Source organism: Hemitrygon akajei, chromosome 7 (genome assembly GCF_048418815.1).
Source record: "Hemitrygon akajei chromosome 7, sHemAka1.3, whole genome shotgun sequence".
Classification (NCBI taxonomy): Eukaryota; Metazoa; Chordata; class Chondrichthyes; order Myliobatiformes; family Dasyatidae; genus Hemitrygon; species Hemitrygon akajei.
Window position 1 is genome coordinate 144,773,078 of NC_133130.1, and position 72,089 is coordinate 144,845,166.

Genomic DNA, 72,089 nt, shown 5'->3' on the forward strand with positions numbered 1-72,089 from the left:
GACCCTATTGTGTCCGCCTCCACCACCGCCAGCAGCCCATTCCACTCACTCACCACTTTCTGCGTAAAAAACTTAACCCTGACATCTCCTCTGTTCCTATTCCCCAGCACCTTAAACCTATGTCCTCTCCTGGCAACCATTTCAGCACTGGGAAAAGGCCTCTGACTATCCACACGATCAATGTCTCTCATCATCTTGTACACCTCTATCAGGTCACCTCTCATCCTCCTTCGCTCCAAAGAGAAAAGGCAGAGTTCACTCAACGTATTCTCATAAGGCATGCTCCCCAATCCAGGCAACATCCTTGTAACTCTTCTCTGCACCCTTTCTATGGTTTCTACGTCCTTCCCGTAGTGAGGCGACCAGAACTGAGCACAGTACTCCAAGTGGGATCTGACTGGGGTCCTATATAGCTGCAACATTACCTCTCGGCTCTTAAACTCAATCCCGCAGTTGATGAAGGCCAATGCACCGTATGCCTTCTTAACCACAGAGTCAACCTGCACAGCTGCTTTGAGCATCCTATGGACTCGGACCCCAAGATCCCTCTGATCCTCCACACTGCCAAGAGTCTTACCATTAATACTATATTCTGACATCATATTTGACCTACCAAAATGAACCACTTCACACTTATCCGGTTGAACTCCATCTGTCAAAGTAGAATTTAGTGTAAAGTGATCAAGCAAAACGAAGTTTTACACTACATCTCATAACGTGTGGCAATAAAAAGAAATATTAAACAGTGAGAGGAAGCTGAACCTCCCAGGGCAAACACAGGCGTTTGGAGAATGTACAAACTCTCCACAGACAGCATAAAGGTCAATGGGCATCACTCTAGCGGTTACCAGGATGATATTACTGCTCGGGGCGTCGGATTTCTCGTTTTCAATTCTGACACCGTCTGTAATGGGTTTACACGTACTCCCTGTGAGCACGTGGGTTCCCTCTGGGTGGTGTGCTTTCCTCCACGGTCCAAAGTCATACCGGTTAGTTGGTTAACTAGTCATTGTAAATTGTCCTGTCAGTGGGCTATTGTTAAATAGGATAGGTGTTGGGACAGAAAGGCCTGTTCTGAGCTGTATCTCAAAATAAAATAAAATAAATTGTATTTTATTTATTCTGCTGCTTTTGTCCAGCTCACAGCTGCCTTGAGGCAGCAAATCTACTGATTTCAACATGGTGTGGTACGATGTATCAAGGTCTAATCACTGGCATCGTTGGCCCCTTGGACAAATACGTTTCTTAACTTTCTTTAAGTGCACTTCCTGTCCCACCATCCCTCCAAGACTTGCAAGACACTCACAGATTTGGTTCCTGACCCATTTGAAGATCTTTTGTGCGCTGTACCACACTGTCTGGCAGTCATCCTTCAGTTTGTAAAAGTGGAATTTCATCCATGATCGAGACCTGATCTTCAGCAGATGGCTCCCCCTGAGCATGACTTTAATATCCTCATCTTCGATGAAGTCTTGTGAGGAAAACAGAGAGGACACATCAGTAAGAGAGTTGCTGGAAGGAAAGTGGAGGGTGGGAAGGTAATAATGAGGAATAGGGAGGGAGGATGGAATGGGATGGGAAGTGGAGACAAAAATAGGGGTAAGCAGTAGGGAGTTAGGAAGGCAGGGGACAGATGCCTAGGGCAGGGAAGGGGTATTAATGTGCAGGAAAGGGAAAGAAATGACAAGAAGTGAGATAGAACACTAAACCACAGTACAGGCCCTTCATCGCAGAATGTTGTGCTAAGCTTTTAACTTACTCTAATATCAATCGAGATTTCACTCCCGGATGAACTCCCAAAGCCCCTGATGACCCATGATTTCAGTCTCTGAGGATGACATGAGAGCATCCTTCAGGAGGGTGAACCCAGGAAAATCATCCCGTCCAGACAGTGTACTTGGCCGAAAACGAAAGACCTGTGCTAGTCAACTGGCTGGAATTTACTGTTATCTTTAACCTATGGCAGTCTAAGGTACCCACCTGCTTCAAGAAGGGATCGGTCATACTGGTGTCCAAGAAGAGCGAGGTAACCTGATTCAGTGATTATCATTCAGTAGCCCTTACTTCCACTGGTGTTGGAACGTATCAACTCCTGCCTGAGGTGTGACTTGCATCTACTCCAATCTGCCCACCATCACAACACGTCACAGCTGATGTTGTTCATTGGCGCTTCGCTCAGCCTGAGACCATCTGGACTGGGAAGATACACACAGCAGGATGCTCTTCATTGACTACAGCTCAGTATTCAACAGTCCAATCAATAAATCAATAAACTTCAACATCTAGACATCAATACCTCCTTGTGCAAATTGGTCCTCAATTTCCTCACTAACAGACACTCGTCATTTCAGAATGACAATGGCATCTCTTCCACAGTCACCGTCAGCCTGGTACACCACAAGGCAGTGTACTTCATCCCCTGCTTTACTCACTTTATACTCATGACTGTGAGGCCAAGGATTGCTCCAATGCCGTATTCCAGTTTGCTGACAGCCGTTGTTGGCTGAATCAAAGCTGGTGGGAAATCAATTTACAGGGAGATTGAAAATCTAGATGAATGGTGCCATAACAACAACTTCTCACTCAACATCAGCAAAACCAAAGAGCTGTTTCTTTGACTACAGGAGGAAGAAATCGGATGTCCATGAGCCAGTCCTCACCGGAGGATTGGAGCTGGAGAGGGTGGGTAACTTTAAATTCTTTGGCGTTATCATTTCAGAGGATCTGTCCAATCATGAGTATGTGAGAGGCAATTCAAACAAGGTACGGCGGCGTCTCTGCTTTCTGAGAAATTTCCGCAGATTCGGCATGCCGTCTAAAACTTTGACAAATTTCTGGAGGTGCACAGTGGAGAGTATCCGGACTGGTTGCACAATGGCCTGGTATGGAAAGACCAGTGGCCAAGAATGGAAAGGCCAACAGAAATTGGTGGATACAGCCCAGTCCGTCACAGGAAGAGCCCCACCACCCACCATTGAGCACATCTACAAGGAGCACTGTACAGGAAAGCAGCATCGATTACCAAGGACTTCCACCATCCAGGCTGTTGTGTCTGTGCACAACTACACATCAGTTAAAGAAAAGCACACATGCAGAAGATGGCTTTAACTGGTGTATTCACATTTCGATACAGGAGGGCAATGCGCATGCGCTCAAAACGAATCAGCACAGAGTGTTAAGGGACAGTGGGTGGGGGTCGTTGCTCTAAGAGAAATAGACCCAGACATTACACTTCTTCCCCCTTTATATTAATACGCCATAAAACCGTACATGTATAAAATAGTAAATTTCCCTTTCAGAAACCCATATTCCAAATAATAACAGGTTATAACTAACTACACAGTTCTAAAGTTTTAGTCTTTTGGGTGGCTCTCTGTTTGTTTCAGGATAAGTAAGGTGACCAGAACTGAGCACAGAACTCCAAGTGGAGTCTGACCGGGGTCCTATATAGCTGTAACATTACTACTCGGCTCCCAAACTAAATCCCACGACTGATGAAAGCTAATGCACCGTCCGCCTTCTTAACCACAGAGTCAGCCTGCGCAGCTGCTTTGAGCGTCCTATGGACTCGGACCCCAAGATCCCTCTGATCCTCCACACTACCAAGAGTCATTAATACTATATTCTGCCATCATATTTGACCTCCCACAATGAACCACTTCACACTTATCTGGGTTGAACTCCATCTGCCATTTTTCAGCCTAGTTTTGCATCCTATCAATGTCCCGCTGTAACCTCTGACAGCCCTCCACACTATCCACAACACCTCCAACCTTTGTGTCATCAGCAAATTTACTAACCCAACCCTCCACTTCCTCATCCAGGTCATTTATAAAAAACATGAAGAGTAAGGGACCCAGAACAGATCCCTGAGGCACTCCACTGGTGACCGACCTCCATGCAGAATATGACCCATCTACAACCATGCTTTGCCTTCTGTGGGCAAGCCAGTTCTGGATCCACAAAGCAATGACCCCTTGGATCCCATGCCTCCTTCCTTCCTCAGTAAGCCTTACATGGGGTACCTTATCAAATGCCTTGCTGAAATCCATATACACTACATCTATGGCTCTACCTTCATCAACATGTTTAGTCACATCCTCAAAATATTCAATCAGGCTCATAAGGCCTGACCTGCCTTTGACAAAGCCATGTTGTCTATTCCTAATCATATTATACCTCTCCAAATGTTCATAAATCCTGCCTCTCAGGATTTTCTCCATCAACTTACCAACTACTGAGGTAAGACTCACTGTCTATAATTTCCTAGGCTATCTCTACTCCATTTCTTGAATAAAGGAACAACATGCACAACCCTCCAATCCTCTGGAACATCCCGTCCCCATTGATGATGCAAAGATCATCGCCCGAGGCTCAACAATCTCCTCCCTCACCTTCCACGGTAGACTGGGGTACATCTCATCCAGTTCTAGCGACTTATCAACTTGACGCTTTCCAAAAGCTCCAGCGCATCCTATTGTTGTATCTTCAGGCAGCGCTTTACAAAATGTGAAATCCACTCCCTCATCTCTGTGTTCTGCCTCTCTGCATCTCTGCCAATCTCTGTTGAATTTTCGACCTCTTCTTGGCTGTCCTCTCTTGCCTCTCGAATTCTCCTTCCTCAGTTTCTTCCTGTACTCCACTGATCTCACATCCATGGACCTCATTCATTTAAATATTGGCTTTCCTTCTACAAATTCAAGTCTTCTGCTCAACAGCGCTCTTCCCTCTCCCATCAGTACCATTGGGGCGTCACCTGATCCACAACCTGGGCTCTCTTCATTCTTCGCTTGCTCTTTGCTACCCACTGCTTGATCCTCACTTTCACATCTCACTTTCTCTTTTGTGACAATTACATTGTCTTTGTTTTCATTTTCCACTTTCTCCTCTGCAACCATTCCTTCTTTGTGGCTTCCATTTATCATGTTCTTATCCCAGGTATTCTCATTTTCACCCACTTGAGTTATTGCTGGGCTGGCCACCTCTGGAAGAAAATTCCTGAGAGCTGGCTCCGGACCTGACTTTCCATCTGGCTGTTCCTGAGGACTAATTCCATGCTGCTTTCCTTCGTCCCTTTCTTCCATATTATCAGCCACGATATTCTGGCTCCCCATTTCTATATTCAGATTCCCACTGCTGAGCTCTGAATAATCTGCCTTTAAATCCAGATTACTCTCACCTGGACACAGATTTCCCATTTCATGTTCTGACTCTCTAATGTCTGGATCTGATCTTCCAGCCTCCAGCTCCGTCTCGATTATGGCTGCTGGACCAGAGCATCTTCAGCTTTCAGGCTCCATTCGCTCAACACTGGGCGCCATATCCCAAACTTCCTGCTGGGCCACGTCTGCTCCTAGTTCAGCTGCCCCTGCGAGGGGGCCCTTCCTGGCATTCTTCCTGCGGGCCCACAGGCTGAAGGCAACTGCAGCCCCAACAGCCGACAAGCCAAGAGTGCAGAGAGTTTACAGCGGTTCGTTAGGACGCTCCAAGGGAAAACAGTCGAATTTCAAACAATACTGTTGACACAAAGTAAGAAGATAATCCCTTCTTCCACAGAGAGGAGCAGAGATTTGTGGACAAATCCAGTCCGGCACTTATCAAAATATTTAACGGTCCCCAAGAAAAATAAGAAACAGAAAGTACACTGCAGATGCTGTTGTCAAATCAACACGTACAAACAAGCTGGATGAAGCTTCATCCAGCTTGTTTGTACGTGTTGACCCAAGAAAAATAAGATGCACTCATGGCATCACAATCTGTCTCATTATGACCTGGTGCATGACGACAAGAAAATGTAAGCGTGTTGTGGAAATGGCTCGGTTAGTCATGGAAACCAGCCCCCCCCCCACCATAAAATGCTCTGATGACATTGCAATCTACCTCATTATGATCTTTCACTTTATTGTTTACCTGCACTGCGCTCTCTCTGTGGCTGCTACACTTTATCCTGCCTTCTGTTATTGTTTTACTTCCTTGTACCTCAAAGCACTGTGTAATCTGTATGAACAGAATGCAAGACAAACTTTTCACTGGATCTCGGTACATGGGACAATATTAAACCAATCCCGATCCTGATACCGAATACTGGAAATAAAGAAAGAAGCCTGTTACAGGAAGGGTAGGTGTCCATTTTAATGCAGATTTGGTTAATTTGTGCCCAAAGTCCCCAACACTTCCTGTGTGCACCCCCACCCCACACTCTCTCTTGACCATGACACTGAGCCGGAGACAGTGCCGATACTTGAAGACCCTGTATTACTGGAGACACAGGAGAGAGCAGATTGGGGTCATAGTGTCATCCAACACACAAACAAGCCCTCAGATCCCAATAGTCCATGCAAACCCAGATGCCCACCCAAGCCTGCACCCAGTTGCCTGCATTTGGACCATGTCCCTCTAATCCTTTCCAAACCAAGCTCCTGTCCAAATGTCTTTAAATGTGATGATACACACCTCTACTACTTCCTCGGGCAGCTTTATTGAAATAGAAACATAGAAATGTAGAAAACCTACAGCACAATACAGGCCCTTCGGCCCACAAAGCTGTGCCAAGCATGTCCTTACCTTAGAACTACCTAGGCCTACCCATAGCCCTCTATTTTTCTAAGCTCCATGTACCCATCCAGGAGTCTCTTAAAAGACCCTATTGTTTCTGCCTCCACCACTGCTGCTGGCAGTCCATTCCACGCACTCAACACTCTTGGAGTAAAAAACTTACCCCTGACATCTCCTTTCTACCTACTTCCAAGCGCCTTAAAACTGTGCCCTCTCATGCTAGCCATTTCAGCCCTGGGAAAAATCCTCTGACTATCCACACGATCAATGCCTCTCATCATCTTGTACACCTCTATCAAGTCACCTCTCATCATCCGTCGTTCCAAGAAGAAAAGGCCAAGTTCACTCAATCTGTTCTCATAAGGCATGCTTCCCAATCCAGGCAACATCATTATAAATCTCCTCTGCACCTTTTCCATGGTTCCCTCACCCTTCCTATAGTGAGGCGACCAGAACTAAGTACAGTACTCCAAGTGGGACCTGAACAGGGTCCTATATAGCTGCAACATTACCACTCAGCTCCTAAACTAAGCCCCGCGATTGATGAGAGCCAATGCACCGCATGCTTTCTTAACCACAGAGTCAACCTACGTAGCAGCTTTGAGTGTCCTATGGACTCAGACCCCAAGATCCCTCTGATCCTCCACACAGCCAAGAGTCTTACCATTAATGCTATATTCTGACATCATATTTGACCTACCAAAATGAACCACCTCACACTTACCTGGGTCAAACTCCATCTGCCATTTCTCAGCCCAGTTTTGCATCCTATCAATGTCCCGCTGTAACCTCTGACAGCCCTCCACACTGTCCATAACACCCCCAACCTTTGTGGCATCAGCAAATTTACTAACCCATCTCTCCACTTCCTCATCCAGATCATTTATAAAAACCACAAAGATTTGGGGTCCCAGAACAGATCCCTGAGGCACACCACTGGTCGCTGGCCACTATGCAGAATATGACGCATCTACAACCACTCTTTGCCTTCTGTGGGCAAGCCATTTCTGGATCCACAAAGCAATGACCCCTTGGATCCCATGCCTCCTTACTTCCTTAATAAGCTTTGCATGGGGTACCTTGTCAGATGCCTTGCTGAAATCCATATACACTACATCTATGGCTCTACCTTCATCAATGTGTTTAGTCACATCCTCAAAATATTCAATCAGGCTCGTAAGGCACGACCTGCCTTTGACAAAGCCATACTGACTATTCCTAATCATATTGTGCCTCTCCAAATGTTCATAAATCCTATCTCTCAGGATCTTCTCCATCAACTTACCAACCACTGAAGTAAGACTCACTGGTCTATAATTTCCTGGGCTATCTCTACTCCCTTTCTTGAATAAGGGAACAACATCTGCAAACCTCCAATCCTCTGGAACCTCTTTGATGATGCAAAGATCATCGCCAGAGTCTCAGTAATCTCCTCCCTCGCTTCCCACAGTAGCCTGGATTACATCTCATCCGGTCCCAGAGACTTACCCAACTTGATGCTTTCCAAAAGTTCCAGCACATTCTCTTCCTTAATATCTACATGCTCAAGCTTTTCAATCCACTGCAAGTCATCCATACAATAGCCAAGATTTTTTTCCATAGTGAACACTGAAGCAACATATTCATTAAGTACCTCTGCAATCTCCTCCGGTTCCATACACACTATTCCACTGTCACACTTGATTGGTCCTATTCTCTCATGTCTTATCCTCTTGCTCTTCACATACCTAGAGAATGCCTTTGGGTTTTCCTTAATCCTGTCCACCAAGACCTTCTCATGGCCCTTTCTGGCTCTCCTAATTTCATTCTTAAGCTCCTTCCTGCTTGCCTTATAATCTTCTAGATCTCTATCATTTACCTTTTGTAAACTCTTCTTTTCTTCTTGACTAGATTTACAACATCCTTTGTACAGCATGGTTCCTGTACCCAACCATCCCTGACTCATTGGAATGTACCTAAGCAGAACTCCATGCAAATATCCCCCAAATATTTGCCACATTTCTTCCGTACATTTCCCTGAGAACATATGTTCCCAATTTGTGCTTCCAAGTTCCTGCCTGATAATCTCATGTTTCCCCTTACCCCAATTAAATGTTGCCCTAACTTGTCTGTTCCTATCCCTCTCCAATGCTATGGTAAAGGAGATAGAATTGAGATCACTATCTCCAAAATGCTCTCCCACTGAAAGAGCTGACACCTGACCAGGTTCAATTCCCAATATTAGCTCAAGTACAGCCTCTCCTCTTGTAGACGTATTTATATATTGTGTCAAAAACCTTCCTGAACACACCTAACAAACTCCACCCCATCTAAACCCCTCACTCTAGGGAGATGCCAATTAATATTTGGGAAATTAAAATCTCCTACCACAACAACCCTATTATTATTACACCTTTCCAGAATCTGTCTCCCTATCTGCTCCTCGATGTCCCTGTTACTATTGGATGGTCTATAAAAAACACCCAGTAGAGTTATTGACCCCTTCCTGTTCCTAACTTCCACCCACAGAGACACCGTAGACAACCCCTCCGTGACTTCCTCCTTTTCTGCAGCCGTGACTCTATCCCTGATCAGCAGTGCCACGCCCCCACCTCTTTTGCCTCCCTCCCTGTCCTTTCTGAACCATCTGAAGCCTGGAACTTGAAGTAGCCATTCCTGCCCCTGCATCATCCAAATCTCTGTAATGGCCACAACGTCATGGCTCCAGGTGTTGATCCACGCTCTAAGCTCATTCGCTTTGTTCATAATACTCCTCGCATTAAAATAGACACATCTCAAACTATCGGTCTGAGTGCGTCCTTTCTCTAGCACCTGCCTATCCTCTCTTTAGAGGGAATAGGTTCCTGCAGGTATGTTATATATCATATTAAAGGGAAGGCACTGTGAGGAGCAGTTTTATTTAGCTCTTTTGCCATGATCCTGTGCACTCGTGCTGTAAAGCCCTCCAATCTCCCTCGCACTACTATAATAAGCTCCTGACTGAAGCTTGCTTCGGAGCCACAGCAGGCTGGGGCCCACAGTGGCTCGTGGCAATGGAACACACCTCCCCATCACCTTTCCTGCGCACCAGAAAGTGGCTCAACCATAAGAAAATACCTTATTTGTTGGCGGCCTAAGTGCCTGACCAGGAGCCAGGGACATTAGCTGCAAGAGTACTGTGTGTACCGGTTTGATTGGAATAATCATATTCAACATTCCACTTCCAGCGCTAACGCACTCATAAAGAGCCTCATGCACTTAAGGGAGCCCCTCGTCCATCATCGTGCTCGTACATACATTTCCTCTTAATCAGGTTGCGGTACAGCATGTTCACATTAGGCATTGTAGGACACAGCACATTTTGACTCATTATTAGAGAGAATAAATGCAATGGGGATCTGCTGCTGTCAACTCTTTGCAAAATTTGACAATGTTTCAAGATCTTAAGTTTAGATAAGTACACCTTTCTTTTTAAAAGTATTGTTTACATAATGCTATCGGTTGCTTTAAAATAATTCCCAGCTTTACTGTCAGTGGCTTTATCATCTTTTTTTATAAAGCATTTCTTTGTCATTTGTGTCCTAGTTTAATTAGTTGATACTATGCACCACCTCTGACAGCTCCAATCCTTAAGAGTAACTTTGGCTTTCCTAGCCTTGTCGTAGTCTGTGAACAGGTGAAACTCTGTGTTGGATGCAGAGTGCCAGTGACAGGTACAGTCAGAATGCCTATCATGCAATTGTATCATTACACACCCAATATGTGGGATATAACCCAGGAGAAAAAGATGTCCATTTTGAGAGACACAATTCCATTACACAAGAGTTAATTCCAATATCCAATTTGATGGGTTAATCTGAACAGGCAAAGCGGGAGACACGTCTCTCCATCCGGGAGAGTAATAATTATATTTCTCACCTACACTAATGGGGGCTACTCTGCTGGATGTGCTGCATGTCAGATGAAACTTTGCATTCGAGCCTTCTGCAGCTGCTCAGGCAAACAGAAAATCATCCCGTCAAACTAATTCAAAAGGAAGTAAAATTAATCCCCGTCTTCCGGTTGTTATTCCGATTTGTTTTGCTTCCTCTATCATACAGTGATGGTGCTGGGAAAGTATATCATTGGCTGTAAAATATTTTGGGACTTTCTAAAAGAAATTTAAATATCTCCTTTAAAGATAAATCTCTCTCTCTCAGCTCCACGTCTCCATTGCATCTCTCAAACTATAAATTAATTCTGTTTAACTGCTTATCCAAGCTAGTGTTACATTACTTCACACCCAAAATTTAGAAGCATAGAATCTATAAAACTGGTTTGTTAATTTGGAAGTATGCTGGGGATGTAGGAAGGATTAGTGAGCTGCAGGAAACTCTTAAGAGGCCAGGCATCAGTCTGTGGAGTTTAGATTCAGCTACTTTGTTATGATTTTACTTTTGGCTTTCACATTGAACCACTGTCAGACAGCTTGGCAGGCAAGATCCCAAGTATTTAAAAGAACACTCTAAATATGCAAATGGAAAACATTAGATTTGAGAGGGAGAGAGAACCAATATTGCAATGGGGTCCTCACAGGCAAAGTGTCTGTCCTGATTCACAGATTCCTCTCAGCAATAGCGTTTGACAGCAATTAGAATAACACAGAAAGAGTTATAGTTTTCCCATAATGGGAAGAAAAAATGGAAATAGGAAATGCCAGCAGCACGCAGGAAGTCAGGAAGCATCTGCAGATAGAGAAGCAGCATTGTCATTTCATGCTGAAGACTCTGTTTTTCTTTCCACTCAAGCTGCCTGAGCTGTTGAGCATTTTCATTAAAACACACAAAATGCAGGCAGTGTCTATGAAGAGGAATAAACATTTGACCTTTTGGGCAGGGACCCTTCATCAGAGGTTACGAGGTTCAGTTCTTTTGAATGCAATGCAGGAGTTTCTTCAATGACCTCAGCAGGGCAGGCAAGGTGAGTACAATGACTTTCGCTTTCTGAGGTCTATTTCATTCTAACAACCGTCGCTGTCCTTGAGAATCCTTGCACTTGCAATGTCAAGTGCTTTCTACTGCATGACGAAGGAGATGGATGTGCTTTCACAGAATGGCGGATTCAGTGATCCACTGCAAATTGTTACTTAGGATCTTGGAATCAGTGTGGAAAGACCGATATTACCACTGGCAAGGCTGTTCTGTCATTGACGTGTTCTGTGGCTGCAGTGTGGCTCTCAGCTGTTGCAAAACTCTGTGCCTTCATACTTCAAAAATAAAAATGTCTTGAATATTTTCTTCTTCCATTTCTAACTGGGAACTTCCTTTGTCCTTCAGATATATTGCACTGTGGTCAGCAGAAAGAGCAAGGGGTTCTTCAATGGAAGTATTCACTCCTGCCCTCATAGTGGTAATCCAATAACAAACATTGGTAAATCTCCGTACCCAGCCTTCCCACCACTCAGTCACTAAGCATTAAGAAAGCAAGGGTGCTGGGACATGGGGCTCCTCCAGCTGCTGTACCATTGGGTCCTCTCATGATGTCAATTGGTTCCACAAGCTCATTTTGGCAGCGCGCTGTCCCATCGCTATTTTAGGAGGATTGAAATCGTGATCTTCCTATTTTGCATTCTTCTATAGTACATGAACGTTTCAGGCCCTACTGCCCTTTCAAGTTGCAGTCAATGTGAGTTATACCAAAATTGGTAAATAAATATTATTTATTTATTTATTAGTATTGTTTTCTTCTTTTTTGGCTTTGCACATTTTATGATCCTTTGCACATTCCGTGTTTGTCCACCGTTGTATTCAGTATTTCATTGATTCTATTGTGAATGCCTGCAAGTATACGGTGACGTTGATAATAAAGTTTTCTTTCAACTTTGAACTATGCCTCAATATGTTATGCACACAACTTGACTGACCTACTACCCAGTGTACTTAACCAGAATTAATCTGGCCTTGCAGTTACTGAGCCCCTTAAAACCTCTGAATTCCATTCAGCTACTTCAACAGATACTCAGGTGTTTGCAGTCCACCCCTTGGAATTCCATCGGCAGGGACAGCAGCCTGCCCGCCAGTGTAGTTCCATATCTGCCACAGGTGTGCTGTGTAGGCAGCTCATGGTTCGAAACACTTAGCAATGCTGATTTGAAGCCAGCGTTCATTCCTTGGACATCCACGCTTCACTCAACACCTCCTCTGACTCACTGAGCCGAGAAAGCATAATGAGGGACCACCCCCGCCTGTGCTAGTCAAGTATTTGTAACAATAAAGCCAGATCATTCTTCTCTGGTGGACGTTGTAGTGCCGCAGGTTATGATTTCTTGGTTGTTGTTTCAGGTTTCAGTTCCAGAGAGAGCGGACTGACTGGTGCAGGATTACTTTCTTGGTGGTCAAGAAGGCTGGGACCAATATGTTTCTTGCAGACAGGGATGATCTAGTAGGGTCTCCCCTTGGTAATGATTGTGACTGTGGGAATGAGGGTCAGCCACAAAAACAAGAAATCTTTCCAGAGAAGGGTAAAGGAAGAAGGTGCTGGGAATCTCTCAGTAAGATTCAAGATTGTTGAATGTCATTTCCAGTAAAGGACAATTAAATAATTTTTACTCCAGATCTAATGCAGCACACAATCCACAATAATAGTTTAAAAACAATAAATGTAAATACTTAATATAATTTATAGACATTGATTGAAGGGGTTGCATCTACAGTGTCTTCAGGGCTACTTTTTCTGTCCAAACTTCAGTGATGAAGACCAATTGTAAACTTGACCCTCCACTGCAGAAATATTCCAGAATTTGCAGCCATGCCTGCAACCTCAGGATAGGTTAGGGACCTGTTGTCTGGCTGCCAAGGTGACCATGATAACAAGCGTATCCTGTTAGGAGATGGTAGTTTGAGGGGGCTTCAGTATTGATTCCAAACATTGCTGTCCCAGAGTCATGCAGATTAGGATCAGGGCTGGTGTACATTGAACAAAATGTTAATTCTTTTTGCATGTGTTCATTATGATTGACAGCCCAATTTGCTATGCTGTTTTCCTTGAGATTACTGGTGCTTATAGCTTGCGATTTGTGGTCAGAATAAATAGAGTGATAATTACAGAAAATTAGACCTTTGCATCATTACCACCACTTATTCGCTCCAGTGCTGCAAAAAGAAACATGTCCATCCCTGGCCTCCACTCTTTAGAATGGATTGGAAATCTGGCTGAGTGGTGCCACAACTACAACCTCCTACTTAATGTCAGCAAGGTGCTGATTATTGATTCCAGGAGAAAGAAACTGGAGATCCAGGAGCCAGTCCTCATTGGAGAATCAGAGGAGGAGAGAGTTAGAAACTTTAAATGACGTTATCATTTCTGAGGATCTGTCCTGGGGCCAGAGCGTAAGTGCCATTATGAAAAAAGCACGGCAACGCCTTGACTTCCTTAGAGGTTTGTGAAGATTTGGCGTTACATTGCAAGCTTCTATAGATGTGTAGTGAAGAGTATATTGACTGGTTGCATCACAGTCTGGTATGGAAACAACAATACACTTAAACAGAAAATCCCACAAAAACTAGTGAATGTGGCCCAGTCCATCACGGGTAAAGTCCCCGCCCCACCACGGAGCACATCTGCACAGAACACTGTTGCAGGAAAGCAGATTCCATCATCAGGGACCCCCTCCACCCAGGCCATGCTCTCTTCTCACTGCTTCCAACAGGAAAAAAGGTACAGGAGCCTCAGGACTCACACCATCAGGTTCAGGAACAGTTATTACCCCTCAACCATCAGACTCTTGAACCAGAGGGGATTAACTTCATTCAACTTCACTTGCCCCATCACTAAACTATTCTCAAAACCTATGGACTCACTTTCAAGGATTCTTCATCTCATGTTCTTGATATTTATTGTTTATTTATTCATTTTATTCATTTTTGTATTTGCACTGTTTGATGTCTTTTGCACACTGGTCGTTTATCCATCCATTTGGGTGCAATCTTTCATTGCACGTTTCTTGGGTTTATTGAGTATGTCTGTGAGAAAATGAATCTCAGGGTGGTATATAGTGACACATATGTACTTTGATAATAAATTTACTTTGAACTTTGTGCTTTAAAACATGTAAAGGGTCTTCATTAGGATGGTTACTGGGCTGAAAAAGTGGAGAGCTTGGAGAGCCTGGGCTTGCTCTTCATACAGAAGGCAGTGAGGGTACCAATCCAGGCATCTAAGCAGCATGTGGCTTTGATAAACAGAGAAAAGAGGAATTATTTCCATTGGTATGTGGGCACTTATTACAAGCCATAGATCTAAACTACTTGGCAAAGTAACTAGAGGAGAAATGAGGTGAAATTTTTCTCATACATACAATAGTTAAGATTTGGGACAATTGCCTGAAGTTGTATTGGTATCAAATTCCACTGGAACTTTCAGAAGACAATTGAGTATGTGTTTGAAGAGCACTCAATCATAGAAGAAGTTTTGGCATGTTACTGAATTAGAAAATTTGTCAAAGAGCTGACAGAGCAATAACTCAATGAATTGACAAGTTATTTTTAAATTATTTATTTTTTTAAGACAGTGCCAGTATTAAATTGTCCATCTCAATTGCTGTTGAGAAAGTGGTGGTGAGCCACCCTTTGGAACCACGGCAGTTCTTTGGATGAGCTCTGTGCTATAAGATTCCATGTTTCCATCACCTCTTAACGGTAAGTTTCCTGAATTAAACAGATCATACCAGATGTTACAAATATGATACTGGAAACTCTGGCAAATGAAAGGAAAGAGTCAGTCGAAAGAAGATCTATATGCGTGACTGAAAAGTGTAAGCTAGTTGACAAAGTTAACATGATAGATGATGTGCCCTTTCCCACAAACACCTGGTCAGATCAGCCCTCGATTCCCTGCAATTTGCCTACCAGGAGCACATTGGAGTCGACAATGCTGTCATCTACCTACAGAACAGAGCCTACTCCCATTTGGATACACCATCAGGTTCAGGAACAGTTATTACCCCTCAACCATCAAACTCTTCAAACAGAGGGGGTTAACTTCATTCAACTTCACTTGCCCCATCACTAAACTATTCCCAAAACCTATGGACTCACTTTCAAGGACTCTTCATCTCATGTTCTTGATATTTATTGTTTATTTATTCATTTTATTCATTTTTGTATTTGCACTGTTTGATGTCTTTTGCACACTGGTCGTTTATCCATCCAGCACTGGCAGCACTGTGAGGATCATGTTTTCTGATTTCTCAAGTGCCTTCAATACCATACAGCCTCATTGCTGGGGGAGAAGCTCTGTTCAATGCAGGTTTACACTTCCACTGTATCCTGGATAATAGACTACCTGACTGGCAGACTACAGTTTGTACGGCTTCAGCGCTGTGTGTCAGATATGGATATAAGCAGCACAGGGAAGTGTATTGGCTCCCTTCCTATATACCTCAGACTTTAGATACAACACTGAGTCATGTCATCTGCAGAAATTCTCTGATGACTCAGCAATAGTTGGGTATGTAAAGGGAGGACGGGAGGATGAATACAGGGCCCTGGTGGAGGACTTTGTCAAATGGTGCAAGATGAATCATCTGCAGCTCAACATTAGTAAGACAGGAGATGGTGATGGACTTTAGAAAGACTAAGCCTGCACTGCTCCCTGTTACTATTGATGGTGGGGATGTGGATGTGGTGAAGACCTACAAATACTTGGGGGTACACCTGGATGACAGACTTGAGTGGAGCACCAACACAGGGCCAGAGACACCCCTACTTCCTGAGGAGGCTGAGGTCCTTTGGAGTATGCAGGCCTCTCCTTCACACGTTCTACCGGTCTGTTGTCACCAGTACAATCTTCTATGCGGTGGTGTGCTGGGACAATGGCGTCAACACGGGTGATGCCAACAGGCTCAGTAAAATGATTAGAAAGGCTGGCTCTGTTATAGGAATCGCTGGACACACTTTGTGGTAGAACAAAGGACCCTACAGAAAATCTTGGCAATTCTGGACAATGTTTCTCACCCTCCGCATGCCACCTTGGCTGAACAGAGGAGCACATTTAGTAATAAACTACAACAACTGCACTGCTCCAAAGAGTGCTCTATGAGGTCATTCTTACCCTCAGCCATTAGACTCTATAATGAGTCAACCTATAGCTGGGGAAGTGATGACCCACGCCTGTCAGACTTTTTGAGATATCTTATATTTTTATTTTTTCTTACTTCTCTTATATTTACATATCTGTGCACTCGTAATGCTCCTGTGTCACTGTAATTTCCTTTCGATCTATAAATTATCTATTAGATCTTTCAAACACAGGGTCTATCTGCCCATCCGATCATTACAAAGAAATCGTGGTGATATATCTTGAAGAAGAAGGGAATTCTCCCAGATTCTGTGACAAATATTTATTCTTTAAATACAATAATAATAATTGGTGCCAGCCGAGTTGTCTGTGCCATTTGGTGACATTTTGAAAGATACAGCCGCAATGGAAAGCTCAACAAAGGTGTGAGTTCTTTCATTTCCTCATTAATTTGCCCAGTGAAATAAAGTCTGCTGCATGTATAGCTTTAGAAAGATCCATCACTGTAAGAGTGATGACGTTTGTGGGAATGTATACATCATCCATCATGACAATCCAAATAATGCTGGTGAATGCATGCCAGGTAGTTCCCAAAGAATTGGCATGCTGTCATCTCTGATCCATACAGGAGAGTATTGCTGTTTGTGGATATCTGTAGTCAAGAACTTTACCACAGAGATAATCTCCCCTTCCAACTTCTCAAAGGAATTCTACCACCAAGCATATTACCACCCCCACCCCACCAACACTCTTTGCTTTCTGCAGGCAATACTCTCTCCATGATTCACTCATCCATTTGTCCCTCCCCACTAATCTTCCTTCTGGTACGTATCCCTGCAAGAGACAGGAATGTTACACATGCCCATTCACCTCCTCCCTCACCTCCATTCAAGGCCCCAAATAGTCCTTCCAGGTAAGGCAATACTTCACCTTTGAATCTGCTCGGGTCATCTACCATATCCGGTACTCCAGATATGGCCTCTTCTGCATTTGTGAGACCCGATGTAGATTAGGGGACTGCTTTGTTGAACTCCTTGGCCCATCTGCAAAAAGTAGAATTTCCCGGAGCCCAACCATTTTAATTCCCATCCCTATTTGCATTCTGACATGTCGGTCCATGACCTCCTCTTGTGCCATGATGAGGCCACTCTCAGGTTGGAGAGGTAACATCTCATATTCCATCTGGGTAGCCTCTAATTGAAAGAAAAGATAGTAAGAGATTTGAAATAAATATATCAGGGATGGGGTAAGAAGGGGAGGTGGGGCATTAATGGAACATGAACATTGATTTCTCTAACTTCCATTAATGCCCCTCCTCCCCTTCTTACCCCATCCCTGATTTATTTATATTTTGCCCCCTTCCTCCCCTTTTTTCTCTCTCTGCCCATCACTCTGCCTGTTCTCCATCTCCCTCTGGTGCTCCCCTCCCCCTTTCTTTCTCCCTAGGCCTCCCGTCCCATAATCCTTTCCCTTCTAAAGATCTGTATCCCTTTTGCCAATCAACTCTTAGCTTCACCCCACCCCCCTCAGGTCTTCTCCTATCATTTCGCATTTCCCCCTCCCTCTCCTACTTTCAAATCTCTTACTATCTTTCCTTTCAGTTAGTCCTGACGAAGGGTCTTGGCCAGAAAAGTTGACAGTGCTTCTTCCTATAGATGTTGCCTGTCCTGCTGCGTTCCACCAGCATTTTGTGTGTGTCCATTGAAGTGAATCCTGAACTGATAATTTTGTGATTTCGAGACAAGAGTGGTTCAAACCAAATCTTGTCTTGAACATGCAAAGCCATCTCAATTTTTCCTCATTTGAATACTTCAGAAATAAGAACTTTAAAACAGATTTCTGTGTAGAGCTCAATCTCACTAATCCGCAGAACAAATGGTTGCTCATTCATGGAAATATGGCATATTTTACTTTATTAAAAGGAGGCAGATCAAGGAAACGTTCATCCACTTTCAACATTTTGTAGAGATCTGGGATGTATGTTCTCTACGAGAAATTTCTTGCAATACTAAAATCATTAAAAGTGAATTTGAATATGGAAAGGATGCAAAGAGGCAGTATTATGTTGTTCCCTATTGGATGTGCTCCTGATACTTGGCTCCATAACTTCAATAGAATGAAACCTGCGCTTATCCTGTAATGGGTGGGTAAAGTAATTCCATCTGCTCCGCACTTCCTGCCTGTTCCTTTCCACTCCCGTTGTTCTCCAGTGAGAAGCTGAATGTGATTTTACTCACTGAGCTGCCTCTCCCCCGTCAGAGGGAGCTGACTGCGATGGCAACACACAAAATAAAAAAAAGGCGATGGAAATATTCAGCAAGAGAATAGTGAATATTTCCAGCACTCTCCTATTCGGAACCCTAGCATCTGCAGTTCTCTGCTATTCAAACACCAACTTTGTCAGTGGAAAATTGCCGAACCACTGAAGAATTTCAAACTTTTCCAACGTGAAGCCTACAGTTCTTGTTTTAAGATAAATTAACATGTAACCTTTTATGTCTGATGTAAATTCTCATTTTTAACTTCTTAAGATGTCAGCAACATCCAGCTCCATACGTCAGTGGAAAGTTTAAACAGGCAGCACCTAGCTGCGATTTGGAAGGTACTCGTGGAGATATTATTTAAAGTGCTAGCTCATGAAACCTTAAAGTCTCCCATCACAGTCCCACCAAAAGGTTGTGTGATTTTTTTCTTTTAAGGTCATGTGGCAGCTGGAGGAGCAGTTTCTCAGTCCTGCCTCCCACCACTGTCTCCTCCTCCCTGTCATTTGGGAAGTTGATCGAATAAGGCAGTTGCTGTGCTCGTGGTCCCGACGCAGGAGACGGCAGCCTGCCTGAACGACTGGAAGGAGCTCCCGCTGGAGGACACATGCCACTCACCTCAAAGAGACGAGTTTGAATGGCGGCGAGTGGCAGGAATTTAAGTGTTGGTGCAGGCGGGCTTTATACACTTTACACCACAGGAGACACAGGAGAGTGCAGATGCTGGAACCTGGAGCAACACTCACAAAATGCTGGAAGAACTCAGCAGGTCAAGTGGCATCCTTGGACAGTTGAAATTTCGGGTCGAGACCCTTCATCTAGACCGGATCCTCAGTGTACTTGAAGGGCGTCAGCCTGAGATGTTGATTATTTCTCTCCTTGGATGCTGCCTAACCTGCTTCAGCATTTTGAATGTTGCTTTACTTTCTCCTTCAGCCTTTACCATCTTTGTCTTGCAAAATTTGGGGAGTCTACTTTTTCTTTGAGCTTGATGACTAAAACTTCAACTCTTCTCAACTCTCCTAGAACTTCTCTAAGTTCATTGGGTGCTAACTACGTCTGACTGGCACTTAAAACTCTGGGAATGGTGCAGGGATAAGGGGTCAATAATCAGGAGGTGAAATGGACAACCGTGACACTCGTTGACCAAGGAGAAGCTTGCGGGCAAGTCTTAGGAATGACTGATTCTATATAAAGCCAAACAGCACAGGCACGGTCTGCTCAGCGCAACTTATCCATGTCAACCATGTACCTGTCCAACTGTCTTTTAAAACTCGTTACCCTGTCTTCCGCAATTTGGTAGCTCATTCCACATGCATACAAACTTCTGTAAAAAAAGCTTTCCTGTAAAATTGTTTACTTCTCACCTTACTCCTATGCCCTTTAGTTCTTGATTCTCCAACCTTGGATAAAAGAACTGTGTGCATTCATCCCATTTGTGTCCTTCACAATTTTATATACACTTCTATAAGATTGCCCCTCAGTCTGCTACACTCCAAGGAATAAATTCTAGCCTGCCCAGCCTTTCCCTATTACACAGTCCCTCAAATCCTGATAACATCCTTGTCAACCTTTTCTGCATTTCTTCCAGTATCATAACATCTTTCCTACAGCAGGGTGACCAAAGTCAAACATAATACTCCAGCATGGTGTCACCAGCATCTAGAACAACCACACTGTGACCTGCTAACTTGTATACTCAGTGCCCTGAATGATGAAAACCAGTTTGCCAAAAGCCTTCTTCAACACCTGCCTACCTCTGACTTCACATTCAGAGATCGGGTACTTGAATTCCAAGGTCCTTCTCTTCTTTAACCCTCCCCAGGGCCCACCATTCCCTGTGAGAGCCCTACCTTGATTTGACTTTCCAAAATTCAACACCAAGCTCCTAACTGAATTAATCTCCATTCACCACAGCTCGACCCACTTACTCAGCTGCACAAACCCTCCCCCTGTAATTGTTGATAACACGCTTGCTCTCCCACCCTCTTTAGACTGTGAAAACGATTTTTCCAAGACTCTGAATGGAAACTGAAAATCAGATATAATATTGATGTAGGTAGCTGGTTCTATAAAGATTCTGCGGTGCTGGTTTTGATACATTAGTATACACTGTACGTCGGGCAACTTTAACCCACAGAAATGAATGGGTTTGAATCAAAGAGGAACTGGAGTATTCGAGGGTTAATATTGCCCAGTGCCTGCTGTTGGCTTTGGCAAGGTGAAACAATTATATCTAGGGGGCAGGTTGATTTTGTAAAGAGGGGGTAAGCTTACACTATTACAAGGCTTTTTTTTTATATACCCTTTTGCTGGGCTTCCCAGGCTTGGCGACACCCAAAAGGAGGAAGGGGATAAATTCCATTGAGGAACTGCTGAAACAGCATTGCTTCCCAATTCAAAAAGGGCAGAAATATTCTCTCCTGCTCCAATAAGCTACCCAATTAATCATCTTGCATCCCCATCCAACACCTTACCACTTACCAGACACCCAGACAGCAATAGCATCTCCATCTCCCCTGACCATTGCGAAGGGCAGCATAGTGACACAGCTAGCAGAGACCCAGCAACCTGGGTTTGACCCTCACCTCAGGCACCATTTGTGTGTTCTCCCTGTGCCTGTGTGGGTCTTCTCCAGCTGCTCTGGTTTTCTCCCACACCCGAAAGCTTTAACGGAGGTTCTCTGTAATTTATCCCTAGCGTGGGGCTCGTGCTCTCTCAAAAAGCTCTCCAACGTAAAAGAGGTCTCCCAAGCACAGCAACAAACAGTAAAGAATGTCTTTACTGTTCCAAAATGACCGAAGACACTCAAGAAGAGGTCTCAGAGAACTAGAGAACAGTTACTGCTGTCCCTTTGTTTAAGAAATGAAATAGGGATGATCCTTGGGAATTATAGACCAGTGAGCCTCACTTCACTGGAATGAAATCTATTGGAGAGGATTGTTAGAAATAAGGCTTTTGCAATCGGAAAACCAACCTCCTACTGGATCACAACCTTATCGTTGGGTTTGGAGGCTTGTGTGCCTCAATGACCTGAAGAGCTATGTTGGCTGGGGTCAGGGCTTTATGCTTTAGCTCTTGGTAGGGTCACCCGAGCCAAACAGGTCAAAGGGTAGAGGCCAAAGTAAGAGGGGTCCACTAGTCCTCCAGGTAGGGGGTTCAGCCCAGGGCTAACAACCCTGACTGATCAAACAGAATTGTTACAGAAACAGCAATGAAGCATCCTTCTACATCTGAGTGTGACAATATTCCCTGAGTCTCCACCCCAGACTTACATGACTGACAGTCGTGAAAACCATGAGGAAGCTGCTGATGAAGGAAGCCGTGAACACCGTCAGAGATAGGGGGCCTTCATTGCTGCCCTAACTGGGCTGTAAGGAAAACCGAGAGTTAATTAGGGACAGAGTGGGGCGGATGTCTTGCAAACTTGATTGAATTTTTGACATGACCAAAGTGATTGGCCAAGGGCAGTAGATGTTATCTACATGAACATTAATAAGGTATTTGACAAGGCCGCTCTTTGAGAACTGATCCAGAAGATTAAGGTGTATGGCAGGTTGAATTCAGAATTCGTTGACCGCAGAATACAGAGTAGCGGTGGAAAGGTTTTATTTTGGCCGGAGGTACATGATGAGTAGGATTCCAGGGGGATCGATACATGAGTCTCTGTTGTTTGTGACACATAAATGACTTGAATGAAAATATAGATGGGTGTGTTAGTAATTTTGCGGATGACACAGTAACTGGAATTGTGGACTGTGAAGGAGGTTGTCGAGGCTTACAGCAGGATATGGATCAGTTACAGATATGGCTGAATGAATGGCAGATGGAGTCCAATCTGAACAAGTGTGAGGCAATGCACTTTAGGAGGTCAAATGTAAGGTGAAAATATATAGTGAAGGGCAGGGTCGTTAACAGCATTGATATACAGATGGCTTTTGAAGTCCAAGTCCACAGCTCCCTGAAAATGGAAACACGTATGTATGGAGTGTTAAGGAAGACACACTGCCTGCTTGTGAAGCATTGAATGCAAAAATGCGGAAGTGTGCTGCAGAGGTATAAAACTTTGGAAAGGCTGCATTTGAGCATCGAACTCAGTCTGATTGTCCCATTACAGGAAGGGTATTAGCTACACAGAGAGGTTGGACAAATCGGGATTATTTTCTCTGGAGTGTAGGAGGCTGAAGGCAGACCTGATAGAAGTTTATAAAATTATGAGAGGCATAGATAGGGTAGACAGAGTTTCAGAGAGATGCCAATGTACTTGAAATGCCGGCAGCGTTTTTTAAAAATTAAATTTAGTTTTAGGATCTGTATCTGAATAAGATCTAGCCTTCTTGGCTTTGTCACTGAGAAGGCCTGACTTCATTCAGACTCAGACTAAGTTATTGTCATGTTTAGTACATTAGGCTGCAATGGAATGCCTTGCTGGCATGAAGCTCTGAGGTAAAACGGTATACCTGGCAAAGCCAAGCTTGGTCAGCATGGGCAAGTTGGGCTGAAGGGCCTGTTTCTGTGCTGTATTACTTTGTGATTCACGACTCTGTAACACAGCACCTTCTACATTTTGTTTTGGAGTTCCCTGATCTATTCTGAATCTGTCATAAGCAGCACAATTGTAGTGCCATATATCATGAAAGATGGGGTCCTTGGTGTGACGATGTAGCTCTGTCTCCACAAGGATACGCAGTGGTCATTTCTCCCAATGCTGTCATGGACATAGGAAAATGCCAGAGGTAGAGGATGAGGAAGAGGTTTATTCCTTTTGTTGGTTTTACTTGCCATCTGCCACAGACTCAAACTAGTCCTTCAGGTCTCACCCTGTCTGGTCAGTGGTGTTGACACCAAAACACTTGGTGATGGACATTGAAGTCATCCACCTGGTGTACTTTCCCTGCCCTCACTACTTTTAGTGTTGCAGGCAGGAGAAACGAGGGCCAGTGACCCTCTAGTTAAAGCAAAATGATGTGTCTGGAGTTTAATTTAATTTATTTTTATTTAGAGATACAGCGCAAAACAGGTCCCTCAACAAGTCGTGTCAACCGGCAACCCACCTATTTAACCCTAGCCTAATCCCAGGACGATTTACAATGACCAATTAACCGACTAACCAGTATGTTTTGGGATTGTGAGAGGAAACCAGGGCACCTGGAGGAAAACCCACGCAGTGACAGGGAGACCATACATACTCCTTACAGATGGTGGCATAATTGAACTCTGAACTCCGACACACCAAGCTATAATAGTGTTGTGCTAACCGCTACGCTACAGTGAGCTTGAGGCCCTGATGGCTGGAGCCCCAGCTGTGAATCTCTGCAAGTTTGCTGGGGTAGGAGCAAGCCCAGTGTCTGCAAGTCTGAGTCTACTGGAGTCTGTAGGGTGAAGCAACATGGTCTGACCTGGGGTTAGAGAACTATATTGAACTGAAATGAATTGAATTGACTTTATTACTCACATCCTTCATATACATGAGGCTAGTGCCCTTCCCTTGGACAACATCGGTGGCATGGAGAGGGGAGGCTTGCAGCTTGGGCAACTGCCGGTCTTCCATAAAAATCCCTGCCCAGGCTTGTACCCTGGAAACTTTCTAAGGCGCAAATCCATGGTCTATCGAGACTAACAGAGGCCTACACATGAGGAGTAAATACCTTTACCTTATGTCTCTGTCTAAATGTGCAATGTGAAAGTTATAGTAATTTATAATAAACAGTATGTACAACAGGACAGTCAATATAACATAGAAATACAGTTGTGTCAGCATGAGTTAATCAGTCTGATGGTCTGGTGGAAGAAGCCGCCCCAGAGCCTGCTGGTCCTGGCTTTTATGCTGCGGGACTGTTTCCTGGATAGTAGCAGTTGGAACAGTTTGTGGTTGGGGTGACTCGGGTCCCCAGTGATCTGTCTTTGTAGATGGGTGGGTGGGTGGAGGGAGGAATGGGACTTCTCACAAGATGGCGCCGGTAAGTGGCAATTCTGCATACAGCTCCGATGGGAATCATCAAATATTCCCATTTAGGGTGACATAACTTCTATTATAAGTAATAATAAAGTACTTATTATTATTATTATTATTATCAACATCTCTGAAGATCTGTTCTGGGCCTAACATATTAATGTAATCACAAAGAAGGCATTGCAGCAACAGTATTTCATCAGAAGTCTGAGGAGAAGATACGTCACTGACGACTTTCTCAGGTTTCCACAGATGTACCATGGAGAACATTCTAATTGATTGCATCAACATCTGGTGTGGAGGGGCCACTGCACAGGATCGGAAAGAGCTGCAGAAAGTCACCAACTCAGCAGCTCCGCCATTGGCTCCACACCCCAGCATCGAGGACATCTTCAAAATGAAATGCCTTAAAAAGGCATAACCTGTCATTAGGGGCTCCTGTCACCCAGGTCACGCTCTCAACCCATTGCTACCATCAAGGTGGAGTTACAGGAGCCTGAAGACACACACTCAGCGTTGTAGGGACAGATTTTCCCATCTGCCATTAGATTTCTAAATGGACAATGAACCCATGAACCCTAAGTCAGTATTTTTATTGTTAATTAATTTATTTTATATATATACTGTATGTACTTATTGTAATTTATCATATCTATTGCAATGTACTGCTGGTGCTAAACAACAAATTCCACGACATCTGCCAGTGATGTTAAACCTGATTCTGATTCTGTCTCTGTTGTGTTGTGGTGGTTTTATCACTGTTGTGTTGTGGTTTTGTCACTGTTGTGTTGTTGTGGTTTTGTCTCTGTTGTGTTGTTGTGGTTTTGTCTCTGTTGTGTTGTGGTTTTGTCTCTGTTGTGTTGTTGTGGTTTTGTCACTGTTGTGTTGTTGTGGTTTTGTCTCTGTTGTGTTGTTGTGGTTTGTCACTGTTGTGTTGTGGTTTTGTCTCTGTTGTGTTGTTGTGGTTTGTCACTGTTGTGTTGTGGTTTTGTCACTGTTGTGTTGTTGTGGTTTTGTCTCTGTTGTGTTGTTGTGGTTTTGTCACTGTTGTGTTGTGGTTTTGTCTCTGTTGTGTTGTTGTGGTTTTGTCTCTGTTGTGTTGTGGTTTTGTCTCTGTTGTGTTGTTGTGGTTTTGTCTCTGTTGTGTTGTGGTTTTGTCACTGTTGTGTTGTGATGGTTTTATCTCTGTTGTGTTGTTGTGGTTTTGTCTCTGTTGTGTTGTTGTGGTTTTGTCACTGTTGTGTTGTGGTTCTGTCTCTGTTGTGTTGTTGTGGTTTTGTCTCTGTTGTGTTGTGGTTTTGTCACTGTTGTGTTGTGATGGTTTTATCTCTGTTGTGTTGTTGTGGTTTTGTCTCTGTTGTGTTGTTGTGGTTTTGTCACTGTTGTGTTGTGGTTCTGTCTCTGTTGTGTTGTTGTGGTTTTGTCTCTGTTGTGTTGTGGTTTTGTCTCTGTTGTGTTGTTGTGGTTTTGTCTCTGTTGTGTTGTGGTTTTGTCTCTGTTGTGTTGTTGTGGTTTTGTCTCTGTTGTGTTGTGGTTTTGTCTCTGTTGTGTTGTTGTGGTTTTGTCTCTGTTGTGTTGTTGTGGTTTGTCTCTGTTGTGTTGTTGTGGTTTTGTCACTGTTGTGTTGTTGTGGTTTTGTCTCTGTTGTGTTGTTGTGGTTTTGTCACTGTTGTGTTGTGGTTTTGTCTCTGTTGTGTTGTTGTGGTTTTGTCACTGTTGTGTAGTTGTGGTTTTGTCTCTGTTGTGTTGTTGTGGTTTTGTCACTGTTGTGTTGTGGTTTTGTCTCTGTTGTGTTGTTGTGGTTTGTCACTGTTGTGTTGTTGTGGTTTTGTCACTGTTGTGTTGTTGTGGTTTTGTCTCTGTTGTGTTGTTGTGGTTTGTCTCTGTTGTGTTGTGGTTTTGTCTGTGTTGTGTTGTTGTGTTTTTGTCTCTGTTGTGTTGTTGTGGTTTGTCTCTGTTGTGTTGTTGTGTTTTGTCACTGTTGTGTTGTGGTTTTGTCTCTGTTGTGTTGTTGTGGTTTGTCTCTGTTGTGTTGTTGTGGTTTTGTCACTGTTGTGTTGTGGTTTTGTCTCTGTTGTGTTGTTGTGGTTTTGTCTCTGTTGTGTTGTTGTGGTTTTGTCACTGTTGTGTTGTGGTTTTGTCTCTGTTGTGTTGTTGTGGTTTTGTCTCTGTTGTGTTGTTGTGGTTTGTCTCTGTTGTGTTGTTGTGGTTTTGTCACTGTTGTGTTGTGGTTTTGTCTCTGTTGTGTTGTTGTGGTTTGTCTCTGTTGTGTTGTTGTGGTTTTGTCACTGTTGTGTTGTGGTTTTGTCACTGTTGTGTTGTGGTTTTGTCTCTGTTGTGTTGTTGTGGTTTGTCTCTGTTGTGTTGTTGTGGTTTTGTCACTGTTGTGTTGTTGTGGTTTTGTCACTGTTGTGTTGTGGTTTTGTCTCTGTTGTGTTGTTGTGGTTTTGTCACTGTTGTGTTGTGGTTTTGTCTCTGTTGTGTTGTTGTGGTTTGTCTCTGTTGTGTTGTTGTGGTTTGTCACTGTTGTGTTGTTGTGGTTTTGTCTCTGTTGTGTTGTTGTGGTTTGTCTCTGTTGTGTTGTTGTGGTTTTGTCACTGTTGTGTTGTGGTGGTTTTATCTCTGTTGTGTTGTTGTGGTTTTGTCTCTGTTGTGTTGTTGTGGTTTTGTCACTGTTGTGTTGTGGTTTTGTCTCTGTTGTGTTGTTGTGGTTTTGTCTCTGTTGTGTTGTGGTTTTGTCTCTGTTGTGTTGTTGTGGTTTTGTCTCTGTTGTGTTGTTGTGGTTTGTCACTGTTGTGTTGTTGTGGTTTTGTCACTGTTGTGTTGTGGTTTTGTCTCTGTTGTGTTGTTGTGGTTTGTCTCTGTTGTGTTGTTGTGGTTTTGTCACTGTTGTGTTGTTGTGGTTTTGTCTCTGTTGTGTTGTTGTGGTTTTGTCACTGTTGTGTTATGGTTTTGTCTCTGTTGTGTTGTTGTGGTTTTGTCACTGTTGTGTTGTGGTTTTGTCTCTGTTGTGTTGTTGTGGTTTTGTCTCTGTTGTGTTGTTGTGGTTTTGTCTCTGTTGTGTTGTGGTTTTGTCTCTGTTGTGTTGTTGTGGTTTTGTCACTGTTGTGTTGTTGTGGTTTTGTCTCTGTTGTGTTGTTGTGGTTTGTCTCTGTTGTGTTGTGGTTTTGTCTCTGTTGTGTTGTTGTGGTTTTGTCTCTGTTGTGTTGTTGTGGTTTGTCTCTGTTGTGTTGTTGTAGTTTGTCACTGTTGTGTTGTGGTTTTGTCTCTGTTGTGTTGTTGTGGTTTGTCACTGTTGTGTTGTGGTTTTGTCACTGTTGTGTTGTGGTTTTGTCTCTGTTGTGTTGTTGTGGTTTTGTCTCTGTTGTGTTGTTGTGGTTTTGTCACTGTTGTGTTGTGGTTTTGTCTCTGTTGTGTTGTTGTGGTTTTGTCTCTGTTGTGTTGTTGTGGTTTGTCTCTGTTGTGTTGTTGTGGTTTTGTCACTGTTGTGTTGTGGTTTTGTCTCTGTTGTGTTGTTGTGGTTTTGTCTCTGTTGTGTTGTTGTGGTTTGTCTCTGTTGTGTTGTTGTGGTTTTGTCACTGTTGTGTTGTGGTTTTGTCTCTGTTGTGTTGTTGTGGTTTTGTCTCTGTTGTGTTGTTGTGGTTTGTCTCTGTTGTGTTGTTGTGGTTTTGTCACTGTTGTGTTGTGGTTTTGTCTCTGTTGTGTTGTTGTGGTTTTGTCACTGTTGTGTTGTGGTTTTGTCTCTGTTGTGTTGTTGTGGTTTGTCTCTGTTGTGTTGTTGTGGTTTTGTCACTGTTGTGTTGTGGTTTTGTCTCTGTTGTGTTGTTGTGGTTTTGTCTCTGTTGTGTTGTTGTGGTTTGTCTCTGTTGTGTTGTTGTGGTTTTGTCACTGTTGTGTTGTTGTGGTTTTGTCACTGTTGTGTTGTGGTTTTGTCTCTGTTGTGTTGTTGTGGTTTTGTCACTGTTGTGTTGTGGTTTTGTCTCTGTTGTGTTGTTGTGGTTTGTCTCTGTTGTGTTGTTGTGGTTTGTCACTGTTGTGTTGTTGTGGTTTTGTCTCTGTTGTGTTGTTGTGGTTTGTCTCTGTTGTGTTGTTGTGGTTTTGTCACTGTTGTGTTGTGGTGGTTTTATCTCTGTTGTGTTGTTGTGGTTTTGTCTCTGTTGTGTTGTTGTGGTTTTGTCACTGTTGTGTTGTGGTTTTGTCTCTGTTGTGTTGTTGTGGTTTTGTCTCTGTTGTGTTGTGGTTTTGTCTCTGTTGTGTTGTTGTGGTTTTGTCTCTGTTGTGTTGTTGTGGTTTGTCACTGTTGTGTTGTTGTGGTTTTGTCACTGTTGTGTTGTGGTTTTGTCTCTGTTGTGTTGTTGTGGTTTGTCTCTGTTGTGTTGTTGTGGTTTTGTCACTGTTGTGTTGTTGTGGTTTTGTCTCTGTTGTGTTGTTGTGGTTTTGTCACTGTTGTGTTATGGTTTTGTCTCTGTTGTGTTGTTGTGGTTTTGTCACTGTTGTGTTGTGGTTTTGTCTCTGTTGTGTTGTTGTGGTTTTGTCTCTGTTGTGTTGTTGTGGTTTTGTCTCTGTTGTGTTGTGGTTTTGTCTCTGTTGTGTTGTTGTGGTTTTGTCACTGTTGTGTTGTTGTGGTTTTGTCTCTGTTGTGTTGTTGTGGTTTGTCTCTGTTGTGTTGTGGTTTTGTCTCTGTTGTGTTGTTGTGGTTTTGTCTCTGTTGTGTTGTTGTGGTTTGTCTCTGTTGTGTTGTTGTAGTTTGTCACTGTTGTGTTGTGGTTTTGTCTCTGTTGTGTTGTTGTGGTTTGTCACTGTTGTGTTGTGGTTTTGTCACTGTTGTGTTGTGGTTTTGTCTCTGTTGTGTTGTTGTGGTTTTGTCTCTGTTGTGTTGTTGTGGTTTTGTCACTGTTGTGTTGTGGTTTTGTCTCTGTTGTGTTGTTGTGGTTTTGTCTCTGTTGTGTTGTTGTGGTTTGTCTCTGTTGTGTTGTTGTGGTTTTGTCACTGTTGTGTTGTGGTTTTGTCTCTGTTGTGTTGTTGTGGTTTTGTCTCTGTTGTGTTGTTGTGGTTTGTCTCTGTTGTGTTGTTGTGGTTTTGTCACTGTTGTGTTGTGGTTTTGTCTCTGTTGTGTTGTTGTGGTTTTGTCTCTGTTGTGTTGTTGTGGTTTGTCTCTGTTGTGTTGTTGTGGTTTTGTCACTGTTGTGTTGTGGTTTTGTCTCTGTTGTGTTGTTGTGGTTTTGTCACTGTTGTGTTGTGGTTTTGTCTCTGTTGTGTTGTTGTGGTTTGTCTCTGTTGTGTTGTTGTGGTTTTGTCACTGTTGTGTTGTGGTTTTGTCTCTGTTGTGTTGTTGTGGTTTTGTCTCTGTTGTGTTGTTGTGGTTTGTCTCTGTTGTGTTGTTGTGGTTTTGTCACTGTTGTGTTGTTGTGGTTTTGTCACTGTTGTGTTGTGGTTTTGTCTCTGTTGTGTTGTTGTGGTTTTGTCACTGTTGTGTTGTGGTTTTGTCTCTGTTGTGTTGTTGTGGTTTGTCTCTGTTGTGTTGTTGTGGTTTGTCACTGTTGTGTTGTTGTGGTTTTGTCTCTGTTGTGTTGTTGTGGTTTGTCTCTGTTGTGTTGTTGTGGTTTTGTCACTGTTGTGTTGTGGTGGTTTTATCTCTGTTGTGTTGTTGTGGTTTTGTCTCTGTTGTGTTGTTGTGGTTTTGTCACTGTTGTGTTGTGGTTTTGTCTCTGTTGTGTTGTTGTGGTTTTGTCTCTGTTGTGTTGTGGTTTTGTCTCTGTTGTGTTGTTGTGGTTTTGTCTCTGTTGTGTTGTTGTGGTTTGTCACTGTTGTGTTGTTGTGGTTTTGTCACTGTTGTGTTGTGGTTTTGTCTCTGTTGTGTTGTTGTGGTTTGTCTCTGTTGTGTTGTTGTGGTTTTGTCACTGTTGTGTTGTTGTGGTTTTGTCTCTGTTGTGTTGTTGTGGTTTTGTCACTGTTGTGTTGTGGTTTTGTCTCTGTTGTGTTGTTGTGGTTTTGTCACTGTGTTGTTGTGGTTTTGTCTCTGTTGTGTTGTGGTTTTGTCTCTGTTGTGTTGTTGTGGTTTTGTCTCTGTTGTGTTGTTGTGGTTTTGTCACTGTTGTGTTGTTGTGGTTTTGTCTCTGTTGTGTTGTTGTGGTTTGTCTCTGTTGTGTTGTGGTTTTGTCTCTGTTGTGTTGTTGTGGTTTTGTCTCTGTTGTGTTGTTGTGGTTTGCCTCTGTTGTGTTGTTGTGGTTTGTCACTGTTGTGTTGTGGTTTTGTCTCTGTTGTGTTGTTGTGGTTTGTCACTGTTGTGTTGTGGTTTTGTCACTGTTGTGTTGTGGTTTTGTCTCTGTTGTGTTGTTGTGGTTTTGTCTCTGTTGTGTTGTTGTGGTTTTGTCACTGTTATGTTGTGGTTTTGTCTCTGTTGTGTTGTTGTGGTTTTGTCTCTGTTGTGTTGTTGTGGTTTGTCTCTGTTGTGTTGTTGTGGTTTTGTCACTGTTGTGTTGAGGTTTTGTCTCTGTTGTGTTGTTGTGGTTTTGTCTCTGTTGTGTTGTTGTGGTTTGTCTCTGTTGTGTTGTTGTGGTTTTGTCACTGTTGTGTTGTGGTTTTGTCTCTGTTGTGTTGTTGTGGTTTTGTCTCTGTTGTGTTGTTGTGGTTTGTCTCTGTTGTGTTGTTGTGGTTTTGTCACTGTTGTGTTGTGGTTTTGTCTCTGTTGTGTTGTTGTGGTTTTGTCACTGTTGTGTTGTGGTTTTGTCTCTGTTGTGTTGTTGTGGTTTGTCTCTGTTGTGTTGTTGTGGTTTTGTCACTGTTGTGTTGTGGTTTTGTCTCTGTTGTGTTGTTGTGGTTTTGTCTCTGTTGTGTTGTTGTGGTTTGTCTCTGTTGTGTTGTTGTGGTTTTGTCACTGTTGTGTTGTTGTGGTTTTGTCACTGTTGTGTTGTTGTGGTTTTGTCTCTGTTGTGTTGTTGTGGTTTTGTCACTGTTGTGTTATGGTTTTGTCTCTGTTGTGTTGTTGTGGTTTTGTCACTGTTGTGTTGTGGTTTTGTCTCTGTTGTGTTGTTGTGGTTTTGTCTCTGTTGTGTTGTTGTGGTTTTGTCTCTGTTGTGTTGTGGTTTTGTCTCTGTTGTGTTGTGGTTTTGTCTCTGTTGTGTTGTTGTGGTTTTGTCACTGTTGTGTTGTTGTGGTTTTGTCTCTGTTGTGTTGTTGTGGTTTGTCTCTGTTGTGTTGTGGTTTTGTCTCTGTTGTGTTGTTGTGGTTTTGTCTCTGTTGTGTTGTTGTGGTTTGTCTCTGTTGTGTTGTTGTGGTTTGTCACTGTTGTGTTGTGGTTTTGTCTCTGTTGTGTTGTTGTGGTTTGTCACTGTTGTGTTGTGGTTTTGTCACTGTTGTGTTGTGGTTTTGTCTCTGTTGTGTTGTTGTGGTTTTGTCTCTGTTGTGTTGTTGTGGTTTTGTCACTGTTGTGTTGTGGTTTTGTCTCTGTTGTGTTGTTGTGGTTTTGTCTCTGTTGTGTTGTTGTGGTTTGTCTCTGTTGTGTTGTTGTGGTTTTGTCACTGTTGTGTTGTGGTTTTGTCTCTGTTGTGTTGTTGTGGTTTTGTCTCTGTTGTGTTGTTGTGGTTTGTCTCTGTTGTGTTGTTGTGGTTTTGTCACTGTTGTGTTGTGGTTTTGTCTCTGTTGTGTTGTTGTGGTTTTGTCTCTGTTGTGTTGTTGTGGTTTGTCTCTGTTGTGTTGTTGTGGTTTTGTCACTGTTGTGTTGTGGTTTTGTCTCTGTTGTGTTGTTGTGGTTTTGTCACTGTTGTGTTGTGGTTTTGTCTCTGTTGTGTTGTTGTGGTTTGTCTCTGTTGTGTTGTTGTGGTTTTGTCACTGTTGTGTTGTGGTTTTGTCTCTGTTGTGTTGTTGTGGTTTTGTCTCTGTTGTGTTGTTGTGGTTTGTCTCTGTTGTGTTGTTGTGGTTTTGTCACTGTTGTGTTGTTGTGGTTTTGTCACTGTTGTGTTGTGGTTTTGTCTCTGTTGTGTTGTTGTGGTTTTGTCACTGTTGTGTTGTGGTTTTGTCTCTGTTGTGTTGTTGTGGTTTGTCTCTGTTGTGTTGTTGTGGTTTGTCACTGTTGTGTTGTTGTGGTTTTGTCTCTGTTGTGTTGTTGTGGTTTGTCTCTGTTGTGTTGTTGTGGTTTTGTCACTGTTGTGTTGTGGTGGTTTTATCTCTGTTGTGTTGTTGTGGTTTTGTCTCTGTTGTGTTGTTGTGGTTTTGTCACTGTTGTGTTGTGGTTTTGTCTCTGTTGTGTTGTTGTGGTTTTGTCTCTGTTGTGTTGTGGTTTTGTCTCTGTTGTGTTGTTGTGGTTTTGTCTCTGTTGTGTTGTTGTGGTTTGTCACTGTTGTGTTGTTGTGGTTTTGTCACTGTTGTGTTGTGGTTTTGTCTCTGTTGTGTTGTTGTGGTTTGTCTCTGTTGTGTTGTTGTGGTTTTGTCACTGTTGTGTTGTTGTGGTTTTGTCTCTGTTGTGTTGTTGTGGTTTTGTCACTGTTGTGTTGTGGTTTTGTCTCTGTTGTGTTGTTGTGGTTTTGTCACTGTTGTGTTGTGGTTTTGTCTCTGTTGTGTTGTTGTGGTTTTGTCTCTGTTGTGTTGTGGTTTTGTCTCTGTTGTGTTGTTGTGGTTTTGTCTCTGTTGTGTTGTTGTGGTTTTGTCACTGTTGTGTTGTTGTGGTTTTGTCTCTGTTGTGTTGTTGTGGTTTGTCTCTGTTGTGTTGTGGTTTTGTCTCTGTTGTGTTGTTGTGGTTTTGTCTCTGTTGTGTTGTTGTGGTTTGTCTCTGTTGTGTTGTTGTGGTTTGTCACTGTTGTGTTGTGGTTTTGTCTCTGTTGTGTTGTTGTGGTTTGTCACTGTTGTGTTGTGGTTTTGTCACTGTTGTGTTGTGGTTTTGTCTCTGTTGTGTTGTTGTGGTTTTGTCTCTGTTGTGTTGTTGTGGTTTTGTCACTGTTGTGTTGTGGTTTTGTCTCTGTTGTGTTGTTGTGGTTTTGTCTCTGTTGTGTTGTTGTGGTTTGTCTCTGTTGTGTTGTTGTGGTTTTGTCACTGTTGTGTTGTGGTTTTGTCTCTGTTGTGTTGTTGTGGTTTTGTCTCTGTTGTGTTGTTGTGGTTTGTCTCTGTTGTGTTGTTGTGGTTTTGTCACTGTTGTGTTGTGGTTTTGTCTCTGTTGTGTTGTTGTGGTTTTGTCACTGTTGTGTTGTGGTTTTGTCTCTGTTGTGTTGTTGTGGTTTTGTCTCTGTTGTGTTGTTGTGGTTTTGTCTCTGTTGTGTTGTGGTTTTGTCTCTGTTGTGTTGTTGTGGTTTTGTCTCTGTTGTGTTGTTGTGGTTTGTCACTGTTGTGTTGTTGTGGTTTTGTCACTGTTGTGTTGTGGTTTTGTCTCTGTTGTGTTGTTGTGGTTTGTCTCTGTTGTGTTGTTGTGGTTTTGTCACTGTTGTGTTGTGGTGGTTTTATCTCTGTTGTGTTGTTGTGGTTTTGTCTCTGTTGTGTTGTTGTGGTTTTATCACTGTTGTGTTGTGGTGGTTTTGTCTCTGTTGTGTTGTTGTGGTTTTGTCACTGTTGTGTTGTGGTTTTGTCTCTGTTGTGTTGTTGTGGTTTTGTCTCTGTTGTGTTGTTGTGGTTTTGTCACTGTTGTGTTGTGGTGGTTTTGTCTCTGTTGTGTTGTTGTGGTTTTGTCTCTGTTGTGTTGTTGTGGTTTTGTCACTGTTGTGTTGTGGTTTTGTCTCTGTTGTGTTGTTGTGGTTTTGTCATATGTTGTGTTGTGGCTTTGTCTCTGTTGTTTGGTTCTGTGTTGTTACAGAATAAGGGGTAGGCCATTTAGAACAGAGTTGAGGAAAAACTTTTTCACCCAGCGAGTTGTGGATCTATGGAATGCTCTGCCTCAGAAGGCAGTGGAGGCCAATTCTCTGGATGCTTTCAAGAAAGAGTTAGATAGAGCTCAGGAACGGGGTACTGATTGTGGATGATCAGCCATGATCACATTGAATGATGGTGCTGGCTCGAAGGGACGAATGGCCTACTCCTGCACCTATTGTCTATTGTGTTGTTACGCTGAGCATTGTGGGTATGCAACGTTGGTGCTGCAATGCATGGCGACCCTTGTGGGCTGCCCCCAGCACATCCTTGGGTGTGTTGGTTGTTAGTGCAAATGACACATTTCACTGTATGTTTGGATGTACACATAATACTACCATCATCCCCTCAAAACTAATCAATAAACTCCAAGACCTGGGCCTCAGTACCCCCTTGTGCAAGTGGATGCTGGATTTCCTCACTTGTAAACCCCTGTCAGTTTGGATCGGCAAAAACATCTTCTCCACAATCTCCACTACAGGGATATGTGCTTAGCCCCCTGCTCTACTCACTTCGTTCCTATGATGGTGTGGCTAACTACAGCTTGAACACCATATACAAGTTTGCTGATGACACCACTGTTGTGGGCCACATCAAAGGGGGTGATGAATCAGCATACAGGAGGGGGACTGAAAACTTGGCTGAGTGGTGTAATAACAACAACCTCTTACTCAATGTGCAAGGAACTGATTGTAGACTTCAGGAGAGGGAAACCAGAGGTCCAAGAGCCAGTAATCATCAGAGGATCAGAGGTGGAGAGTGTCAGTAACTTTAAATTCCTGGGTGTCACTATCTCAGAGGACCCATCATATAAATATAATTGTGAAGAAAACACAACAGCGCCTCTACTTCCTCAGGAATCTGTGCAGATTTGGCATGCCGTTGGAAATTTTGGCAAAATTCTATAGATGTGTTGTGGAAAGTGTGCTGACCGGCTGCATTACAGCCTGGTTTCAAAGTTACATTTAATGTCAGAGAAATGTATACAATATACATCCTGAAATGCTTTTTTTTTGCAATCCTCCATGAAAACAGAGGAGTGCCCTCAAAGAGTTAAAGGTTAGAACCCCAACATTCCCCCCCCCAGCTCCCCTCCTTCCCGTGCGAAGCGGCAGCAAGCAACAATCCCCCTCCCCCCACCGGCAAAAGAAAACCATCAGCACCCGGCACCGAGCACTCAAGTGTGAGCAAGGCAACAGCAAAGACACAGACTTGCAAAGACTACATTGTTCACCCGGTTTTCGACACACCACAGGCTCTCTCTCTCTCCCTAATAAGGGAGAAAGCGATGTCTCCATTTCACAGCGAAAGGGGAGACATAACAAACAACTCGCTGGTTTACGATGTTAAAAGTCCGTTGCATCGCTTTTTCTGAGCTCTGTGCCCAGAGATCTCGGGTCTCTGGACACACAGCCTTAGATCTTCCATCTCCCACGACACACCGGTCTTCTGCTTGGACACCGACCTCTGATCCCCTCGTTTCCAGAGCCACGAAAACTCGGTCCTCCGAAGGTGAGCGGAGCTCGTAGGCCGAGCCCTTGGTGTGCCGAACAACGGCCAGTTGTGAAACCCCGAGAGCGGGTCCCATTCCCGCAAAGAACCGAAGTCAGTGTGTAACTCCAGGTCAGGGTCCTCAAAAGAACCCTGAAAGGGAAAAATAGAGATGTTAAAGATGGAAATAGAGCTGTTTCCGAAGATGCAAGCAAAAAGCTCTGTCTTCTTGTCTGGGAACGCCAATGCCTTTGAGTGGAAAATCTGACAACAGACAATGGATTCTGGCCAGGACATCACGGGTAAAACCCTCCCAACCATCGAACACATCTACATGAAATGTTGCTGTAGAAAAAGCAGCGTCTATCATCAAAAATGCTCACCGCCCAGGCCATGCTCTTTTCTCACTGCTGCCATCAGGTAGAAGGTACAGGAGCCTCAGGACTCGCATCACCAGGTTCAAGAACAGTTACTACCCCTCAACCATCAGGCTCTTGAAGAAAAGGGGGTAGCTACACTTATTTTAGGACCCTGTTGTCTTGTTATTTTATGCACGTCATTTATTGCTATTTATTTATACCTGCATTTGCACAGTTTGTTTACTGTTCCTGATGGTTACAGTTTACAGTTACCTTTCTATAGATCTGCTATTTCTGAAGAAAAAGAATTTCAGGGTTATATGTGGTGACAAGTGTACACTCTGATAATAAATTTCACTTTGACTTTGACTTGTGATAAATAAATCTGGGCAGCAACTCATTTCATGGGACAAGTATTAGATTATAATAATCACTTAGTTGTGCCTTCCCTGTAAATGGCCCCTTTGGTACGAGTATCCCTGAACCCAGTCACTGCTAAGGGTTGTTGACTTTCCTTTCAACCTCCAGACTGTCGATGTCAGCCCATTGAACAGGTTCTGTCTTCCTATGCCACAAAGTTGTTCTGGCTCCTGTTCTACATTTGGATGTATGTTCAGTGTGTGGTCTGGAGCCCTTAGGGATAATTAAATACCTTAATTTCATACAGGATTGCGCATGCATATATAACATGTGTTCAAATGCCCCCTCTCACCCCTGCCCACGTCACAATATTGTCTGTCCACAGACATTTCCTGCTATAATATATCTGTACTTTATATCCCCCCAAAGTCCTTTAAAATGAATGTCTGTTGGAACCTTTCTACTTTTCATTCAGGATTCATAACTCAACAAATGCTTTGTTTGCCTAGCCTGTCCCAGACAGAACACCATTAAGACTAGCTCATGTCTTCAACTGACAGTAAATCTTTTGCACGGCAGTCTTTTTTGGTCAACAGTTTCAGATTGTGAAGTCCCTTCTTTCTGAATTTGACTACTGTGTCTTCAGTTTTTGTGCTAACTGTTTAGAACCCACTGCCCAGCTCACATTCATCTTAACGTCTCTGTATCTCTTGACTGTTTCCACCAATTGTGTGTCTCTGCCTTTCGTACTTACTTCCCACTGAGCCAGAAAGCAGGCTGTGGCCGGCGGGTCCAAAGGCAAATGTGGCATTCAGCACTGGCTGGTCAGGGGGCTCCAGGCTTGTCTGGTTCGGGATGAGGTGAGTGATGGATTCCAATGCTGGGGCCCAAATATACATCACATTGAGGAGCTGAACTCTTCGTCCTGCCGGCCACTTGAAAGGGGACTTCTTACCTAGAGATGAGAAGGAAAAGGGAAATTCCAACACAGGAGACTCTGTAGATGCTGCATATCCAGAGCAATAATATCTAGAGCAATACATATCTGGAACAATACGTATCTAGAGCAACACGTGTCTAGATCAATGCATATCTAGAGCAATAGATGTCTAGAGCAATACATATCTAGAAAATACACGTCTAGAGAAATACTTGCAAACACTGGAGGAAATCAGCAGATCAGGCAGCATCTGTTAGGAGAAATGAGCAGTCGGCATTTCTGTCCTGTCCTCTCCACCCAATCCAGATGAAGAGTCTTGGTCTGAAATGTCGACAATTTATTCCTTTCCATAGATGTAAAGTTCCTCCAACATTGTGGGCAGTTGTTTATCTTTACTTATTTTACCTAATTTGGTTACTCCTTATATAGCTCTGGATTTCCAGCACCTACAGGAGCTCTTGTGTTTCCAATCATATAACCATAGAGTTATACTCACAGAAACAGAACCTTCGGCCCAACTTGACCATGACGAACAAGATGCCCATCTCAGCTAGCCCCATTTCCCTGCATTTTGCCCATATCACTTTAAACCTTTCCTATTCTTGTATCTGCCCACGTGTCTTTCAAGCATTGCAACTGTACCCACTGTAACTATTCCCTCTTGAGCTCATTCCATATACCCACCCCCTCTGTATGAAAAAGTTGTCCTTTTTAAATCTTTCCCCTCTCACCTTAAATACGTGTCCTCTAGTTTTAGACTTCCCTTTTAAAAAAAAACTTTTCTTAAATAACATAAAGCATTCTAAGTTTTGAATGTTTCTGAATATATCTGACTTCTAAAGGCCTCACAACTTGGACAGATGTTGAGGTTCCATCTCAATCTTGCCTCTTGTCAATGGACATCAGGGAGCCTCATTCGCCCCTCAGCTGAGGCCTGGTTGTCACTGAAGTTGTGCTTCATCAGAGTTAGAGATGGGGTGGATTAAACGGTTAGACAAAGGCAGACGAGGAGGGTCTGGGGACAGTCCAAGTGATGGACTGAGTGGAGCACAACTCAGCACGTTGAGGCCATGGCATTTTCTCAGCCTGGCTGCACCCTCCACACTCCTTCTTCCCTGCTACCTTGTCCGGGGCACAATTACTCATGCTGGTATGGGGATCTCTCATTGACCCCTAGTATATGGGAATAAAGATTTTATGGCCCAGGCTTGACCCCTGTCTCCCAGGGCTGGGGTCTGAGCCCCTTGTGGCCAGGGATAGAATCAATCTAAGCCAATGCTTATCATCCTTTCCTGACTACCCATTGTGGTGAACTACATATACCTGTCTGGACACGCCCCTCCCCCCCGCTGACTGCTCCTGCGGCTCCTCCCACAGACCCCGGTATAAAGGCGATTGGAGGCACTGCTCCTCCCTCAGTCTCTAGGATGTCATGTGGGGATCTCTTGCTGCTGACTGCTCTCTTCCAGCCAATAAAAGCCTATATCTCGCCTCACATCTCTGAGAGTTATTGATGGTGCATCACCCATGTAGGCATCATTTGTCTTTATGTTTTTCAGACAATATCTGCCTGCCCTCCCCTCACTCTCTGCCTCTCAGAGACAAAGGCAGACACAGAGATACATACAAACACACACGCACAGACACACAAATACACATACACAAACACACACGCACGCATACACACTACACACGCGCACACACACACACACAAATACACATACAAATCCGAAACACACACACGCACGTACACATACACACTACACAAGCGCGCACACACACACAAATACACAGGCCTGCGCGCGCACACACACACACACACATTCTCTCTCTCTCTCTCTCTCTCTCTCTCTCTCTCTATCTCTCTCTCTCTCTCTCTCTCTCTCTCTCTCTCTCTCTCTCTCTCTCTCTCTCTCTCTCTCTCTCTCTCTCTCTCTCTTTCTGTCTTTCTATTTTCCTGTCTGCACAGCAAAGTCTGGGCCTAAGGCTGAAGCCAAATGGTTCCACATTAGATGTACCGATCGGCAGCAATCTGTCACCCACCAATGAGAGAGAGCAGAACTCACCGAGTACACAACTTCCAACAGCTGATTTGCTATTCCCAATGTTCCGTTCTCTGCCATGATGTTTCCGTTGGTGGCACTGGCTTAGAATCAGCCCGTCCACAGGGCCACAAAACCTCGGAACTCTGAAGGCCTGCTCATCTTCTAGGCCGTGTCTAGGGATATTATTCAGTAACCAGGCCCATAACATATCCTGGCCTAAATATGATTTTGTTTAGGCATCGAAACACAATTACAGTTCACTCCATGTTGCTTGTGAATGTTGTCTAATAAACCATGACTTCAGCTGAGGTGTTCACAGAGCAATTTCGTCCGGTCTCCTTGTATTACTGCTGTTGTCAAATTCTCCACTGCGCATCCTCACAGTTCTCAGCATTCTAACTGGCCGCATCGCCATCGGATATGGAGCAGCCTCTGCACAGGTTCGGAAAGAAGCTGCAGAGGGTTGTAAGCCCAGTCAGCTCCATCGTGGGCACTAGCCTCCCCAACAACGAGGACATCTTCAAAAGGCACTGCATCAAAAATCCTTCATTAAGTACCCCCACCACCCAGCACTTGCCCTCTGCTCATTACTAACATCAGGGGGTACAGGCACCTGAAGACGCACACTTACATTTTAGAAACAGTTTCTTCCCCTCCACCATCAGATTTATGAATGGATCATAAACTCATGAACACTAACTCACTTTTGCCCTCTTTTTGCCCTCACCGGACAGGGTGGCAGACATCTGCTCACAGGAGACTTGTGCTTTGTGTAAGAGGGCCATGCATATATGTATCTCTACCACAGCTGTAATCTAGAGGTCACTTCAGGACAGGAGGGAGCTCAGAAAGTATCTGTAAGGACTTCATGACAGTCCCTTGGAGAAGCTTGCAAAGCTGGATATGGAAACATGGGAAAAAGCCTCCTCTCCATGTGGCCTCCCTATAGTAGGAGCAAACCGCGAGGTGTGGCAGAGGTCACCAACGGCAAAGGGAATGGCCGTGAGGTTTGGAAGCTGAGAGTGGCCATGAACTTGACTCCGTGCACAGGTGGTAGGCAGTGCTTGAGGTGCGGGAGATCAGTGATCTGAGTGAGGATGAAGGGCAGTGTCTGAATGTTGTCCCTTTAAGCAGCACTCTTCCGTGGCTTAATAAAACCTCGCTGATCTGTGATAAAAGAAGTATTTCTTGTCCAAGCCTCTCTCTGCACTGACCATTAAGTTTTGATAACATTGAGTTCTGATGATGGGTCTTCAAACTGAAGTGTTAACAGTTTTTCTTTCCACTGATGCTACCTGACTCACTTTTCTGTTTTTATTGCATCTGGTCGAGGGTTGCCTTACACTCAACCAACAATCTGTGAGCAAGACTATAATAGACGACAGGTTTTTGTTTCGTATGGCATGGCCTGACTGTCCATTCAGGAGCTGGGGTTGGATCGATCTTCATCTGCCATCTTGTCCACAGCCGTTCCAGCGTGGGTGGCCCTGAGTTGGCATCGCCTGATGGAGTTCCTGAAGCATGCAAACCTCCACATGGCGTCAACGTGTTGATCCAGGCCATGGAGGAGGTGACAAGTACAGAGTGTATTATAATGATTACAGGCCTCGTACAATCAAGCACATATGCAGTGTGGTGTTAATGATCAACTGGACTTTCAATGTTCCACAGAATTGACCTTAAACACACTGATCTTCTTGTTCTTCTTGATCCCTGAGCTCCCAGTGGAACATGGGCCATTGATGACCTCCCATCTCCATTGTCCAAAGTCAATGGTCTGGTTGGAGTTGATCAATGTCTCTGTAATCCATTGTATCCACTGTACAGGGGATTGGCCTATACAGCTTCACCACAGCCCTGTTGGCTGGACTTGCCCTTTTCCACATTTCACAACGGGGATGTAGCGTTGGACTTTGAGAAGCTAAGCACATTGATACCTTTCTGAAAATCCATGTATCAGAGTTCTGTTGACAATGAAACCAGAGCAGGTTAAGTTAGGTATGAGAACAAGTACAGTAACCTTGCCTTGTACTCCCTTGGTCTCAGGAACCTGATCAGAGTTGCTCTCTAATTTGCTAAAACATCTGATCAGATAGATGTGGGAAAACTGAAGCCTTCATTGTGCTATCCAGAGGAGAGGGTATAATGTTACAATTCAGGCAAGGCTGTTAAGTCATGAAGAGTTGTGGAATCTAAACTGGAATTTGCAAGTCCCTAGAGTCACAGACCAATATGGCATGGAGCACGCCCTTTGGCCCAGCTCGTCATACTAATCAAGATGCTTATCTAAGCTAATCCCATTTTCCTGTGTTTGACCCATATCCCTCGAAACCAGGGTTCCTAATCTTTCTTATGCTATGGACCAATACCGTTAAGCAAGTGGTCCTTGGACCCCAGGCTGGGAACTCTAAGTAGGACTGGTGAGTGTATTAAGTGATATGGAGCAAAGACAGACACATGGAGATGAGGCACCAATCAGCCAAGGTCTTACTGAATGGCGGCAAGATTTTTGAAAGGCTGAATGCAAAGTCCTGCTCCTATGTTCAGGAGGGAGGTCAGAGGATTAACCTTCTACCCATTACAAAGCCACCCTCGCTGTACGAGTGGTGTAAGTGCTGGCGATATGGCTAAGCTGATAACTCGAATTTCCTTTGTTGCTTTGAGGTAATTAGTTTACATGCCCGGACTCCGAGTCCTGACGCTGAATGCTTGGAATGCGCCTTGTTTGGCTTTGACATTCCATAGGTGTCTGTCGTTTAGTCACCACAGAAAAAACTGTTGACATCTGGTCCGCTGCTAAGGAAAAGGATTTCCATTGCACTTGCACTTGTCTGCTCAATTGGAACTCATTAATCATCCTGTGTCTCTGGAACTAACCTTGAGGTAACCAGATTGTGCCTAGAAACCTAAGCATGCACATGTACCTTAGTGGTTTAGACCTGCTGGATACAGTGTAAAATGTCCGGTCTGCTGCTTCTGATGCCTTTGCTTTGTCTACATTGCCTGGCATTTCCTTCTATCGCTGCTAAAGCATCCTAGTACTTGCTGAACACTATCATGTATAGGCTCACATATTTACCCCCAAGCTCCAAAACACTTCCAACCATGCTTATCAAAATCCGTGGATCCAGTTTTGTGAGTGTTTGCAACTTTCATGTGGATCTATCCTGAAGTAAAAACATTGTTTCAGCCTTTAAAATTATTCTATAGCAAATAAGATTTAGCTGCATTATATCTGGCAAAGCAATTAGATTAAAGTAATTTTTTTCTCAGTTTCTATGTCATCCTCTATCTTTTTCTCTTTTCTCCTCTTTCTCCTTTTTCTTTCTCTTTCTCCTCTTTCACCTTTTCTCTTCTCTCTCTCTCTCTCTCTCTCTCACTCTCTCTGCCTCGTGCACATGCACTTTAGAAATTTGGACAGGTTGGGCATTGTGGAATATTTCTCATCAGCTGCTTCTAAAGTCTTTTTCTTTGTCTACTTAGCCTGGCACCTACTGTTGTCGCTACTCAGGCACCACGTACTCACTGAGTGCTGTTGCTTATAGACTGACAAACCTCGATCCGTAACACTCAGAACCATTTCATATGCTCTGAGCTTACTCCTGTAGCTCCTAGAGGTGGGCAGTCGCTCCTCCACAACCATGATTGTAAGTTCAATGCACACATCTGGAATCAGTCAGACTTTGTGATGTGGACCCTTGAATTCTGTCCAACATGGTAGGAAGGTTCAATTGATACAATTGGACCCTAAGTACCAGTTAATAAAGGGCCTATTGCCTGATATAGAGGCTTTGCACTAGTGTCCTGTCAAGATAATGCCAGCCACATCTCAAAAGCTATCAGCTCTGTTCTGGAACCCACCAGTTCTCAGTGAGAACGTCCACTTCGCACAGCTGGATCTTTCAGTTGTTAAGAGACTGATGGAAGAAGCTGTGAAGTCCTGGATTCCTTTGGTTCCCTTCGATGAGTTGTTATTTCAGGCAACTTGTGAAATGTGAAGGTAAGGTTCTGGTTCTTATAACATAAGAAATAGGAGCAAGGAGTAGGCTATCTGACCCGTCCAGCCTGCTCTGCCCTCATATAAAACAAGAAATAATTTGCATTTTTTTTGTCATTTATTTTTTTATTGAAGTTCATCAAACAAACATTTCCATAAGATGTATTTCAGACATTGTACATATATATCACAAATCTCCACAAAGTATTTATCTGAGGTATATACTTATAGAAAAGAGTGGAAAGAAAAAACAAGCAAAAGGAAAGAACTATGTACAAGTAGGAAGTGATTTTTTTAAAATAACATATTCATTGATTTGTGAGAATAAAATCAGGCCTATGAGGCATTATGTAGTTAAACCATTTTTCCCAGTATGAATCAAATTGTTCCAGCTTATGATTAACAGATGCTGTTATCTTCTCCATTTTGTAAATGTCCATTGTAATTTCCATCCATGTATTTGAAGTTGGGCTCTCCTGTGATAACCATTTCCTAGTAAGAGTCTTTTTACCAGCCACCAACAGTACATTCATTAAATATTTATCTCTTTTCAAGCATTCTTGAGGTATATATCCAAAATAATAATTTGCATTTATATATAGCATTAAGAGTGGAATATTACCACAAGCTGGGGGGAATTAAGAGAGGAAAGGATATATTTGCAAACGGGGCCTGAGCCAGCATAGTCGTGCAGTTGGGGGAACTGCTGCCTCACTGATCCAGAGACCTGGGCTCAATGCTGTCTGTATGGAGTCTGCACGACCCTTCAGCTGCTCTGCTTTCCTTATAGGTTTCAGAGGTGTGCAGCTTTGTAGGTAATTGCCCACTGTCAATTGCCCCAAATGTGTAGGTAGGTAATGAGGGAGATGGATGGGACTGTGTGGAGAATAAAACGGGAGTGATGTAAATTGGTGTTTGATGGTCAGTACAGACTCAGAGAGCTGAAGGGCCTGTTTGGTGCTGTGTGATGACACGGTGAGAGTGACTGTTTTAAGGATGCAATTGGGGGTGCGGTATGCAGTTTCGAGACAGAAGACTGAGGAGTGAATCCAGAGCATATGTGTAATTTTGTATAATATTGATATCAATTAGTGAGTGAGGGGGCAAATCCACCGTAACAAGGGTAGGAGAGTAATGAATCCACAGTTTCTTCTACTCCCCAATATTTTTAGAGTTAAGACCATCTTGTGTTCCAAGATGGAGCCCAGGGGTGATTCTCCTCAATTCTCAACATTTTCAATAATTTCCTTTTGAAGAACCCCTTGTCCTGACTACAGATATAGGGCAGCATGGTAGCGCAGTGGTTAGCACAACACTTTACAGTACAGACAATCTGGGTTCAGTTCCTCACTGCTGCCTATTAGGAGTTTGCACATTCTCCCCATGGCCATGTGGGATTCCTCCAGGTGCTCTGGTTTCCTCCCACAGTCCAAAGACATACCGGTCGGTAGGTTAATTGGTCGTTGCAAATTGTCCCATGATTAGGCTAGGTTCTGCATGACTTGAAGGGCTGGAAGGGTATGTTCTACGTAATATTTCAATTCAAAAATCAGCTAAAAAATCGAAACCCAAATTGAATAAATATCAGAAAGAATTTATAAAAATTGCACTGGCAGTAGCCAAAAAGGCTATTGCAGTTACTTGGAAATCGGATTCATACTTAAGTATAGATCGTTGGAAGAATGAAATTTCCAGCTGTATTCCACTTGAAAAAATTACTTACAATTTAAGAGATAAATATGAAACATTTTTGAAAATTTGGCGCCCTTATTTACAAAAGACAGGATTAAATATATAGGTGCTCTGAAGATAAAATAATTGGTTATTTGGGGAAAGAAATAAATATATATACTAAAGTTATTACAAACTCTGTGGAGCATGTGGGGATCTTCCGATATCCAGGCACTCTTTCTTTCTTTCTTTCTTTCTTTCTTTTTCTATAGGGATGTTAGGGGGGAGGGGCTAAGGGAGGGGGGAAGGGTATTCTTTTTTTTCTTTCTGTAATTATCTGAAAACTCAATAAAAAATGTTTTTTAAAAAATCAGCTAAAAAATAACTTGCATTTGACTTAATCATATGGTGTGAAAGATTTGTGTTAATCAAAATAAAGGTGTCGGTGAGTCAATATCAGTAGGAGGTTGGAAAGATAAAGCTAAACTCATTCTTAATCCTTCATCCAAGTGGGGAAACAAAATACGTGAAGTCCTTAAATGGACCACAAATTGACAGGAACAAAAGCAGTCACTCCTTTTCTCAAGTATGCTCCCCTTGTGATGAGTTTAGACCTCAGCTGTTTTTCCCACTCCTCATTCTCTGTCATCCTTAACTCTCAAGAAATGGCCAGTGAGGCTTTGGTCCAGGCAACCTGAAGAAAGTATTCTTTCTTTTCTGTTTCAGTGGTGTCCTTAGGTAGTGTCCCCAAGTGAGCACACAGGCTGAAAGTAATACTTAGGCAGAAGCCTTCAGCTTTCCTTGAGGGAGCAGGAGAGAATGTTGGAACGTGGTCTCTTTCTGTGTACTCCACAGCTGGTAACCAATTCTTCCTCTGACTATATACTCTTCTGGCTGAAATACGCTGATGTTCATTCCCCAACAGGGAGTCAGGCCTACATTTTGACTGGTGCCTTTGACTTGCTAAGGAGCTTGATGATAAACAAAACCTCTTTGGAAATGTGGATGTAGCTTCATCATGGAGCAGACATCCTGTGCACATACACAGTGTATATAATCTGGCTTTTTCAGTGATGAGTATTCTCCAGCACTCTCTATTCTGTGAATTTGGGTCAGGGATATTTCCCATTCACCTGAGAGGCCGGGCAGGGTCAGCTGATCTCAGGGTGTTCTCCCATTGCTGAAATGGTATTTAGACCCTGGTTGTGCACTGAGGTCTCTGCTCTGCAGCCCGTGACCTTCTGACGCATAGACAAAAGTGCCATCGCTTACAACATTTTCAAGTTTATTTGTCACGTATGCACCAAAACATGTAGTGAAATGTGTCATTTGTGTTAACAACCAGCACACCTGGAGGTGTGCTGTGGGCAGCTCACAAGTGTTACCACATATTCTGGTGCCAACGTAGCACGCCAATGATACTCGGCAGAACAACAGAGAGCACAAGTGGCAAACAACAGCAGCAAAAACAAGCCCCGTTCATCCCTCTCATCCGTGTATGTACACAGTCCTTTAACTACAGAATGCCAGGACAGGCCTCCAGCTCCAGGCTCCAGAATCAGGCCTGTAGACATCGTGTGTTGATCTCCATACAGACTCGCAGGGATTTGCAGATTTGGCTCTGACCATTGGGTCTCGACTTCTAGACTTTCAATTCATCCTCGGGCCTTGATCCTCAGTATCAATTTCAGAACATGGCGATCACTGAGCATCAGACCTCAAACTCTGGATTCGCCGATGATAAAAACAATAAGGCTACAGCCACCCGCATTAGGCAAAATGATTCTTTCAGGCCTCTTCAGAGACCCATGAAATCTACCTCAAAGCCGTAAGCATTTCCGCCAAACTAAATCTGGTTCTAAATTAGACCAGGGGCAGCTGTCCTCATTCTGGAGAACAGCAAATCTCCAACAGACCAGCTTACTGTTTGCAAAAGGTTACCTATTCCTCTCAAGGTGTCACAGTGTACTTCACAGCTAATGAAACACTGATACACAGAGAAAGGGCATGGGGGCTTTGGAGACGGCGCTAAGGAGATTCATCTGGATATTTGGCTTAGAGAATAGTTGCTTTAAGAAGTTGGACAAGCTTAGATTGCCTCCTGTGGAATATCTAAGGCTGGGGGTGAGATGGTGACCTGATAGAAGTAAATAAAACCATAGGTGGATAGAGTAGGTAGCCAGAGTCTTTTCTTCCCCGGGGTGAGAATGTCAAGTGTGAAATACTAGAGGCCACAGGGAGAATGCTCAATGGAAATTTATGAGGAAAATCTTTGCACAGAGATTGGTAGTGCTGTCAGGCCTGGTGGTGGAGGTAGATATGAAAACAATGTTTAAGAGGCATTTAGACAGATACCTGACCAGGCGGGGAATGGAGGGATACAGGCCTAGTGCACACACGTGGTTTAATTTAGATTAGAATCAATATTGGCACTGACATGGTGGGCTGAAAGGACTATCCCCATGATATACCGTTCTATGTTCTTGTCTAGTTGGGCAGCTCTCCCTCACCACCACACGGCTGTGTCTGCCTCCATTTTTGTCCCCAGTGCTTTGCGATGAGACTTGAACCTGAGCGCTCTGACTTGGGTGGATTGTGGACTCTGCAGTCTTTGGTCTTGTGCATAAGAGAAACTTTCTGTAACATCTGTGGAACATAGTGTCCAGGAATGTGTTTTGCATTGGTATTTGGTTTGTCAAGTTTATAAACACGTTCCTGTAGATAAATGCTATTTAAAAATGTCTTAACGCAGTGCAGAAGCGTACGCGATTGAGGGACCTATGGCCCCCAAACCTACAATAGGAATCAGTTGTCATTCCTGGTGATAAAGCCAGCTCCAATGGGCTTTGCGCAGGCTACACATAGTGTAAAACTCTCTCTACATTGCCACAGCAGTGACTCCTGGCCATTTACAACAAGCAGCGAGTGGTAAATATGTCAGGTATAGCTTTTTTCTAGTAAGTAATAACCCTACAGTGGCAGGTTGCCATTGATGGTGCCCCATCTGTCAGTCAAGGAGCAAGAATGTTGGTGAGAGGAACGTCCTTCTCTTTGGAAAAAAACAACCCGAAATATTGACCCCCCGCCTTCATATCCATTTCTAGTCTCCTTACAAATAACATCGCTTGATTAGTTAAAGTCCTTCAATCCACAATAAAACTGCCACCTTTGCTTCTGTATTCCAAGAAGGATAAGCTTAGTTTGTGCTTGTTCAAAGCCTCATCATAATCACTGAGTACATCTACAAAGAGCACTGCCCCGAGAAAGCAATGTCTATTGTCAAGAACCCCTGTCACCTAGGCAATGCTCACAAGAACCTTAGGTCCTGCACCACCGGGTTCAGGAACAGGTATCATGCTTCAACCATCAGGCTCCTGAACCAGCGTGGATAAATTCACATATCTCAATTCCGAACTAATTCCTCAACCTATGGACTCATTTTCAAGAGCTCAACAACTCATGGTTCATTATCTATTTATTTATTGATTGATTATTTAATTGCAGTCTGACTTCTTTTGGGCATTGGTAGCTTGTCAGTCTTTGTTTAATTTCTCATTGGTTCTATAGTATTTCTTTGTCACGCTCTGAATGTCTGCAAGAAACTGAATCTCAAGGTAGTACATACGGTGACGTATATATACTTTGATAATAAATGAATTTACTTTAATCTAACCCTTAACTTTGCCAGCTTTGCACTCCACCCCTGCTCCTCATGAGCTCTGGATTGTATTCCACATGTTGTCTATGTAATTGGCCTGCTGAAGGGTCTTGGCCCAAAACGTCGATTATTTATTCTTCTCCGTAGATGCTGCCTGACTTGCTGAGCTTTGTGTGTGTTGCGAAGGATCTGAATAAATGTAGCAGAACACAGACAACATCTTGTCGCAAAAAGCCCAACTGATCAGTTGCACAAATCATTGAGTACTGGTATCTCGGTAGCAAAATAGCGTCAAGTCCCACGCTCTCAGTTCGCGACTATTTCAAGAGCTTTGTAGTGAGGATGATGAACATTTTGAACACTTTCTGTTGAATGTAGAAGTCAGATGGCTCTCAAAGGGAAACTGCCTGAGAAGCTTTAATGCACCTTTTCAAACAGTATTAAAATTATTTGAAGAATTAAATGCTTCATTCAGTAATTAACTCAAGAATATTAAGCATGAGATTGCTTATTTGTCAGAATTGTTTGCAAAGCTTAATGAAAGCAATTCAATTGCAAGGAAATGATTGGACTCTTATCAAGGTCAAGACTCCATAATTTGTCTAAGTTAACCCTACTTAAGAGCAACATAGGCTCTTTTTCAATTTCTGAACCTCTCTTTGTTGGAAGAGAAAGAAAGAATAGCAGGTGACGATCTTCAAGTATACTGTGCCTTCCTAGGTTACCTGCATAAAGACATGTTTGAGAGACTTCAGGCTCTCCTCTTCAGCCAGATTTCAGATTCTGCCATCTGATTTCTGAATAGTCCGTGAACCCATGAACATTATCTCACTATTCCTCTTTCGTACTATTTATTTATTTTACTAGAACTTACTGCAATTTGTTATCCCTGCGCTGTACTGCTGCTACAAAACAGCGAGTTTCTCAAACCTGTGTCTGTGATAATAAACTTGATTCTGGCTCTGATTCACCTCTCCCTCTGGAAAATGCCCTCTTCTCGTTCCGACCATTAGGAGGATGTACAGGAGCGTAAAGGCCCACATTCAGATTTGGTTTGTCATCTAAAACACTGGAAAACTTTGACGGATGTACCTTGGGGAGCATTCTGACTGACTGCATCACCGTCTGGTGTGGGGTGGTTGAGGTGGGGGGGATGTGTTGCTACTGCACAGGATCAAAGTTGTAGAAAATTGTAAAATTAGTCAGCCCCATCATGGGCATTAGCCTCCGTAGTACCCAAGACATTTTCAAGGAGCGGTGCCTCAGGAAGGCAGCGTCCATCATTAAGGATCCCCAGCACCCAGGACATGCCTTCTTTTCACTATTAATGCCAGGAAGGAGGCACAGGAGCCTGGAGGCACACATTCAGTGATTCAGGAACAGCTTCTTCCCCTCTAACATCCGATTTCTAAATAGACACTGAACCCATAAACACTCCCTCACTACTTTTTTTTATTTATTTCTGTTTTTTGCACTACTTATTTTAACTAAACTACTTAATATATAAATAATTATTATACACATATAATTACATATAACTATAATATATATAATTACTGAATTCAGTTTTTTCTCTATTTTTATCAAGGATTGCATTGTACTGCCGTTGCTAAGTTAACAAATTTCAAGACAAATGTCAATGATATTAAACCTAATTCTGATTCAACAATTTAGGAACAGCTTCCTTCCCTCTGCTATTGGACGTTTAAACCATGGACATAACTTTGCATAGTTTATTTACTTTGTAGTTTTTACTGATTTTATGTCTCTACACTGTTCTGATGCTGAAAACAACAATTCAATAAATACACAAGTAGGTGATAATAAACCTGATTCTGGTTCAGATTCCATTGAGTCCTGGCAACAACCATTGTAGGTCATGTCTAACCAATCTTCCAGAGTTTTTTGAGGAGGTTACCAGGAAAGTTGATGTAGGAAAGGGAGTGGATGTTTACCTTTACTTGAGCAAGGCCTTTGACAAGATCCTATACGGGAGATCAGCTACGAAAGTTCAGTCGCTTGGCATTCAAGATGAGGTAGTAAATTGGATTTGACACTGGCTTTGTGAGAGAAGCTGGAGAGTGGCAGCGTGTGGTTGCCACTTTTACTGGAGGCCTGTGCCGAGTGAGGTGCCACAGGGATCGGCATTGGGTCCGTTGTTGTTTGTCACCTATATCAACAATCTGGTTGATAATGTGGCAAACTGGATCAGTAATTTTGCAGATGACACCAAGGTAAGACAGTGAGGAAGAGTATCCAAGCTTGCTGTGGGATCTGACCAGCTGGAAAAATGGGCTGAAAATTGGCAGATGGAATTTAATGCAGACAAGTGTGAGGTGTTACACTTTGGGAAAACAAACCAGTTTAGGATTACACAATGAATAGTAGGGCAATGAGAAGTGTGGTAGAACAGAGGGATCTGGGATTACAGATCCATCATTCCATGTAAGTGGCATCACAGGTAAATAAGGCCGTAGAGAACTTTTGGTGCATTGATCTTCATAAATCAAAGTATTGAAAGAATGATTGAAAGATTGAAAGAATGCAGAGAAAATGTACTTGGATGTTGTTGGGACTGGAAGACCTGAGATATAGGGAAACATTGAATAGGTTAGGACTTTATTCCCTGGAGCGTCGGAGATTGAATGGAGATTTGATAAAGGATTACAAAATTAAGAGTGATATAGATAGGGTTAACACAAGCAGATTTTTCCACTGAGGTTGGGTGAGACAAGAACTAGAGGTCAGAAGTTAAGCGTGAAAGGTGAAATGCGTAAGGTGACCCTGAGGGGAAGCTTCTTCACTCAGAGGGTGATGCGAGTGTGGGACGAGCTGCCAGCAGAGTGGTGGATGTGGGTTTGATTGGAACATTTAAGATAAGTTTGAAAAAGCACATGGTTGGAAAGGGTTTGGAGGGCCATGGTCCACATGCACACTGATGGGCCTAGGCAGAATAATAGTTTGGCATGGACTAGATGGGCGGAAGGGCCCATTTCTGTTTTATGGTGCTCTATAACTCTATTTGTCTAAGTGAATGTTAACACAATTTCCTCACAGGAGCCTATTGCCGCGTTTACGGTTGTCAATCCTGTCTGTTTTTTCTGAGTGAGATGACAAAGCCTGTCCTGAATATTCCTTCATAAAAAATAAATTATAACTCTGCCCACTTGTTTGACACAACCCTCTATTGAATGCCTTTATCTTAATCTTATCTGTTTGGTGAAAATCTGTAAAATGGTTCCTCTTCATCCCTGTGTCACTGAATTAGCCAATTGTTTTTCCAGTGAAATGTCATCCTGTTTGACGCATGGACAATCATCACGCAAAAGTATTTTGATGGGAAACATTCTGGGTTCATTTGCAGTTTGAGATACAGGTGCATTGTTTTCACTCCAACAGAGAGTTGGACATTAATGTTTCCAAAGATTTTTTGGGATGAATTTAGAACTGCCAAGTATATAAAACACCCCTGCTCCTCCGCACCTGGCTCCCTATCTATCACCCTTCCCCATCTCACCTACTTCTATCTATCACTTACCAGCCCCTGCCTCACCTGTTTATACTGGTTATCTCTCCTCTTCTCCTGCAGTTCAGGAGGATCTCGACCTGAAATGTCGACTGTCCATTCTCTGCAGATGAGGTCTGTCTGAGCTCCTCCAGCAGTTTGCCTTCTGCTCCAGGTTCCAGCCCCTGCCATATCCTGTGAACCAGTTAACTCTCTGTGAGCTGTGAATGCTGTGGAGAGACACAGCACACACGTTTGAAGAAGACTGGTGTTCAGATACGGAGACTCAAGAGCCTGCAGATGTTGGAATCTGGAGCAATGCACAAAACACAGGAAGAGCTCAGCAGGTCAGGCAGCATCTGTGGAAGGAAATAGACAGTCAATGTTTTTGGTTGAGGCCCTTCATCTGAACTAAAAGATAGAAAGGAGACAGCCACTATAAAAAGATGGAGGAGAGGGGTGGAAAAAACCTTTAGATATAACTGAACATTGGTTATTGTAATGTCTGATTATTTTATTTTGAAGAACAAACTAAAAGCTCTTGACAATGGAAATCTGAAACAAAACAGAAAATATTTCAGATACTCAGCAGGTCATCCAGTATATTTGGATGTTACCCCTTGAAGTAGGGAAGGTAATGGGATGATTACAGCAGTGATTCTCAACCGTTTTTTGGCCACGGCCCCCTTAGGTTCCAGGTATCCCTTTCAAACAGGGATACAACACGAACAGATAGACAGAAAATCATTTATTATTGAATTCCACGAAAACTTGAACATTCCGACATACTGGACAAAACTTGAAAAAAAGACTTATGGAATTAAACATCTATCAGGCCTAATGTGATCCTTGTGCTTGGTGCTTTCCTGCAAGTTTCATGATATCGGGCTCCAAATTAGACAATGAGAGTCGGAGATCACCTCTTGTTGCAGTATCAATTCTGTTCCTGGATTTTGTCAAGGAAACTACCTTGCAGAATCCACTCTCAACCAAATACGTTGAGGGAAAGTCAATAAAAAATCTTTGGGCTTTTCCCACGGTGTTGTAAATCTATTCGGCAGATCACTCTTGATCCAAAACTCTTTTTGAAACTGACTGAACTGATGACGTGCAGTTATATCACTGAAGATCAATCAAACTCTCTTGAACTTCTGCCTCAACTTGGGAGGGTTGTACTTCAAAAGGATTCAAAATCCAATCCGGGATACTGAGGTTTAACGGGTTATTAAATCTTTCTTGCATATCCTTGTGTATCTGCTTGAGATGTTTCACATAAACGGTAAGCTCATCATCCTTCAGTGCCTCTGCGATCATCTTCAGGTTTGGAAATTGTAAAAATTCCCGACGTCCCATATTGTGGGAATAGACTTTGGGTTTCTTAAGGAAGGAAATAATGGCTTCCTTACAATCTACGAGGTTACAGTTTTTGCCCTGTAAGGTCTTGTTTAACAGATTAAGTTTCTGAAGTTTCATATGCAGTAATAAACACTTTTAACAACCTACCTTAATATATTCAAACACACATACTTTAAAGTTACTAGGCTAAAATAGGCCTAGCAAGACATGCTGATCTTCGGAGAATGAAGTATGGCGATAATGGATGCGAGAACCCTTGGCTGAATACGTTGACCCAGTGCAGTCTGATTCGTGACTGACTCTGAAGTGAGGCTGTGTGGGAGGAGCTTAAGCAATGAATTTACCAGGTGTGCTGAATTCAGACGGTGTGTTGGAAAGATATTATAAATAGGAGGGAACTGTTGACTCCAATGAAGGTTGTTGCTTGGGTATTTCATCGGTTCAGTTACCAGGGCCCCCATAAACACTTGGGGCTCCCCTTCTCACAGTTTTCAGTCAGTGGCCCCCTTCAAATGTGCCAGGGCCCCCAAGGGGGCCATATGGCCCCATTGAGAATGGCTGGATTACAGGACTGGATAGATGGACTGGCTGAGTCTGATTTAAACTAGCCCTATCCATAAGTTGCAGGCCCCTGTGAACTCTAGTAAAGCCATGCTTGGTTACCGGCAGAGCAAACATCCCATAAACTCCAGGGTGGAAACTTATTATTGTACATGTAAGATAAGAGTGGAACTGCAGGTGACTTAGGTAGCGCCTATGACTTTAGCAGAGTACTGTGCATACAGGACACCTCACATTCCCCCATCATTTTGAGAGCTTATGACTCCCCGAGCCCTTATCTTCCCAATGGATGTCTCATATTTAATCACCTCCATTCCTCCAACAGGAAGGTCTAAATGCCCTCTGCTTCTTTCTACAGCAGGCTGCTCTGTTGCGGAGCTTTGACCTGAATCGTCAACAGTTCCCTTCCTCCTACAAGTACTGACTGACATGCTGAGCCCCTGCAGCCAGTTGTTTGTTGCCAAGGAGAAGTGGCCTTCTGGCCTAGTTCTTCTGTGTCGACCAAATGGCCTAACTGAGTTGGCCTCATTTCCATTGGTTTGGCCCATATCCCTCTAAATCTTTCCTCTTCGTGTACCTGTCTAAGTATCTTTAAATGTTGCACTTACCTCAACTCACTTGCTCTGGCAGCTTGCTCCATATTCATAGCGCCCCCAGGGACTGGATTTATGGCTGACATTCACCTCTGTAATCTAGAGACTAATCTATCAAAACCAAAACAGCATCTGCCTTGTCAGCAAATTTGATGACAGTATTGTGGTTGGTTTTATTTCCTTGGGTCAGTGTGATGTTTGTCACGGTAGCATCTCAGTGTGAATAGCTCTTCCAACATTTTCATCAATTCATTGTATTTTTCAAAAGTTACTTTACAAGTTTTGTTGGTTCCTCAAAGTACACTGGAAGAAGAAGCTTAGTAAATGTTTAGCCAAAGGCCCAAAGTTGCATTTTTAGTATAGTGGACATTGATTTGTTTAGAGTTATGTGTATACTTGCTGCAGGGACAGCCTCAGATAAAAGAGGGAAAATCGCGAATTAAAGACCAGTTTAGTCAAGACCTGGTTGTTTGGACAGAGTCAAGAATAGGATTGGAAAGTTACAGTTTTGAATTTTTTGGAAAGCGGACTAAATTCCCTTTATAGTGACTAATTTTGGTCAGACATGACCGTTTCCTTAAAGACATTATACAGGAATTCTCTGAATTTGGTTATTTAAAGCTGAAGTTGATGGAATTAAAACAAATTATTGCCCCAGATGGATGTTGTCTGAGCCTCAGTAGATGTTAGGAATAATAGGCAGATATTGAATTTGGCAGAATGTGACTAGTGCTTGATCTGAGGAGTCAGAATTGTTGACTACCTTTATAAATGGTGAGTCAGAAAGTCATGTCTGTAAAATTAAAAGTCCCACATAATCAGTGACATTTAAACAATGTGGACTAATGCACCAAGTTACAAAGAAGTACCGAAAGATTTAGGATCTTGGCAAAGCAGCGGGAAATAAATTTCAACATGAGCAAATTTGAAGCCTTTCACTTTGGGCCTAAACCAGAATGAAGAAAAGATGTTCTAAACGATGAAAAGGTACAAGTAGTAAAGACGCAAAGGTAAGTAGAAGCCGGTCTATAGCCGGTCTGGATGGCTTGCCCCTTTCACATTCCCCTGCATTAAAGAGTTTGGTCATGTAGGTTTTAACAACACGAGCCTCCCCCAGATCCGTCAGCGCTCTCACATGGAGTTTTGATTACCTGTCAGTGGGCGTTTCTAGGGTTTGATTCAAATTTTAGGAGTCCACTTTTGCATGTGGCAACCTTTGCAATTAATTGTTTCAGACTGGAGACACAGCTATCCATAAAATCTTGTCAATGGCCAGTTTAGCATTAGTTGAGAACTGCTATAATCACTAATCCCAATTTCAAAACTATTTAAATACACACCTGAACAATCAACTGTGAAACGTTTAATACTCACAGAGAGGAGACTGATCCTGTTAATATGTGTGGTAAACTATGTATACCTGTCTGGACACGCCTCTCTGCTGACTGCTCCTGCGGCTCCTCCCACAGACCCCTGTATAAAGGCGATTGGAGGAACTGCTCCTCCCTCAGTCTCCGAGATGCCGTGCTCCGTTTTGCTGCTAATAAAAGCCTATCGTTCACCTCCCATCTCCGAGAGTTATTGATGGTGCATCAATATGTGAGGTACATTTGAAGGCTCTAGGCCTATACTCGCTGGAGTTTAGAACAATAAACAGCGATCTCATTGAAACCTATCGAATACTGAGGGCTGGAGTGGAAGTGGAGAGGATGTTTCCTATTGTGGGGGAGACTAGAACCAGGGAGCATTAGAACAGAGATGAGGAGGAATTTCTTTGGCCAGAGAGTGGTAATCTGTTAAATTCATTGCCAAGTCATTAGGTATATTTAAGGCGGAGGTTGTTGAGATCTGATTAGTAAGGGTGTCAAAGCTTATGAGGAAAAGGGAGGAAAATGGGGTTGAGAGGGATAATAAATCAGCCATGATGGGATGGCGGAGCAGACTTAATTGGCCGAATGGACTAATTCTGCTCCTATGTCTTACGTTTAAAATCTCATATAAACAAAAAAAATTAAACTCCTACAAATTGTGTAATTAGTTAGCCAATAGCATGGAAAACTTGGAAATAGTAGGGATCTGACATTGAAAAATCCAATTTGTCACCAACCAGAGTGCTATGTTTTCAAACACAGGGCTTGATAGCACATGAGTGAGCTGGAGAAAGTTTGATCCACCTTAGAACATGAAAGAACGGTGACAGGGTTTGCCCAGTTTGGATAAATCCTGAGGTCCAGAACTTTGAGTGTCTTCTTCCACTGATTCTTGTTCTGTAAGTTTAATGGATGATGAATTACAAGTAGAATGTTCTTGGTTTGAATTTCTGGCAGCGATAGTTTTCCTTATTGTTGCACTCTGTTTTCTATGAGTGTGTAAGACTGCAAAGTCTTCTATCTCTCTTCCAGGAGCAGCAGCATGCTGCCAAAGAAAGGGTTGTGTCATTGAGAGATGACATTTTGAAATATCGAATTTAAATTGGGATGAGTGGATCTTCTGTTGAAAAATAGGGTTGATGACATCAGTAGCCAGAGAGATAAAGACAGCATTGGAAGGACATTTGCTCTGTAATGCTTGGCTGTGACTGAATTGTCCTCTGACTCAGAAGACTGATGATGCAAGTCCTACTGGTGTCCCAGGACATGCAAATCCAGCCTGACACTACGTGCAAGAGCTTCATTGTCAAAGAGACCACCACTTTAGACAATGCCTTAAACTTGGCCCTTTTCTATTCTTAAGTGAACATAAAGGATCTTTTAGCAGTATTTTAAAAGAGAGACAGTTTGTCTCTCAAAACTTGGATGTTAACCAATGGGTTTAAATGAAGTTGTTTATCTGATTATTATCATAGTGCCGTTAGTGGGGAAGTCGAGGATCTGTGGGCACATCCTCAGAATAAAACTGAGATGAGGAGGAATTTCTTCAGCCAGACTCTGGTGAATTTGTGGAATTTGTTGCCACAGAGGGCTCTGGAGGCCAAGTCACCGGGTGTATTTAAGGCAGAGATTGATAGGTTCTTGATTGGTAAGCTGGATATGGGTTATGAGCTGAGGGTGGGGGAATAGAGTTGAGGAAAAATCAGCCGTGACTGAATGGTGGAGTAGACGTGATGGGCTCAATGATCTAATTCTGGTCCTGTATCTTATGGTCTGACTGGCGTTTCTAAGTTATTGCAATATTATCTATATATTAATATTTTTTGCTTTGTGGCTGTAAGAGTGTTTCCGGACTTGCTTAGGAGTGGGTATGAGGGTGACAGAGTGGAGCTGGCAAAGGGCATTGTGAAAAATGGTGTGCCCGCTAAATCTGCCATATGAAACGTCACAACTTCATTCACCGTGTCAATTCCATAAACTTTCCAATCCTGCCCTCAGACTGATGAATCTGTGCTCCACACTTCCAAGCCGAAGGAGTTCTTGAGGTCCATCTGAAAGGCAGTTCTTCAGATGGAATCTGACTAGCTGAAACATAAAACTGCAGTGTAACATTTTTAGCTTACAGTATTTTCCACAATATACATCGACACTCCATGAACTATTTTCTGTAATTATGTGCCTGTCTGCCAACAAGTTTATCTTCTAGTTGATTTCTGGAGCTACCAGGTAGGTTTCTGGATTTCAAAGCTTTGCAGAGTAGAAGACTATTCCTTGCATCTTCTCCCCATATAGATCATTGCTCTTACTTGAGGCTTGCTCTTTGAAAGAAAATTAGATATAGTAACATTCAGGTTATTAGACATTGTTCTACAGTGTTGTAATCCTGGAAATAATGTGGGTCTTTTACATACATCAAATATTAGTCAGAACGTTGTTGGGGGTAGGATGGAGAATTGCTCAAATTCTTAGCCTCTGTTAGTCAATGTCCACCCACTGCTTAATATGTGGCTCTCGTGACACTAAGGGCCTCTCAGTCTCTTGCTGCTTGCTTCCTACACAGTGCTTTTGAAACAAATCTAGGGACTGAAGTAAAGGAAAGACTTTAAATTCTGCCTTCAGTAAGAAAACAAACAGTCTCAATCCCATGAGTAACCTTCAGTGTTTCTTACCTGATACACCGAGTGTTTTTGTTTCAGTGAGGAGCAGTTTAGGTCAAGAGCTCTGCTGAGTGGTGAAGGTTGTGATAATCTGCAAAGAATGCCCATTAAAAAGACTACAATCATTTTAACTTTTGTGAGATTACATTGGCCTTCACACTTAGAACATTTGGGTTATGTATGATACTGATGTGCACTTCCCCAGTGTCACTGGTTTCTACTGGTCATCTTGGTTAGGCCATTATGTAGCTAGGAAGGTCCAAGATAGTCAAGTTAAAACAATAGCAACCGGTATACACAGGGCACTTTTAATCAAATAACATTAAAAGGAAGAAAATGCTAGAGTGCTGGATATGCTTGGATAGGGAGATGGCAAGACTTAGGTGGGGGGTGGGTTTCAGAGCTTAGGGCTTTGGCAACTGACAAGAGTCCAGACAAGTGGTTTACATCCTGTCACTGGCTTTGATTTATGGATGAAAGAGAAACTTCGAGGAATCCGATATTTGGCACGGAATGCCAAGCTCCTGAGCGGTTCTTGTAACCATTGGACATGAGGCAGTGCCTGATGCAGTTAACGTTCTGCTGTGTGATGCCTCCACACCCCTACCTCCAAAACCCGTGATAGGTGATCTTCAGTGCTGGTAGGACTTCTGCCAAAGAGAACTTGTTAGACTCTCTCCTGAATATCACTTGTCCCAGATGTTGACCAGGACTTATTGATAGAGTCTGTCATCGAAACAAAACTCTAATGTTCAGCGGCTCCATTGGTAACAGGGAGGCCAGTGGTGAAAATTGATCATTCAGCATTTACAATTCTTCCTGCATGATCATTGTAATGATACTGTCACATGATTTTCGTAGTAACATCCTCTCTGACCTTTCCTATTAAAACTGTTCTTAACATTCCATGGGGAGTTACATGTGAATCATCAATCAAAGAAATCTCTAGCACAGAAATGGCCAATAACACGGGCTTTTTATAATGGTACCTTGTAACAGAACTCAGTCTCCTTGTTTCTTGCCCCACACCCTTTCAATTTCTTGCCATCAGCTTTCTAACCAATTCTTTAAAATTATTTATTTTAATCAGTTTCCTCCCTCTTTTCAGGCAGAGTATTCCAGATCCCGGAGACAATCTGAGAGAAGGAATGCACCTCATCTTTCCTCTGAATCTTTGGCTGAGGGCTTTGAGTCAAGCACCAGGAACATGCGAGGAAGAGGTGGCTTCACACAGGTCCGTGATCGAAGATTGAAAAAGCATCGCTTCGCAGAAGTTTTTGAAATTTGAATTGCATCCAATCAGAGAAAGGGATTTATTAGCAAGGGAAAGCAAAATTTAATTAGCAAAAATAAGGCAGGGACAAGCAGAACAGCCATTGCTGGAGGGGCTATTGTATGAGTGGGCCAGTGTTAGAGTGGGGAAGTTTTGGCTTTGACTCATCAGGCTTGGGCAAGGCATATATCTGGCAAGTTTCTTCTTTATTCTTCATTCCTTGTTTGTTAGGGCACTGTTAGAGCAGAGAGAATGACTCTGGGGGCAGTGTTATGATCTTAGTGTAGGATGTGGGAATTCTGGGAGACCTACAGCCTCCCAGATAACCACATTTGCACCAGGTGCACCAAGCTGCAGCTCCTCAGAGATCGTGTTAATGAACTGGAGCTGCAGCTCGATGACATTCGGCTCAAATGGGACACGGAGGAATTGATAGATAGGAGCTACAGGGATGTCGTCACCCTTAGGTTGAAAAAGGCAGGAAGGGAAACAGGCAGCCAGTATATAGTACCCCTGTGGCCATTCCCTTCAATAATAAGTATACTGTTTGGATACTGCCGGGGTGGGCAATCTACCTGGGAGTCGCAGAGAAGGGGTCTCTGACACTGAGTCTGGCGCTGTGGCTCAGGAGAGAAGAGAGGTGAAGAGGACTCCAGTAGTGATAGGAGATTCCACAGTTAGATGAATAGAGATGAGATTCTGTGGACACTATAGAGACACCAGATGACATGTTGCCTCCCAGGTGCCCGGGCCAGGGATGTCTCGGATCAGGTCCATGATGCTTGAAAGGGGGAGGGCAAGATACCAGAAGTCTTGACACCAATGACACAGGTAGGAAAGGCGAGGAGGTCCTGAAGAGAGATTTTAGGGAGACAGGTAGAAAGCTGAAAATCAGGACCCCGGGGTAGTAATCTCTGGATTGCTACCTGTGCGACACACCAGTGAGGGTAAGAATAGAAACACTTGGCAGGTGAGCGTGTGGCTGAGGAACTGGTGCAGGGAGCAGGGATTCAGTATTCTGGATCATTGGGATCTCTTCTGGGGAAGGTATGACCTGTACAAAAGGGTTGGGATTACACCTGAACCCGAAGGGGACCAATACCCTTGCGGGCAGGTTTGCTGGAGTTGTTGGGAGGGTTTAAACTAATTTGGCAGGAGGATGGGAACCAGAGTGATAGGGCTAAGGATGGGGCAAACTCTGTATTGGTTTAAATACAGAGGCAGTGGATAGTGAGACTGCTAGCAAGGACAGGCTGATGATAGGGAAAAAATCGCAGTCAACGGGATAAAAACAGGATAAAATTGAAAAAAGGTGATGAAGGACTAAAAGTGATATATTGGAATGCACACGATATACAGAATAAGGTAGATAATCTTGTAGCATGATTAGAGATTGGCAGGTATGACGTTGTGGGCATCACTGAGTTATGGCTGTAAGAAGATTATAACTGGGAGTTTAACACCCCAAGAAGGCACATTGCATCGGAAGAACAGAGGGTGTGGGATGGCTGTGTTGGTAAAAAATGAAAACAGTCAGTTTTATTATGTGTAATTATTGTTTAAATCACGTATTAATTCTTAGCATTTATTATCTATTGTGAATACTTTATATTGTGTTTAACCATATGCAGTGTGGTGTTGTGTACGTTAAGCTCTGTGATGTTGTCCTTGCAGACGTTGCTCCTCACAGAAAATAAAGTGAATTGAATTGAAATCAAATTCTCAGAAACAGCTGACTTAAGATTGGAAGGTGCAGAATCCTTATGGGTAGAGCCAAGAAACTGCAAGGATAAAAGACCCTGATGGGAGTTAAAAATAGGCTTCCAAACAGTAGCAAAGGTGTGGGATACAAATTATAACAGGAAATAGAAAAGACATTTCAAAAGGGCAATATTATGATAGTCTTGGGAGATTTCAAAGTGCAGGTAGATTGGGAAAATCAGGTTGCTGCTGGATCCAAGAGAGGGAATCTGTAGAAATCCTACAAGATGGCTTTTTAGAGTATCTCTTGGTTGAGCCCACTATGAGATCAGCTATTCTGGATTGGGTGTTGTGCAATGAGCCAGAATTGATTAGAGAGCTTAAGGTAAAGGAACCCTTAGGAGACAAGCGCCCATAATATGATAGGATTTACCCTGCAATTTGAGAGGCAGAAGCTAAAGTTAGATGTATCAGTTTTGCACTGGAGTAAAGGGAATTTCAGATGCGTAAGAGAGGAAATGGCCAACGTTGATTGAAAGGGGCCACTGGCAGAGATGAAGGCACAGCAGCAGTGTCTGGAATTTCTGGGAACAATTCGGAAGATGCGGGAAAGATACATCCCAAAGGAAAAGTATTCCAAAGGCAGGATGACGCAACTGTGGCTGACAAGGGAAGTGAAAGCCAAAGAGAGGGCATATAATAGAATCAAAGTGGGAAGGTAAAGGATTGGGAAGCTTTTTTAAAAAAAAACCCAACAGAAGGCAACTAAAAAAGTAATAAAGATGGAATATATGCAGGTAAGGTAGTCAACAGTATTAAAGAGAAAACCAAAAGTTCCTTCAGATATATAATATGTAAAAGAGAGGTGAGAGTGGATATCAGACTGCTGGAAATTGATACTGGGGTTGAGGTAGTAATGGGGAACAAGGAAACAGTGGATGAACTGAATAAGTATTTTGCATCAGTCTTCACTGTGAAAGACACTAGCAGTATGCTGGAAGTTGGAAGGGGGCAGAAGCGAGTGAAGTTGCCATTACTATGAGAAGGTGCTTGGGAAACTGCAAAGTCTGAGGCTAGATAAGTAACCCAGCCCAGATGGCTTACCCTCCAAGGTTCTGAAAGAGGTGGCTGAAGAGGTTGTGGAGGCATTGGTGGTAATGATCTCTCAAGAATCACTAGAATCTGGCATGGTTCTGGAGGACAGAAAAATTGCAAATATCACTCCACTCTTCAAGGAGGGAGAGAGGCAGAAGATAGGAAATTATAGGTCGGTTAGTCTGATGTCAGTGGCTGGAAAAAAGTTGGAGCTGTTTGTTAAGAAAGTTTTCTCGGGGTACTTGGAGGCATGGGATAAAATAAGCTGAAGTCAGCAAGGTTTCCTTAACGGAAAATCTTGCCTGACAAATCTGTTGGAATTCTTTGCAGAAATAACAAGCAGGATAGACAAAGGAGAATTCTGTGGATATTGTGAGCTTGGATTTTCAGAAAGCCTTTGACAAATGCTGCTCATGAGGCTGCTTAACAAGTTAAAAGCCCATGGTATTACAGGAAAGATTCTAGCTGGGATAGAGCATTGGCTGATTGGCAGGAGGAAAGAAGTGGGAATAAAGTGAGTCTTTTCTGGTTGGCTGCCGGTGACTAGAGCAGTTCCACAGGGGTCTGTGTTGGGACTACTTGTTTTTACATTATATGTCAATAAATTGAATGACAGAAGTCATGGCTTTGTGGTCAAGTTTACAGATGATACAAAGATTGGTGGAGGGGTAGGTAGTGTAAGGAAGCAGGCAGTCTGCAGACTGACTTAGACAGATGAGGAGAATGGGCAAAGAAATGGCAGATGGAAAACAGTGTTGAAGATACAGACCCATAAGACCATACGAAATAGGAGCAAAAGTAGGCCTTTAACTATCCTCCTACTCTAGGGGGAATTTAGAGTATCTAGATAGCCTTTAGGATGTGGGAATGAATAGGAAAATTCATGTTGTCAGAGGAAGGATGGAAAACTCCATACAGGCAGCACCTGGGATAATCCTAGATTCCTGAAGGTCGGCCACAACTATACTACCTGCAGTATCATTTACTATCTTAATATTCCATCTCAAGACCATATTCCTGCTTTCCATGTACCCCCATTCTCCATTGTGTCAAAAATCCTTTGCCTTCTTAAGTTTATCCAATGACTAGTCTTCCATAACCCTCTGTGGTAGTGAATTTCATTCACCCTGTGAATGAAGGAATTCCGCCTGCACTCCACCCCCACCTTTCCTTTATTTGCATCCTCAATATGCATAATCAATCGAATTTTGGAAGATAACAACCAATTCTTTCACTTTTTCCATGTCTACCTCTTTTGAGACTCTGGAGATTTTCTGGTCTAATAAATTTCCATTAATCTCTCATTTTTATTAGATGTTGTTTTCTGTACTGTTTCTGGGAAGTTATTTGTTTCCTCTTCTGTGAAATTTGAATGAAAATATTTGTTTAATTGTCCTGGCATTTGTTTGTTACCAATTATTAATTTTCCGTCTGTATTTCTGACCTACAAGGGCAGATGATCTTCACTGATCCTTCTTGTACAAACATTCAGAAGCACTAACAGTCCTTACAATTCTACTCCCAATATCCAAGTTTGCTATCCTAATCATTCTCTTTATCTATTTTTGCTGAATTCTAAGCTTCAGTGCTTCAGATGCAGCCTCCTCTATGTTAGTGAGACCCATCATAAATTGGGGGACTATTTCGCCAAGAACCCCTGCTCCATCTGCCAAAGGCGGAATTTCCTGGTGTCCAAACAGTTTAATCCAATTCCCATTCCCATTCTGACATGTTAGTGCATGGCCGCCTTCTTGCGCCAAAATGAGGCCACCCTGAGGGTGGAGGAGCAACACCTTGTATTTCACCTTGGTAGCCGCCAAGACTGATGGAATGAATATTTATTTCTCCTTCTGGCAAAAAAAAATCACTCTCCCTTTCCTCTTCTTCTATTCCCCTCCCTGGCTTCTTACCTCGTGTCACCTGCCTATCACCTCTCCCGGGGTCCTCTCCTCTTTCTCTTTCTCCTATGGTCCACTCTTCCTTTCTGTCAGATTCCTCCTTCTCCAGCCCTTTATCCTTACATGCATTATGGTTCACCTTGGCTTCACCTATCACCTTCTAGCTAGCCTCCTTCCCCTCCCCCCACCTTTGTAGTCTGTTATCTTCCCCCTTCCTTCTCAGTCCTGAAGAAGGGTCTTGGTCTGAAACGTCGACTGTTTATCCATTTCCATAGCTGCTGCCTAATGCGCTGAGTTCCTCCAGCATTTTGTGTGCGTTGCTCCCAATCATTGAGTTTACCTCTTCTTAGAGAGTTTATATAATTCCTCAGTGGATCTAATGCTACCTTCACTTGTCTGGTTTACTGTGGTTGGGCTTCCTTTCCTTCTGTGTCTTTGTAACAACACAGAATGAACGTAACTGTTGCTAATGATTCTTTCTATTCTATTCATTTGCAACCCACAGTCCCTTTTGCTGAAGTTCCCAATCTCTTCTTCATATATGGTGCTCCCACATCAGAAGCAGAATCAGGTTTAATATCAATGGCAAATTATGTGAAATTTGTTAACTTAGCACAGCAGAACAATGCAATATATACTAATGTATGAAAAAAATAAGTAAATCAATTACAGTAAGTATATACCTGTGTACTAAATAGTTAAATTAAAAACAGTGCAAAAACAGAAGTAATAAAAGTGAGATAGTGTTCATAGGTTCAATGTCCATTTAGAAATCGGATGGCAGAGGGGAAGAAGCTGTTCCTGAATCGCTGAGTGTGTGTCATCAGGTTTCTGTACCCCTACCTGACAGTAACAATGAGAAGAGGGCATGTCCTGGGTGACAGGGGTCTTTAATGATGGACGCCGCCTTTCTGAGGGGACTGCTCCTTGAAGATGTCTTGGGTACTATGGAGGCTGACTAATTTTACAACTTTGTATCTTCTTTCAGTCCCATGTTATAGGCCCCCCGACAGAATGTAATATGACAGGTTACATTCCTGGAGAGCTGTCTATAACACAAACCGTTTTTACCCATTGGATTATCATGTTGTCAGCGGAGATGCCTTCCTGTGGGATTTTGCTCTCTATAGTCATACCTTTGCAGGGGTGTGGTCTATATGCAAGGGAATACTGCTCGTATTGTTTGCAGAAGAGAAAACTCACTTTAATTGAAGGGAAAGCTTATTTTAATTTACAAGGAAAGAATGTTACATTCTTCAATAAGAAATCATTGTTAAGTATCAATAGACAAAAACAACCTTCTGAAAGAATTTAGTGTGTTGAGCAACATCTATGAAAGGAAAGGGATTGTCTGCATTTTTGGTCGAGATCCTGCATCAGGTCTGAGTCAAAAGCCTGAATCAGGCTCTTCCTCCTACAAATGCTTCTTGACCATATTGTTGCTCCAGATTCCAGCACCTGCTGTGTCTTGTGTCTCTATCAATGGAACAGATTTCCTTGTCAGTTTCCAAAGCAAATCTCTGAAGTGGTCTCCCCCTGTGCACCAGCAGCCCGTGAACTTTGCCCTTGGTAAAGTAGGTCAGTTCTCTGTGAAGATTTTGTGTTTACTTCTTTCTTACACAAATTTCACAAGGGTGATAGTTTTATTCCATATCTCATTTTTGTAGTGATTTCTGAATTCCATAAGGGCTAATTTCCTTTGTCTGATTGTTGTGGCATGAGGGTACACTGTAACTTCATAGCTAATTTAGGCTGAGGATCCCAGTCTTGGACTGAAGGTCTTCATTTTCTACCTTAATAAAGAATACTATCATGCAGTCGTAACTCTTTGCTGACAAATCCTGTACAACAGGATTATTAACAAACTCCTGTCCATTGTACAATAGCCAGTCTCGGACAGCTTGTTCTCTTGCTTGACCTCAGTCTACTGATCTTAGAAACCATCCCATCCAAATCACCTTCCCCAGTAGTATTGATAACTTGGTTAGCCTGGTTGCCCTAACTTAGTACTCTTGTTACATAGAACATAGAGCTGTGTGTTATAAGTGGGGATGCATTCCTGCAGGAAGCGACAATGGTAGCGTAGCGATTAGCACGATGCTATTACAGCTCAGGACGTTGGAATTCGGAGTTCAATCCCAGCGTTCTCTGTAAGGAGACTGTATTCCCTCCCCATGGAATGGGTGGTTTCCCTGGATGCTCCGGTTTCCTCCCACAGTCCAAAGACGGACTGGGTAGGTTAACTGGTCATTGTACTGTAAATTGTCCCGTGATTAGGTTAGGGTTGCCTGGATGGTGCTGCTGAAAGGTCTGGAAGGGCCCACTCTGCACTGTATTGCTAAGCAAATAAATAAATAAATAACAAAACAGCTCAGGAATCGGTTCTTCAGCTCACAATGCTGTGCCAGTCTAACTAACTTAATAATCAAACGCCTAACTAAACTAACCCCTTCTGCCGGAACAATGTCCACAGCCTTCCATCATCTCCTGCCCACCATGTGCCTCTGAAGCACCCAGCTGTATTTGGCTCCACCACTTCTTCAGGCATCGTGTCCCAGGTACCCCCCTCTCCCTGTGTAAAACACTTGCCCCACACAGCTCCTACGAACTAGCCCCCCTCCCACCTTAGGTTCACGCCCCATGATATTGGACATTTCAACCTCGGGGAAAAATATACTGGCTGCCTGCTTGCACGCCAAAGTGCAGAGTGCGTTTTATCATCAGAAGTATGTACACTTTATACAACCTTGAGATTTGCTTCCTTACAGGCAGTCACGAAACAAAGAGCCCCCAACAAAACCCAATTAAAAACAAAAGAAGACTGTCAAGACACAGTGTGCAGAAAGAGAGAAAAAAAACACGAATTGTGCAAACAATGAAAACAAGCAAACTGCATTCAAAACTGAAGTTGACAGCACCAGGCATCACTACAGCCGATTCAGAATCCACACTGGTTGCAGGCCAGACCCTCAGTCCAGCTCAGAGGCCATTTGAAGTTGTCCCTTCTATCACCACTATTGTTTTTCATCTCCTCTTTCAAATTACTTTGAGAGCCTTATTTCAGACATCTCTTAAACTTCACCGTGCCGAGTAAAACAGCCCAAACTCTTATATCTTTCCTCTAATCTTACACTCCTTCTAAGATTTTTTTTTCATGTCTTTGCCTAGATACGCTGCCAAGAATTGTTGATAATGCATATTCTGAGGACTGCGCCGACAAATAAAAAATTTCCAGGGAATCCCTTTGTTTATATGTTCTGTTCCTTTGTGTGTTAGTACAAGTGGGTCATAATATTATTGATTTATCCCGCAACTTTAAATATTCCTACATACGGATTCTAAGGTCCCTCTCATCACCTGTACCTTTCACGTTGAGGTTATCATTGTGAAGCCCTGATGAAAGGTCTTGGCCCGAAACACTGACTTTATTCCTCTCCCTAGATGCCGCCTGACCTGCCGAGTTCCTTCAGTAGTTTGTGTATGTTGCTCTGGATTTCCAGCACCTGCAGAATATTTTGTGTTTATCATTATCCTAACTTTGCATGATACTTCCTCCAAAGTCCATTGCCAATTTACCATCCTGTCCCAGTCACTTTGAAACCTACTATTTTCTACATCCCCATCACCTGCTTTGCCAGATATTTGATTATCTCTTGCTCCCTTCAGCTGTCTCTGTGTCATTTATGCAGATTTAAAAGAGCTATGTGCCCAAACCTGATCCCTGAACATCACCTCTGTGAATCACTAACCCTTGCTTCCTTCGTCTGGCCCTCTTTATTTCCATTAGTAGGAGACTCTAGAATCCCAGGGCACTACCGCAGAATAAAGGTGAGGAATTTCTTCAGAATTAGAATGGTGAATTGATGGAATTTGTTGCCACAGAAGGCTGTGGAGGCCAACTCATTCAGTGTATTTAACGCAGAGATTAATAGGTTCATGATTGTTAAGAGGGTTATAGGGAGAAGGTGGGAGAAAACGGTTGAGAAGAAATCGGCCATAGGTGAGTGGCAGAGCAGACGCAACAGTCCCATTGGCTAATCAGAGCCATGGACTCATAGAAAAGTACAGCAAAGAAACAGACCCTTCAGCCCATCTAGTCCATGCCTACTCCGATTGACTTGCACTGGGACTATTGCTCTCCATACCCCTAACATCCATGTGCCTACCCAAACATCTCTTAAGCGTAGAAATCGAGCTCATACACCACTTGCGCTGGCAGTTTATTCCACACTCTCACGCCCCTCTTAGTGAAGAAGTTTCCCCTCATGTTCCCCTTAAACTCTTTACCTTTCACCCTTAACACATGACCTCTAGTTGTAAGCCCACCCAACCTCAGTGGAAAAAGCCTGCTTGCAGTTACCCTATCTATACCTCCCATAATTTTGTATAGCTCTATCAAATCTCCTCTCAATCTTTTACATTCCAAGGAATAAAGTACTAACCTAGTCAATCTTTCCATATAACTCAGATCCTCCAGACCCAGCAACATCCTTGTAAATTTTCTCCTGCTATATCTTATAGTCCAGCAATTTTGTTTGAGCTCCACTGAATTCCATTGACTTTTTAATAAGCTTCCTGTCACAGCACACAAACATGCCCTTTGGCCAACCATCAAGTACTTGCCCATATTAATCCCATTTACTAGCAATTGTTTAGTCCATTTTGTCTACCACACCTTGTCTCACTTGCCCTTCTCATCAAAGACTCGAGCTGCTGGCCAGAATGTTTAATAATTTGTTATGAGGAACAAAAGGAGAGAAGCGACCTCACCCACTTGTTCCCCTTTCCGTGCAGGCCAACAAAATCCCTCCAGAGTAACTCCCAGCTACCTTGCATGTCTATGAACAGATTGTTCAATGGCAAAAGGCCACTTTACTACCTCGTACCTCATAAATCACGCACTGCTCGTGATTTCTCAAAACTAATTTTAATTTCTGAGCAGGAATCAAGCGGCATAGGCACATTTCAAAGAAAGCAACATCTAATTTTCTTCTCAGCAAGTGGCTCCTGCAGATGTGTCTGCAGCTGCTGGCAGGGTCTGTGCCAGACACCTGGTTGTCTTGGCGGTGCTCTACCTAGAGAACAGCTCTTAGCTTTCAAAGCGAGACTGTCTGCTTCGTAATGTGCATCGCACCAATTGGCTGGCGGGGAAGTGTGCTGCTGATTGTTCTTCCAAGAGGCTGGGACAGCTGACTCAAATGTTAAAAGGTCGATGTAAGATTGGCAAGCCGGCAGTGACCCTGAGAGCTGGACATGCGCAGCCCTTCACTCCACCAGCATGCTGGGTCTAGCATGCTCCTGTAGGTGTTCTACCTGGCATACTTCTGTCTGTCCACTACTGGAAGTCTAAGGCACAATTAGCCAGAAAGGATAGAAAGTTCCAAAACATAGTCCTTTATGAAGAGTAACACACACAAAATGCTGGAGCAACTTCAGGACTTGCTGGTTCTTACTTTTATTAACTTCTCAACATTCATTTGTACATATTTTCAGATGTTACCTAGTTTGATAATAAATTACCGAGTGAACCAGGTAGTATGTATAAGAGACTGCAATGACAGAGAATGTGCAGGAGGGATTCATTGAGAGCGGCTGCTGCAGTTCTGGCTGCACTTTAATCCTGCTCTCCTCATCTATGGGTACCCGGTTCGGAGCGGGCCGGGGTGAAAGGAGGATCTCCTAGTGGGCTTTCGCCTGGGCCCGACCAAGATGCCGTCCATGGGTCTAGGCGATGGAAGATGGAGGGCTCTGCCTGGGCCGACTGCCTGCCCCTTTCCTAGGGTATGATCGTGCCTGGCTGTCCTTGGAGAGAGAGCACGTGGTCGGGGTGGGCGCATTGGGGGAATTCTGTGAGTGATGGTCCCTTTGTGGTATAGACTGTTTTATAGGCGGTAGTAATTGTATTGTAATTTAAGTGTAACTACTGCCTTGTACATATTGATTGCCTTGTGTCTAAGTGTTGTAAATAAACTTTTATAGTTTTTATACAAAAAAAGGAGGGATTCAGTGGGTCAAGCAGCATCTGTGGAGGGGGACGTAAGTTGTCTACATTTCCGGTCGAGTCCCTGCATCATGTTAAAGACAGCCCAGGAACCAGGACCTCATGTATTGAAAGGGTGTCTGGGAACTGAGGTCCTGATGCGTAAGAGTGTGTGTGGGAATCTGGGCCTCAGTGTGCAGACAAGGATTGTGGGAACTGAGGCCCTGACGTTTTAGCGGGTGTGTGAGAAACAGGGCCTCAGCGAGAGGACTGGGGGTGTGGAAACTGAGGCCCTGATGAGTTAGAGCAAGGGGGCTGAACCTTTTTTATGCCATGGACCCACACCATTAAGCAAGGAGTCCATGGATCCCAGTTGGGAACCCCTGTATTAGAGGATGGAAGCCAAAACCTCAGTGAGTATGGCAAATACTAACTTGTGATATTGGTGCCAACTGCCAGGAATTCTGGATCACCTGATGACGGATTATCGGAATTTTACTGCAATTGTTCCTTGCACTTGAAGGAGCATTAGGTTTTCTCTTTCATAGCAGAAAGAAGGGAAAGGTGTTCTCAGGGTATCTCGCTCCGTGCTTCAGATCAGCATTTATTCTGAAGCTGAATGATGCTGATCGCCTCTCAGATAAGCTTTGCTGAGTGAGAGTCCTGGAGTTAGAGTAGGAAGTCAGCAGGACAGACACCAATGGGTTAACGGCTCTGGATTTAGATTTTTCTTACTGAAAGCCAATTAACTGATGTAATACTTCACACCCAGCTTTTTAATGGAATGAGACAGAGCAACAGCCTCATTTGTCCTGGAGGCAAAGCCTAATTTTAAGCAACATTAAGTACGGATAAAAATTTATTCCTTGCCCTGTCTCTACAAAAAAACAAGAGGCCATTCAGCTCCTGGAGTTTTTATGAGGCAGAAGCCGTTCTTTATGGCG